Source organism: Mustela putorius, unplaced genomic scaffold, assembly GCF_011764305.1.
Source record: "Mustela putorius furo isolate JIRA1106 unplaced genomic scaffold, ASM1176430v1.1 tig00000127_pilon_pilon_pilon, whole genome shotgun sequence".
Lineage (NCBI taxonomy): Eukaryota > Metazoa > Chordata > Mammalia > Carnivora > Mustelidae > Mustela > Mustela putorius.
The window spans coordinates 1,254,339-1,326,427 of NW_025421288.1; the positions used below are offsets into that span (position 1 = coordinate 1,254,339).

Here is a 72,089-nt window from a genome sequence, read left to right on the forward strand (position 1 = left end):
AGTAGTTTCAGGTATACAACATAGGGAGTCAACAATCACATACAATAAGAGATGCTCATTGTGATAGGTCTAAAATGAGTCTCTTGCAGACAACATATCTATAACTCTTCCTTTTTTATCCAGTGTGATGTGGATAAATCCAATTTTGATGTGTTACCATACAATGTTGATACATTGCTTTTGACTGATTCATTCTTTTTTTAAATATTAAATTAAATTTAATTTTTCAGTGTTCCTAAATTCATTGTTTATGCACCACACCAAGTGCTCCATGCAATACGTGCCCTCCATAATACCCACCACCAGGCTCACACATCCCTCCCCGCCTTCCTCTCCAATATCCTCAGTTTGTTTCTCAGAGTCCACAGTCTCTCATGTTTTTTCTCCCCTACTTGCTTATTTATATGAGAGAGAGAGGGAGAGAGAAAGAGAGAGAGAGCAAGCAGGGGGAAGGGGCAGAGGCAGGGGGGAAGCAGGTTTCCTGCTGAGGAGGGATCCCAATGCAGGGCTTGATCCCAGTAACCTGGGATCATGACCTGAGATGAGGGCAGATGCTTAACTGACTGAGCCACCCAGGTGTCCCTGTTCTTTTCATTCTTGTGACATATTATTTTGTCATTGAAATTGTGAGTCTTTCATTCCCTTCACCTATTTTGCCTATCCCTTCATCCTTCTCCACTCTTGCAAACACCAATTTGTTCTCTGTATGTATGAACCCATTTCTGGTTTCTGTTTGCTTGTTTTTAAAATTTTCACATATAAGTGAAATCTTTTGCCGCATTTTGAAAATGTTCCATACCAGTCCATACAGATCATTAAGTTTTTTTTCTACTCCATATTACTCACTTATAAACATTTACTAAATTAAATGTATTAATTTCTGTTCATGTTATTACTAATGTTTTTCCACAAAAAAAAATTTGCAGTAATTATGTTTGTGAACATGTGCAAGTATGAGTTCCAAGGAGTGGAATTGTTGATATATGTATTTGAAACAATAGTCAGATAGTTAAATGTCAGTATTCATAGTTACTGTCAAACTGTCATCTTGGATTGTAGTAGTAGCTAAACTGCCTCTCGACGTCTGTCAGAGATTTTGTTCCACATTCTTAACAAACCATACCTGATAAATATTTATAGCTTAAGACAATGATTAAATTATAATCTTTTTCATATTATTGAGCTTATCTATGATTTGTATTTCTTTTTCTATGGATCATCTATTAATACTTATGTATTTTTAATTCAATCATTGATTTTTTCTGGCTAGTGGTATGTTTTTAATTTTTGAAGAGTATGTAGAATGCTTTGGGCATAGAAAAATATTTCTCATTCATTTAACTTTTTTTTTTTAAGGGCTTTTCAGTCATACCAAAATATTCTTCAACTGTATTTTAGTACCTAATTACTTAATTTTTTTTTAAAGATTTTATTTATGTATTTATTTGAGAGAGATACAGTGAGAGAGAACATGAGCGAGGAGGTCAGAGGGAGAAGCAGACTCCCCATGGAGCTGGGAGCCCGATGTGGGACTCGATCCCAGGACTCCAGGATCATGACCTGAGCTGAAGGCAGTTGTCCAACCAACTGAGCCACCCAGGCGCCCCCTAATTACTTAATTTTTAAAACATTTTTGAGGGGTGCCTGGGTGGCTCAGTGGGTCAAAGCTTCTGTCTTTGGCTCAGGTCATGATCCCAGGGTACTAGGATAGAACCCTGCACTGGGTTCTCTGCTCAGCAAGAATCCTACTTCCCTTCCTCTCTCTCTGCCTGCCTCTCTGCCTACTTGTGAACTCTCTTTCTGTCAAATAAGTAAAATCTTAAAAAACAACCACAATCACAACAACACATTTTTGAGGTTGGGGCATCTGGCTGGCTCAGTCATTAATCATCTGCCTTTGACTCAGGTCATGATCTCCAGGGTCCTGAGACTGAGCCCTGCATGGCGCTCCTTGCCCAGCAGGGAGGCTGCTTCTTCCGCTCCCACTCCACTTGCTGTGTTCCCTCTTTCTGTCTCTTTCTCTGTCAAGTAAATAAATAAACTCTTTAAAAAATAAAACATTTTTGATGTTGTATATCATACATTAGAACTTTTGCATCATAAGAATTTTATTTGATATAGGAGCTAAAGAGGGATAGAATTTTAATTGCTATTCTAAAATTTAGGGTGTTTTTAATAGTTATATAATCTTCTTTGTATCATTAACTTAAAATCTTGACTATTATATTTTAACTACCCATATATATTTGGATCTGATTCAGGACTCAATTCTGTTCAATTGGTCTCTTTATTCATGTTCCAACTGATATGTAATATAATTGCTTTGATATATAACACATTTTTATATGTGATAAGACTAATAGTCCTTCATTACTCTCCTTTTTCAGAATTATGCATAGTCTTGCATATTTACATTTCCAAATCAAGTGTAAAATGGTATAGTTAGTTTGCATTTAACTAAGATAAATAAATTTAACATTTAAAATAAGCTTACAATGAATTTTAATAAGTTTATCATGGTTTAGTTGTTAAAAGAAAAAAACAATTACTATTTTTAAGAAGATTCATTTTAGGAGGATTAATTTAGGAAGAGTTTACACCTTTTGCCTACTAAAACTCTTATCCATGAAAGGGGTTTTCTTTCAACAGGACATCTTTCATGACCTTGGGCACTGCTTCCATTTTCTTCCTATGTGACTCATCCCTTCTAAATATATGCTATTATTCATCCATGACACTGCCCCCACCCCACCTACCACGAAATGCTACTTGGCACATTGCTGTAAGAAAAACCATCTCTTTCAGGAAGTGTGTGACTTAAGTCTTTGCTGAGCATCTGTGCAGCCATCTGTAAAGCTCTGTACTATGAAATCATCACAAGTGACAGGGATATAGCTTCCTCTTTCAGTTGGCATGTGCTAGAGGCTTTGTCCTTGCAACCATTTCGGTTCTCTTCACAGTGTGCCTGCCTGTGTGTGGCTCCATTGTCATAGACCATTTGTGCATGACATAAACCTTTGGCTGAAACTCATCTGCATGGGCACTCATACCTGTGGTATCTCTGTTTCTGTCAAAAGTGGGTTCATCTGCTTGTGCAAATATTCCTCTTGATGGCCTCCTAGTTGCTCATCATATGCTCACCGAGGACCTGTAACTTGGAGGGGAGAAAAAAATCCATGCATGTGTCTCTCATGTCACTGTTGTGGTCTTAATATTGTGTCCTGCATATTTATGTATTTGCACCCAGTCACCACCTTGTCCACTGATCAAGCTCTGACTGGGCTGTATAGCATGGTGATTCCCTTGTTAAACTTAAACCTGCACTCAAAAATTTGGAGGTGAAAAATGCCATGAGGAAGTTCTGAAGTAGAAGATGTAACTTTGAGAGATATCCATCACTTCCTAAAATAAATTTGTCTATTAAATGGAATGAGAAAAGAAGATAATTTGTACAGAAGCACATGAATAGTATTTGTCCCAAGTATGTTTATTTTGACATATAGGCACTGGGAAGACAGATCCAGAGGGGGATTATTTGTCATTATAAAAATATCCTGTTTAGATTTACCTATTGTCTAGTTCATGGTCAAAGTTCAATGTCCTGTGAGGATTAGTTAGATTTCTTGCACAAAGCAGATTGTCAGGACACATAGCTCTGGAGATTTGAATTTACTTGTTTAGTTGTTGGGTTTTATATGTACCATCAACAGGAGAATGTAAAGCCAATGATGTGTATATATACTCTAGCCATTGAGCTGTAGTTTATGTTGACATAATTCACCTGTTAATAAAGGCAACTTATTTTTTAAATGTAGTTTTTAACTTGTAGTAAAATACAAATAACAAAAATCACATTTAAAAATTTTTTAATTAAATGTTTACTTTTTAAATTAAATTTTAATTAAATTTTAAAGTAAAATTACATTTGTAAATGTACAGTCCAGTGGCATTGAGTCAATTCAATGATGATGTCAATTCAGTGATGTCATGATGGTTAATTAAATTAATTGACTTTTGTAATGTGGGCACCAGCACCATCCATCTCCAGAGATTTTTCATTTTCCCATACTGAAATTCCACACTCATTAAACATTAATTCCCCATTCCCTCTCTCTGGGCTTTAGGCAGCCACCATTCTGTTTTCTTATTGCTTGTGAATTTGGCTACTTTAAGTAGCCAAATATTGTGTGGAATCATACAATATCTGTTTTTTTGTGACTGTCTCATTTCACTTGGCAGAGTGAATTACAGGATATGTATGTTTTAACGCATGTCAGGATTTCCTTCATTTTTTAAGAGTGAATAATAATCCATTCTGTGAATATACCTCATTCTGTTCATACATTTACAACACTTTGAACACACTTTGGTTGCTTCTACTTTCTGGCTACTGTGAATAATACTGCCATGAAAATGGGTATAGAAGTACCTATTTGAGACTGTGATGTCCATTATTTTGTGTATATACCACAAAGTGGAATTGTGGCTCATATAATATTTTTCTGCTTATTTTTTTAGGAAGTATCATAGCATTTTCCATAGCAGCTACATCATTGTGCATTCCCACCAGCAATGGAGAGTTGTTCTGATCTCTACACTGTCTTACATGTGTCACAATTTTAACATTTTGTGGTCATAGCTCTCCTGTTGTGTGTAAAGTAGTATTGCATTATGGTTTTGAAATGTATTTCCCTAATGATTAGTGACATTGAGCATCTTTTCATGTGCTTATTTGGCATCACATATCTTCTTTGGAGAAATGCCTGTTGAAATCCTTTGCTCTTTTTTAATCAGGATGCTTCTCTCTCTCTCTCTTTTTTTCTTTCTTCCTTCATTTCTCCCTTCCTTCCTTCCTTCCTTCCTTCCTTCCTTCCTTCCTTCCTTTTCTTCTTCTTCTTCTTCTTCTTCTTCTTCTTCTTCTTCTTGTTATGTGTGCTTTTAAGATGTATAAATTTGTTACGTATTCTGGATACCAGCAGCTTATCAAATAAATCAATTTCAGATATCTTCTTTCATTTGTGGGATGCCTTTTTCTCTGTTGATAGTGTGTTTTGATGTAGAAAAGTTATTAAATTTGATAAAGTGTAATTCATGAGGTTGTTTTTTATTTTCTTGTCTGTAGTTTTGGTGCCCTACCCAAGAAATCATTACCAAATCCAAAATTACGAAGTTTTCTTCTAAGAGTTTCATAGTTCTAGGTGGTAGTATAGGTCTCTGATCCATTTTGATTCAATTTTTGTGTATGGTGTATATGATTAAAGGTTGAACATTCTTTTGCATGTGTATGTCCAGTTTCACAGTACTATTTATTGAACCATCTGTCCTTTCCCAATGAATGCTCTGTTATCTGTTGAAAATCATTTGAACATGCAGGCAAAGGTTTATTTCTAAGATCTGTATTTTATTCCATTGTTGTGTCTGCCTTTATGCTGATATCACAAAGTTTTGATTACTGTACTTTTTAGTTATTTTTAGAACCAGGAAGTCTTCCAATTGTTTGTTTGTTACCACAGGATTATTTGGCTACTGGGCATGCCTTGATTTTCCATCTGAATTTTAAGATGAATTTTTCTATTTCTGGAAGAAAACTTTTTTTTTTTTTAATTTTAGTAGGAATTGCTTTGAATCTGTAGAGCACTTTAACTAACACTGACAACTTAATAGCATGAACCATATAAATTCATGAATGTTTTTCCTCCCTTTTATTTGTGTCTTCCAGAATATCTTTCAACTACACTACAGTTTTTCAGCATAGAAGACTTTTGGGTCCTTGTTTAAGCTTATTCTTAAGTATTTTGTTTTTTTCGATGTTCTAGTAAAAGATTGTTTTCTTAATCCTCTTTGGATTATTAATTGGTAGCAACAGAAATTCCATGTTTTCTTGATTAAAAAAAAACTTTCATAGATGGGATGTAACTTAATATAGTAATGGTCATATATGATAGATCCACAGCTAACACCAAACTCAGTAGGAAACGTTGAAAGCTTTTCCACTCTAATCAAGAAAAAGAGTGTCCATGCGCACCACTGCATTTCACAATACCATTGGAATAAAAATATCTGTGAAAAATTTAGCTTTTTCTACATATAGGTCATGCCGTCAGTGAAATGAGAACAAGTTAATTAGAATTTTTACCTAATTTTACTACCTATAACAGTGATTCTGTGGTAGCCACTCTCTATCCTTTACAACTCAGCTTTAACATGACATTTGAAGAAAGGCCTTCTCTGATCACCTTCTCCATAGAAGAATTCTCCCTGAGTACTTTCTTTTCTCTCTTATTAGATGGTGACTGTAATTAGTTTATCAAATTGTTCCTTTATTTACTGACTTTATTATGAGAATATAAGGTTCCTGCAGAAAAGACCTTGTTTGTGATTTTGCCCTGTTCATTAATTGCTGTATCCTCACTCATAACACATTTCTTGTTAACATAGATATTCCATTAAAAAATTACTAAAAAAAAAATAATTAAAAAAACTGAAAAACAAAAACAAAACCTTGCAAAGACATTACATTTAAATTTGTGAATATTTAATATATGTAACCACACTTTTAGACAGAATAGATTCAGTATTAAATAAAATGAAGGAAAACTAACTATGGGGTCACCTGGGTAGCTCAGTGGCTTAAAGCCTCTGCCTTTGACTCAGGTCATGATCCCAGAATCTTGAGATCAAAACCCGCAATGGGATCTCTGCTCAGCAGGGAGACTGCTCACTCCTCCCTCCCCTTGCCTGCCTCTCTGCCTACTTACCTACTTGTGATCTCTGTCTGTCAAATAAGTAAAATCTAAAAATAAATAAATAAATAAAAACTTACTCTGATAAGTGGGGAAATAAATGATAATATTATCTCTACCAGAAAAAATGACTGGTTGAAATTTTATTCTTGACTGGCAAAGGTCTGATAATGGTTTGAAGACTATTTTTTTTTCTCCATATCATGTCTTTGAATGTCTTCATTATATGATTTAGTCTAGTATTATCTTTACATTTAAATGTACTTTCAGATTTTTGTGAAAATTCCAGTAAATGCAATTAAACAAGAATCAGTATTGGACACTTTCTAACTCTAGGACTTAATGATAAATGGGATTAGAAAGGAAGAAAAGTCTACTGATCTTTGACCCTATAGGGAAGAAGACACTATGCTCTAAAGAACTGATAAAATTTTCAGAAGGTCCTTCATAAGCTTAAAGCATTACCTATGAAAAATGGGAAGCCTCTCAAAATTTCAAGTCAACTCTTCTGGTCAAACCGATACCACAGAATGAGAAAGACTAACCAACTGAATGGTATTTTATTTTTATTTATTTATTTATTTATTCATTATTTATTTTCGGCATAACAGTATTCATTATTTTTGCACCGCACCCAGTGTTCCATGCAATCCGTGCCCTCTATAATACCCACCACCTGGTATTCTGACCTCCCACCCCCCACCCCTTCAAAACCCTCAGATTGTTTTTCAGAGTCCATAGTCTGGTTCACCTCCCCTTCCAATTTCTCCCAACTCCCTTCTCCTCTTTATCTCCCCATGTCCTCCATGCTATTTTTTATGCTCCACAAATAAATGAAACCATATGATAATTGACTCTTTCTGCTTGAATGGTATTTTTTATTTAGAAATTAGTAACAAAGTAGTTGTTTGAGAAAAGTCTCTTTGAGAAATTGCTGGTGGCTTTCTCTTTATGTAAGGATAGGATTTCCTTGTTTCTTTTTTTGTTTTTTTGTTTTTGTTGTTGTTGTTGTTGTTTTGTCATTGTTGTGGTTTTTGTTTTTGTTTTTGTTTTTGATACCTTTCCTAATGTGATAATCTTTGTTTTGCTGTGTGGAATATGGAATTCCTATGAAGTAATCTACAGTGCAAATAAAAGTGAAATCTAAATAATCGGAAAACTCCATGGATAAAATGGATAGACAAATGAAATAAAATATATCCTCAAGTAATAATGCAGCTTTTTGTCCTCTCTTATCAACCTGGATGACAGAAGAATTCCAGGTCCCTGTGAATGAGTAAAACATGTTCCTTCAGATTGTGGATATGCCTACATAAGGTAAAACTAACAGTAAATAGTGGAAGCCAGGCTTTGCAATTGTGTGACTATTTTTTTTTTTTTTTTTAAAGATTTTATTTGACAGGCAGAGATCACAAGTAGGCAGAGAGGCAGGCAGAGAGAGCAAGAGAGGGAAGCATGCTCTCTGCTGAGAAGAAAGCCTGATGCAGGGCTTGATCCCAGGATCCTGGGATCATGATGTTAGCCAAAGGCAGAGATAATGTGAGCACCATTTCAAATTCTAGTTTTATCACTTAGGGTGAAGTTGGGAAAATTATTTAGATGTTCAGATTCTCAGTTTGTTCAACTACAGAATGGGAATTATAGTTCCTGTTACTGGAAATATGAAACGTGATTAAGTTATGATTGAGAGATTGGAATCCACTCTAGATGTGATCAGGGAATGATCAGCTCAGAATCAGATTCAAAAAGGATTATTTGGGCTGCATCCAAACAAACTGGTGGAGGATAGAATGAAAGGGAAAGGACATTGGAGATGGCTTGTGCAGTAGGCCAGAAGAAGTATGGAGAGAAGGGAAATGACCAAGTTTGTGATCTATTTTCAGGGGGGATAATAAGATTTGTTAAGGTATCAATATGTGATATGAGAACAAGAAAGGTATGGAAGGCACAGTGATGTTTCCTGTCTGAGCAATGACATGGAAGGTAGTACCATTTAATAAAATGTAGAACCCTATCATTATGGTGAGATTTAAAAAAATACTTTTGTATGTACTGAGTTGGTATCCAATTGGAAATATCTATAGTTGGTGATGTTCCCTATATAAAGCTTAAAAATTAAAGGAGAAAGAAACTCTGAAGTACTTTGGATGCATTCATTGGTTAGGAAAAGGGGGCATATCCAACCAAAAACCCTAAGAAAGAGGTCTCAGTGAGGGAAAAGACAATCCAGGTCAGTGACTTTCCATTCCTATTTATCCCACTCACTTTGAATACATCAGTTACCCTAAATTGGTCTCAAGTATAAACTGTGCACACTTAGATGCAATTCCCTTGCCCTTTTGTCCTTCTACTTCTCCTTTAAATTTCAGGAAGGAGTGCTTCCTCTGTAAAACCTTCTTTGCTGTTTGGTTGATATATTCTTACCCTTGACCTTTGCATTGTGTGACTACCTTTATATTGGCACTTATTTTATTGAATATTATTATATATGCTATCGTTGAGTGTAGTGAAAGACCCCTCTCCCCTTGCTAAAGGCTTGTTTTAGCAACCTGATGTCCCCACAGCACCCCCTCTCCCCTTGCTGAAGGCTTGATTGTCCCCATACCCGGATGGCAACACATACCAGGATGTCTATTGTTTGTGATCACCCAGTCTGTCAAGAGAAAAGACAAATGAGGAATAGAGTGTACCTGGGACTTTCCAGAGTGCTGAGCCAAGGCCCACCAGAACAAACCTTTGTGTCCTTGCCTTAAACCAGTGCCTGACAATGCTTGATTTAAGTTAACCAATCAGATCCCTGTAACCAAGCATCTGCTTCTGTAAACTCGCTTCCTGCCACCCCAACCTTGCCCTATATAATCTGCTCCCCAATTTAGCCCAGTGCGCTCAGCCCACAAAGGCTGATGCGTCAGCAGGCGCCTGTGTAACCAATAAACCTCTTGCAATTTGCATCCAGTGGAGGCGTGCTGTTTGATTCTTGGGTGCAGCTCCAGGGTCTTTCAGTAGGAACCCACAACTTGTTCAACTTGGAAATCACAATGTCTGTGACACAAATAGGTACTCCTGCCACAATCTTTTACACAATCTCTTAATTGAATGAATCAATAAAAGATTAACCTTATAATGCATTTAAATGGTTTCTCTCCTGTTTTGTAGATCACCTGGTTCTAATAGAAGTCACTCCCAACCACACTAGATGGACCTAAGAAACAGTGTAACTTACTTTGACCTCTTGGGCCTCACCCGGGATTCAAAGGAACAGAAGGTCCTTCTGGTTATGTTTTTGCTCTTCTGTATTTTGACTGTGGTGGGCAACATGCTCATTGTGGTGACTAGCTGTCAGTAAGACCCTTGGGTCACCTATGTACTTGTTTCTTGCTAACTTGTATTTTATGGATGTCACTTATTCCTCTTGCATTTGCCCCAGATTGATTTCAGATTTGCTGTTTGCAGAAAATACCATATCCTTCTAATCTTGTATGACTCAGCTATTTACTGAATACCTTTTTGGTGGCTCAGAGGTCTTCCTTCTGCTAGTGATGGCCTATGACCGTTATGTGGCCATCTGGTAAGTCCTTGCATTATTTGGTGATCATGAGGCAGTGGGTATGTGTTGTGCTACTGGTAGTGTCCTGGATTGGAGGTTTTCTGCATTCAGTAATTCAAGTTAGTACTATTAATGGGCTCCCATTTTGTAGTCCCAATATCATTGACTATTTTTCCTGTGACATGTACCCCTTAATGAAATTGGTTTGTACTGACACATATGTCATTAGCCTATTAGTGGTGGCTAATGGAGGGATGATCTGCACTATTGTGTTTGTGCTCTTGCTCATCTCTTAGGGTGTCATCTTGCACTCTCTAAAGAACTTTAGTTTAGAAGGGATGCAGAAAGCCCTCCAGACCTGTGGTTCCCACATCATTGTGGTGGTCTTTTTCCTTGTTCCATGTATTTTCATGTATGTAATACATGCTAAGACCTTCCCCATTAACAAATCATAGAGTGTGTTTTATACAGTTGTAACCTCCATGCTGAACCCACTGATCTATGCTCTGAGAAATTCTGAGATGACAAATGCTATGAAATAAGTAAGTGCATCATCTATCATGAATGAAGCAATTTAACATTAGTGTCAATCTCCTCAAATGTTAAAGTCCATTTTACTGTAAATGCATTTGCAGTCCTAGTCAACAAATAATGTGCAGTGAAAGAGTCAAATATTTATAGAGTTATACTAATTCATAATTAATTGCTATGTTTACTTTTGTTACTTTTCATCTCATTCATAATTCTATTTTTGGTCAGTTTCTTGTCTTTTATCTTTATTCTTTTCATTTTTAAAATATTTCTTTTATATAGTCTATCTTCTCTATTTAATTTCTTTTCATATGAAGTTTTTTTGTGTAACATTTTACTTTTTAAGATATACCTAGGCAAAAAATAGATAAAATAAATCTTAAAAATAGAATCCTTACCAAAAGGAAATGGTGTGGCATGAACATCCTATCTGTCCCTCACCAGAGTCTCCCTGTTCTTCCATATACATCATTGTACTGAGATTGCTATTGTTCCTAAGATTGTTCAATTAATAATCTTTGCTTGCAAAAATCATATTTTCATGTATGTGTATTCCTTTCTGTCTAACTTCTGAATTTACTACTTCGCTTCCTGAAAATCTTTCCATACCGGTATATAGATGTAACTCATACTTACGTTACTCCTACTGCCTAAAACTACTTCTTCTTTTTTTTTTTTTAAGATTTTATTCTTTTATTTGACAAAGAGAGGGATCACAATTAGGCAGAGAGGCAGGCAGAGAGAGAGGGGAAGCAGGTTCCCAGCTGAGCATAGAGCCCGATGTGGGCCTTGATCCCAGGACCCTGAGTCCATGACCTGAGCTGAAGGCAGAGGCTTAACCCACTGAGCCAGCCACCCAGGCGCCCCTGCCTAAAAATTCTTAATAAAGATATAGTTAAATTAGTGTTTCCAGTATTTGTCACATCTTCCTGATTCTTTTTCTATGATAAATAGCTTTGTAGTGAAGTCTTTTAGAGATTCTCTAATTATGAGTTTTTAGCAGTGCAATTGTTTGACCAATTGGTAGGTATATTTAAAATCATTGACGTTCACAGTTATTGCCAAATTGCCATCCATAAGCGAGTACCAAACTACGCTACATCCCTCAGTTTAGAGTTTGTGCACATTCTCAACAAGTTCTCAATGAATATTTATAGTATTTGAGATTCTGATTGTTAAAAACATTGTATTTCATTTTTTACTGTAATTGAAATTCAGAAAATATAATTGAATTTGATTCACATGCTTAAAATTATTTGTATTCATCTTTTGTAAATTATCTATTATTGACTTTTCCATGTTTTGTTTGATTGTTGCTCTTTTCCATATGAATTTTTATGACTTAATCATGCATTAAAGACATTATCCCTTTCACCATGTGTACGTATTTTTCTAGCCTAAGATTTAGTTTGGATGTTCTTATTTTGTGTTGAATATATTTCATCATGTAGAAATATTTTACATAGACATAATCAAATCTATTTTTTTAAAGATTTTATTTATTTATTTGACAGAGAGAAATAGATCACAAGTAGGCAGATAGGCAGGCAGAGAGAGGGGAGAGGGAGAAGCAGGCTCCCCCTGGGCAGAAAGCCCAATGCGGGGCTCAATCCCATGACCCTGGGATCATGACCGAGCCAAAGGCAGAGACTTTAACCCACTGAGCCACCCAGGTGCCCCCATAATCAAATCTATTATTTCTATGACATTTGTATCTTTCTCAGAAAGACTTCCCTATTTCAATGTTAAAAATATTCTTCCACATGATTTTCAACATTTAATTGTTTAATTGTCCCATGGTTTAATATTTTATGCTAAGTTTTTGATCCATCTACACTTTGATGTAACCATTTAATTAGGGATTAAATTTTATTTATTTTTCTAGGTGGGCATTTGTTGAGGTATATACTTATTTTTTCCTACCATTTAAGACATAATGAAATTACACTTAATTTGTAAGACACTTAAATATGTGAAAAGCTTAGTACTCCTTACCATTCCTTATCAGAGCTGTATTTATTCTTTAAACATATTTATGTTTGAAAATAAAATTTTAATAGGCCACTCTAGTAAAAGTTATGTTTATTTTGTGTTTTCAGTATGATTTGATTTAGAAATAGTTAATAGCTTTAGAGAAATAAGAATTCTCATCCAAAAGCTGGGTAGTTCTTTTCACCTAAGAAGCTTTTTTTGGTTTTTATATAGACCCAGTATATTTCTTTGTAAATTTAGTTTTCTTGAGTAAACTTATTTTAAGTTGTTTTGCAAATAGAATCTTATCTTGTACTTTCCAAGTGTCTGTTGTTTCAATGTAGAAAATCTGCTTTTTCCCAGTCTTATATAAGATGTAATCTTCATAGTACATCATTCATCCTTTTTAGTCTAAGTTCTGCACATTTTGACACATACAGTTATGTAACCACATCAAAACCAATGTATAAATGTTTCATCACCCCAAATAATTCCCCATGCATCATTGTACCCCCTTCTACCCTAGCCTCTAACCCTATGCTGACAAATGCTGATCCCTTTCTATTCCTATCATTCTATCTTTTCCAGAATGTTATATAAATTGAATCTACAGTATAAAATTCTTTTTTATTCTAGCTTTTTGAGGTATAATTGACTAATCGAAATTGTATATATTTAAGATGCAATGTGTGATGATTTGATATATCTATTCATTGTTAAGTGGTTATCATTACGAAGCTAATGAGGACATCTATTACCTCACATAATTTTTTTTCACTTCATGAAGGCCAAGTAAATTTTACTCTTAGCACATTTCAAGTAAACAATACAGTATTATTAAGTAGAGCCACCATGCTGTATATTAGAGCCTTAGAACTTACTCATCTTTTGAAAAAAAAATTATATATTTGAAATAGTTAACAGAAGAGAGAGATAGAGAGCATGAGCAGGGGGCAGGTAGGGGCCGAGTGAGAGGGTGATGCAGTCTTCACACTAAGCAAGGAGCCTGATGAGGGGCTTGATCCCAGGATCCTGGGATTATGACCTGAGCCAAAGGCAGAGGCTAAACTGACTGAGCCATCCAGGTGCCCCAGAACTCATTCATCTCTTAAATAAATGTTTGTAGATTTTGAACGTTTCCCCAACCTCCAGTACCTGGTAATCATCATTCTCTTCCCTGCTTCTATGAATTTGACTTTCTTTTTTATTATTTCTTTTCAGTGTAAACAGATTTCATCGTTTTTGCACCACACCCAGTGCCTCATGCAATATGTGCCCTCCTTAATACCCACCACCTGGCTCCCCCAACCTCCCACCCAGCGACCCTTCAAAACCCTCAGGTTGTTTTTCAGAGTACACAGTCTTCATGGTTCACTTCCTCCTCCAATTTCCCTCAACTCACTTCTCCTCTTCATCTCCCTATGTCCTCCATGTTATTTGTTATGCTCCACAAATAAGTGAAACCATATGATAATTGACTCTCTCTGCTTGACTTATTTTACTCAGCATAATCTCTTCCAGTCCTGTCCATGTTGCTACAAAAGTTGGGGATTCATCCATTCTGATGGAGACATAATACTCCATAGTGTGTATGGACCACACCTTCCTTATCCATTTTTCCGTTGAAGGGCATCTTAGTTCTTTCCACAGTTTGGCGACTGTGGCCATTGCTGCTATAAACATTGGGGTACCGATGGCCATTCTTTTCACTACATCTGTATCTTTGGGGTAAATACCCAATAGTGCAATTGCAGGATCATAGGGAAGCTCTATTTTTAATTTCTTAAGGAATTTTCACACTGTTCTCCAAAGAGGCTGCACCAACTTGCATTCCCACCAACAGTGAAAGAGGGTTCCCATTTCTCCACATCCTCTTCAACACATGTTGTTTCCTGTCTTGCTAATTTTGGCCATTTTAACTGGTGTAAGGTGATATCTCAATTTGGTTTTAATTTGAATCTCCCTGGTGGTTAGTGATGATGAACATTTTTTCATGTGTCTGATGGCCATTTGTATGTCTTGATTGGAGAAGTGTCTGTTCATATCTTCTGCCCATTTTTTGATATGTTTGTCTGTTTTGTGTGTTTTGAGTTTGAGGAGTTCATTATAGATCCTGGATATCAACCTTTTGTCTGTACTGTCATTTGCAAATATCTTCTGCCATTCTGTGGGTTGCCTCTTTGTTTTCTTGACTGTTTCCTTTGCTGTGCAGATGCTTTTGATTTTGATGAAGTCCCAAAAGTTTATTTTCGCTTTTGTTTCTTTTGCCCTTGGAGACGTATCTTGAAAGAAGTTGCTGTGACTGATATTGAAGAGATTACTGCCTATGTTCACCTCTAGGATTCTGATGGATTCCTGTCTCACATTGAGGTCTTTTATACATTTTGAGTTTATCTTTGTGTATGGTGTACGAGAATGGCCGAGTTTCATTTTTCTACATACAGCTGTCCAGTTTTCCCAGCACCATTTATTGAAGAGACTGTCTTTTTTCCACTGTATATTTTTTCCCATTTTGTCAAAGATTATTTGAGCATAGAGTTGAGGGTCCATATCTGGGGTCTCTACTCTGTTCCACTGGTCTATGCCAGTACCATGCTGTCTTGGTTATCACAGCTTTGTAGTAAAGCTTGAAATCAGGTAGCATGATGCCTCCTGTTTTATTTCTGTTTTTCAACATTTCCTCAGCAATTCGGGGTCTCTTCTGATTCCATACAAATTTTTGGATTATTTGCTCCAGCTCTTTGAAAAATACCAGTGGAATTTTGATCAGAATGGCATTAAAAGTATAGATGGCTCTAGGCAGTATAGACATTTTAACAATGTTTTTTCTTCTGATCCAAGAGCATGGAATGGTCTTCCATCTTTTTGTGTCTTCTTCAATTTCTTTCATGAGTGTTCTGTGGTTCCTTGAATACAGATCCTTTACCTCTTTGGTTAGGTTTATTCCCAGGTATCTTATGGTTCTTGGTGCTATAATAAATGGAATCGATTCTCTAATTTCCTTTTCTGTATTTTCATTGTTAGTTTATAAGAGAGCCACTTATTTCTGCACATTGACTTTGTATCCTGCCATGTTGCTGAATTGCTGTATGAGTTCTAGTAGTTTGGGGGTGGAGTCTTTTGGGTTTTCCATATATAGAATCATGTCATCTGTGAAGAGAGAGTTTGACTTCTTCACTGACAATTTGGATACTTTTTTTTCTCTTTGTTGTCTGATTACTGTTGCTAGGACTTCTAATACTATGTTGAACAAGAGTGGTGAGAGTGGGCATCCTTGTCATGTTCCTGATGTCAACAGGAAGGCTGTGAGCTTTATCATTTGAGGATGATATTTGCTGTGGGGTTTTCATAGATACATTTGATGAAGCTCAGGTATTTTCCCTCTCTCCCTGTACTTTGAAGCGTTTTAATCAGGAACGGATGCTGGATTTTGTCAAATGCTTTTTCTGCATCAATTGAGAGGACCATGTGGTTCTTCTCTCTTCTCATATTAATTTGTTGTATCACATTGATTGATTTGCGAATCTTGAACCATCCTTGTAGACCAGGGATGAATTCCACCTGGTCATGGTGGATAATCTTTTTAAAGCGCTATTGGATCCTGTTTTCTAGGATCTTGTTGAGAATCTTAGCATCCATATTCATCAGTGATATTGGTCTGAAATTCTCCTTTTTGTTAGGGTCTTTGCCTGGTTTGGGCATCAGGGTAATGCTGGCTTCATAGAAAGAGTCTGAAAGTTTTCTTTCTGCTTCAATTTTTTGAAACAGCTTCAAGAGAAGAGGTGTTATTTCTTTTTTGAAAGTTCGGTAGAATTCCCCAGGGAATCCATCAGGTCCTGGGCTCTTGTTTTTTGGGAGGTTTTTGATCACTGCTTCAATCTCATTACTAGATATTGGTCTATTCAGGTTGTCAATTTCTTCCTAGTTCAATTTTGGGAGTTTATAGTTTCTTTTGAGGCCCATAGGCATGAAAGGTGCTTCTCCATCCCTTCACTTTCAGTCTGGGTGTATCTTTAGGTTCAAAATGGGTCACTTGTAGACAACATATGGATGGTTCCTGTCGTTTTATCCAATCTGCAACCCTGTGTCGTTTTATGGGCACATTAAGACATTCACATTGAGAGTGATTTTTGAGAGATGCGTTTTTATTGACATCATGTTACCTTTGTTACCATCGTGTTATGTCTTTCTTTCTGTAGATTGTCTCTATATTTCTGTTCAATGCTATTCTTAGGATTTTTCCTCATTTATAGAACCCCCCTTAATATTTCTTGCAGTGTTGGCTTGGTGGTTGCATAGTCTTTTACGCCTTGCCGGTCTTGAAATTCTTCATCCCTCCATCCATTTTGAATGCAGTCTTGCTGGATAAAGTATTCTTGGCTGCATGTTCTTCTCATTTAATGCCCTGAATATATCTTGCCAGCCCTTTCTGGATTGCCAGGTTTCTGTGGACAGGTCTGACATTATTCTGATGGGCTTTCCTCTGTACATAATGAGCTTCTTTGTCCTAGTTGCCTTCAAGAGGGCCTGTTTACAATATAATTCTTTATTCTTACCATCAGGTGTCTTGAGGACTTTTGAGAATCTATAATCTTGGGGAAGACCTTTCTGACTCTAGTACATGAATGCTGGTTCTATCCATGATATTGGGAAAGGTTTCATGGAGAACTTGTTCCACTATATGTTCTACACTTTTTTCTTTCTCCTCCCCTTCAGGGATTCCAACAGTTCTGACTTTGGAATGTTTCATGGCATCATTTATTTCACTAATTCTGTTTTTATGGCTTCTAAGCTGTTTGTTCCAGGCTTCCTCCCATTCCTTTTTCTCTATCTGTTTGTCCTCCAGATACTAATTCTATCTTCTGTCTTAGTTACCCTAGCTTTGAGGGAATTTAGATTAGATTAGAACTCATTAAGAACATTGTGAACATCATCCCTGGTGGCCTTTAGTTCTGCCCTAACATTGTGAACATCATCCCTGGTAGCTTTTGGTTCTGCCGTAATCAATTCCATTTTGTCATCCATGGCTTTTTCCAACCTAGCTACTGCCTGGATAATTGTTAGCCTGAATTCCCTTTGGGACATATTGTCTATGTTGATAGCCATTAGCTCTGTTGCAGAAGATCCATCCTCTCAATTTTTCTTCTGTTGGGCATTCCGCCTTCTAGTCATTTTTGTGAGAGATGGCTGAATGGATGTAGTTGGATGTATTGACCATGCTGCAGTCAAGGTGCACCCTGGAACACTTCTGAGCAACCAAGAGTCCTCACACAAATGAAAGAAAAAAGAAAGAGAGCAAAAAGAAAAAAATAAGAGAGAGAGAGAGAGAGATAGGGGAAAAAAAGAAAGATAAATGAGAAAGCTCAGCTTAATGGGCCCCAAGGTAAGATTTATGAAGTATACAAACAAAAAAAGACAAATAAAAAGACTGATAAAATTATATGACAAGAGAAAAAAAATATATATATATAAGGAAAAAAAGGAAGAAACATATATATATATATATATATATATATATATATGCAAAAAAAAGGAAGCAAAAGAAAAAAAAATAGAATCCCAAGTATAAGATTTATATACTATCAGGACAAACACAAACACAAATACATAGAAACACTAGTGGAAGAAAAAGATGGGAGAGTGGTTATAAATTCTCAGTGTGGGCAAGGAAGTTTATTTTGATTCTTCCTGGATGTATCTTGATATATTTGTTAAAAGACGCAAGTAACCTAAGATAAAGGGGGATTAAAATTTGGTTCACTTATAGAGGTAGCATTGATTGGGGAAAGAGGATTACCTTGAAGTTTAACTCTATATGAATATTAAAATATATAAATAAAAAAAGAATAAACTAAACTAAAATAAAAAAATAGAAAAGCAAAAGTAAAACATAGGCATATGTAGAAGAATAAATGAAACAAGATGGGATTGGGAGGGAGACAAACCATAAGTGACTCTTAATCTCACAAAACAAACTGAGGGTAGCTGGGGGGAGGGGGGTTGGGAGAAGGGGGTGGGATTATGGACGTTGGGGAGGGTATGTGCTTTGGTGAGTGCTGTGAAGTGTGTAAACCTGGTGATTCACAGACCTGTACCCCTGGGGATAAAAATATATGTATATAAAAAAAATAAAAAATTAAAAAAAAACAAAAAAACATAGGCATATGTATCAAAAAGTTCAGGTTAAAAGGTTATTTTGGAATTTGATGTACTGGACATCTCACTGTGAAGATAAATAGATTAAAAAATTATCTATATATAAAAAAAAAGTCTTGTGGGAACTCACAGAGCTTGCAAGAAGGTGACTGGGAGTCAATAGAAACTGTTTATCTTAAAAGTATGCCTAGAACTTAGAAACCTGAAAATCTTCTTGATGCCACGCTGCTACCTTAAGTAATGTCCATGAGCCATTCAGCTCTGCAGACCCATCTCTCAACCTAAGTCCATGGACTTCCAACACTAGACACAGTATCTTTAGACCTTCTCCCACCCTAACATCAAATTTTTGTCCCATACACTTGAGAATAACTACAACAGGCCCCTCCCCCAGAAGATCAACAAGAAATCCAGCCAGGACCAAGTTCACCTATCAAGGAGTGCAGGTTCAATACCAAGGAGAGCAGCGAAATTCCAGAGGAGGAGAAAGCAAAGAACAGAACTCATGGCTTTCTCCCCATGATTCTTTAGTCTTGCAGTTAATTTAATATTTTTTTTTCAATTGTTTTCTTCTTCTGCTAATTTTTTTAACTTTTACCCTTATTTTTAATGTTTTTTAACTAGTTTATCTAATATATATATATATATTTCTTTTTTATATTTTTTATTTATTCATTTTCTTTTTTAATTGTTTCTTTTTTTTCCTGAACCTCTTTTTATCCCCTCCCCCCCCCCACCATTTGGGATCTCTTCTGATCTGGTTAAAGCCTATTTTCCTGGGGTCTTTGCCACCTTTTTAGTATTTTACTTGCTCCTTCATATACTCTTATCTGGACAAAAGGACAAGGTGGAAAAATTCACAACAAAAAAAAAAAAAATTAAAAAAAAGAACAAGAGGCAGTACCAAAGGCTAGGGACCCAAACAATACAGACACTGGTAATATGTCAGATCTAGAGTTCAGAATGACGATTCTCAAGGTTCTAGCCGGGCTCGAAAAAGGCATGGAAGATATTAGAGAAACCCGTTCGGGAGATATAAAAGCCCTTTCTGGAGAAATAAAAGAACTAAAATCTAACCAAATTGAAATAAAAAAAGCTGTTAATGAGGAGCAATAAAAAATAGAGGCTCTCACTGCTAGGATAAGTGAGGCAGAAGAAAGAATTAGTGATATAAAAGACCAAATGACAAAGAATAAAGAAGCTGACCAAAAGCGGGACAAAGAGCTACTGGACCATGAAGGGAAAATTCGAGAGACAAGTGACACCATAAGATGAAACAACATTAGAATAATTGGAATTCCAGAAGAAGAAGAAAGAGAGAGGGGAGCAGAAGGTATACTGGAGAGAATTACTGGAGGGAATTTCCCTAATATGGCAAAGGGAACAAGCATCAAAATCAAGGAAGTGCAGAGAACCCTCCCTGAAAATCAACAAGAATAGGTCCACACCACGTCATCTAACAGTAAAATTTACAAGTCTTAGTGACAACGAGAAAATCCTGAAAGCAGCCCAGGAAAGAAGTCTGTAACATACAATGGTAAAAATATTAGATTGGCAGCGGACTTATCCATAGAGACCTGGCAGGCCAGAAAGAGCTGGCATGATATATTCAGAGCACTAAACGAGAAAAACATGCAGCCAAGAATACTATATCCAGCTAGGCTATCATTGAAAATAGAAGGAGAGATAAAAAGCTTCCAGGACAAACAAAAACTGAAAGAATTTACAAACACCAAACCAACTATACAGGAAATATTGAAAGGGGTCCTCTAAGCAAAGAGAGAGCCTAAAAGGAGTAGATCAGAAAGGAACAGAGGCAATTTACAGTAACAGTCACCTGAAAGGCAATACAACGAATGGCACTAAATTCACATCTCTAAATAGTTACCTTGAATGTTAATGGGCTAAATGCCCCAATCAAAAGACATAGAGTATCAGAATAGATTAAAAAAAAAAAATCTATCTGTTGCCTACAACAAACTCATTTTAGACCCAAAGACACCTCCAGATTTAAAGTGAGGGGGTGGAAAACAATTTACCATGCTAATGGACATCAGAAGAAAGCAGGGGTGGGAATCCTTATATCAGATCAAATAGATTTTAAGCCAAAGACTATATAAAGAGATGAGGAAGGACACTATATCATACTCAAAGGATCTCTCCAACAAGAAGATCTAACACTTTTAAATATCTATGCCCCTAATGTGGGAGCAGCCAACTATATAAACCAATTAATAACAAAATCAAAGAAACACATCAACAATAATACAATAATAGTAGGGAACTTTAACACTGCCCTCACTGAAATGGACAGATCATCCAAGCAAAAGATCAACAAGGAGATAAAGGCCTTAAATGACACACTGGACCAGATGGACATCACATATACATTCAGAACATTTATTTTACAGCAACAGAATACACATTCTCCTCTAGTGTACAGGAATATTCTCCAGAATAGATCACATCCTGGGTCCTAAATCAGGTCTCGACTGGTATCAAAAGATTGGGATCAACCCTCCATATTTTCAGACCACAATGTTCTGAAGTTAGAACTCAATCACAAGAGGAAATTTGGAAAGAACCCAAATACATGGAGACTAAACAGCATCTTTCTAAAGAATGAATGGGTTAACCAGGAAATTAAAGAACAATTGAAAAAAGTCATGGAAACAAATGATAATGAAAACACAATGGTTCAAAATCTGTGGGACACAACCAAGGCAATCCTGAGAGGTAAATACATAGCAGTACAAGCCTTTCTCAAGAAACAAGAAAGGTCTCAAATACACAACCTAACCCTACACCTAAAGGAGCTGGAGAAAGAACAAGAAAGAAACCCTAAACCCAGCAGGAGAAGAGAAATCATAAAGATCAGAGCAGAAATCAATGAAATAGAAACCAAAAAAAAAAAAAAAATAGAACAAATCAACAAAACTAAGAGCAAGTTCTTGGAAAGAATTAATAAGATTGATAACCCCCTGGCCAGACTTATCAAAAAGAAAAGAGAAAGAACCCAAGTAAATAAAACCATGAATGAAAGAGGAGAGATCACAACTAACACTAAAGAAATACAGACACTTATAAGAATATACTATGAGCGACTCTATGCCAACAAATTTGACAATCTGGAAGAAATGGATGCATTCCTAGAGACATATAAACTATCAAAACTGAACCAGGAAGAAATAAAAAACCTTAACAGACCCATAACAAATAAGGAGATTGAAACAGTCATCAAAAATCTGCAAACAAACAAAAGCCCAGGGCCAGACGGCTCCCCAGGTAATTTATACCAAACATTTAAAGAAGATATAATTCCTATTGTCCTGAAACAGTTCCAAAAAATAGAAATGGAGGAAAACTTCCAAACTCATCTTATGAGGCCAGCATCACCTTGATCCCCAAACCAGACAAGGATCCCATCAAAAAAGAGTTACAGACCAATATCCTTGATGAACCCAGATGCGAAGATTCTCACCAAAATACTAGCCAATAGGATTCAACAGTACATTAAAATGATTACTCACCACGACTAAGTGGGATTTATTCCGAGGCTACAAGGTTGGTTCAACATCCGCAAATCAATCAATGTGATACAACACATTAATAAAAGAAAGAACAAGAACCATATGATACTCTCAATAGATGCTGAAAAAGCATTTGACAAAGTACAGCATCTCTTCCTGATCAAAACTCTTCAAAATGTAGGGATAGAGGGCACATACCTCAATATTATCAAAGCCACCTATGAAAACCCCACCACAAATATCATTCTCAATGGAGAAAAACTAAAAGGTTTTCCGCTAAGGTCAGGAACATGGCAAGGATGTCCATTATCACCACTGCTATTCAACATAGTACTAGAAATCATAGGCTCAGCAAACAGACAACAAAAGGAAATTAAAAGCATCCAAATCAGTGAAGAAGAAGTGAAACTATCACTCTTCACAGATGATTTGATACTATATGTGGAAAACCCAAAAGACCCCACTCCAAAACTGCTAGAACTTGTACAGGAATTCAGTAAAGTGTCAGGATATAAAATCAATGCACAGAAATCAGTTGCATTTCTCTACAACAACAACAAGACAGAAGAAAGAGAAATTAAGGAGTTGATCCCATTTACAATTGCACCCAAAACCATAAGAGGCTAAGAATTTGGCTAACCAAAGAGGCTAAGAATCTATACTCAGAAAACTATAAAGTACTCATGAAAGAAATTGAGGAAGACACAAAGAAATGGAAAAATGTTCCATGCTTCTGGATTGGAAGAACAAATATTGTGAAGATGTCTATGCTACCTAAAGCAATCTACACATTTAATGCAATTCCTATCAAAATACCATCCATTTTTTCAAATAATCCTAAAATTCATATGGAACCAGTAAAGACCTCGAATAGCCAAAGGAATATTGGAAAAGAAAGCCAGTGTTGGTGGCATTACAATTCTGGACTTCAAGCTCTATTCCAAAGCTGTCATCATCAAGACAGCATGGTACTGGCACAAAAACAGACACATAGATCAATGGAACAGAATAGAGAGCCCAGAAATAGACCCTCAACTCTATGGTCAACTCATCTTTGACAAAGCAGGAAAGAATGTCGAATGGAAAAAAGACAGCCTCTTCAATAAATGCTGTTGGGAAAATTGGACAGCCACATGCAGGAAATTAAAATTGGACCATTTCCTTACACCACACATGGAAATAGACTCAAACGGATGAAGGACCTCAATGTGAGAAAGGATTCCATCAAAATCCTTGAGGAGAACACAGGCGGCAACCTCTTTGACCTCAGCCGTAGCAACTTCTTCCTAGGAACATCGCCAAAGACAAGGGAAGCAAGGGCAAAAAAACTTTTGGGCTTTGATCAGGATCAAAAGCTTTTGCACAGCAAAGGAAACAATTAACAAAACCAAAAGACAACTGACAGAATGGGAGAAGATATTTGCAAATGACATATCAGATAAAGGGCTAGTGTCCAAAATCTATAAAGAACTTAGCAAACTCAACACGCAAAGAATAAATAATCCAATCAAGAAATGGGCAGAAGACATGAACAGACATATCTGCAAAGAAGACATCCAAATGGCCAACAGACACATGAAAAAAATGCTCCACATTACTTGGCATCAGGGAAATACAAATTAAAAGCACAATCCACCTCACACCAGTCAGAATGGCTAAAATTAACAAGTCAGGAAATGACAGATGCTGGTGAGGATGTTGAGAAACGGGAACCTTTCTACACTGTTGGTGGGAATGCAAGCTGGTGCACCCACTCGGGAAAACAACATGGAGGTTCCTCAAAATGTTGAATATAGTACTATCCTATGAACCAGCAATAGCACTACTGGGTTTTTACCCGAAAGATACAACCGAAGTAATCTGAAGGGGCACGTGCACCAGAATGTTTATAGTAGCAATGCCTACAATAGCTAAACTATGGAAAGAAGCTAGATGTCGATCAACAGATGAATAGATAAAGAAGAGGTGGTATATATACGCAATGGAATACTATGCAGCCATCAAAAGAAATCAAATCTTGCCATTTTTGATGATGTGGATGGAACGAGAGGGTATCATGCTTAGCGAAATAAGTCAATCAGAGAAAGACACCTATCATATGATCTTCCTGATATGAGGAAGTGGAGATGCAACATGGGGTATTAAGGGGGTACGAGAAGAATAAATGAAACAAGATGAGATTGGGAGGGAAACAAACCATATGTGACTCTTAATCTCACAAAACAAACTGAGGATTGCTGGTGGAGGTGGTTTGGGAGAGGGTGGTGGGGTTCTGGACATTGGGGAGGGTATGTGTTATGGTTAGTGCTGTGAAGTGTGTAAACCTGGTGATTCACAGACCTGTACCCCTGGGGATAAAAATACATTATATGTTTATTTAAAAAAATTATAAAATTAAAATAAATAAATAAATAATAAAAAACATACTATAAGGAAAAAAAAAAACGCACCAGAATTGTGGGAACGAATCAAAAATAAAAGTTGTATCTGTGGAGTAGTAGTTGTTGTTCTCTTTTCTTCTTCTTCTTATTCTTCTCCTTCTTCTTCTTCTCCTTCTCCTTCTTCTTCTTCTTCTTTCTTCTTTTTTTTTCTTTTTCTGGGTTGTCTTTCTGGGGAAGGGGCCTGCCATGTGTGTTTTCAGGCAATGTTTCCTGAGATAAGTCCTCCAGCCCCCCTCAAGGGGGTGGACCCTGAGGAAGCCGTTTTTTCAGGCTTTTGTTCCCTGGATGTTTTTATGTTTGTTTGTTTGTTTGTTTTCTCTCGCCTTGACAGCTTTTAATGTTTTTTAGAGGTTTAGAGGGAAGCAAACTGCATCCAGACCTCCCTCTCAGAGAGAAGCCTCAGTCTGTTCCCCTCTGGGTGTTGCAGCACACATAAGTACCCCCTCGGCCACTGGCACAGCACGTTGTGAATTGTGGTCCCTGGGGACACAGGAACTCATGCTTGTACCCAAAAGCACGGCAGCGGTGGCCGTCTGGGCATCTCCAGACAACCAGAGAGGTTCCAAGCAGTGATTGCACACTCGAAAATCACGAGATTTTCTCAGTGGCCCGGGCTGAGAGTGCCTAGACTTTCTGGGTCCCAGAGTGTCGGGCTGGTGCCTGTATGTGTCTCTATCAGGGGGAGGTTGTGGGGCTCAACTCAGGCTCTAGTAACGCAGCATGGCGCACACATGGGGACTGCAAAAAGGCTGTGTTTCTGCTAGCTGGCGAGGCTTCCAGCCCCTCACCGAAGCCATATCCCACACGCTCTCAGACGTGCTCGTGGCTCAGGGACCAAGACCTGATTTCTTTGCCGCACTCTCTCTGGCTCAGCTCCAGGGGTGGCTGTCCTGAGTCCAGGGTCTTTAACCCCTGTCTCTAACCACCCAGATTTCCATAATATCCCCCTGTGATCCTTTGCTCTTTTGGAGTGCTTTCAACTAGACTCCAAGTTAATGCTGGTCCCCAGTCGCAGTGCACTCTCGTATTGGGCTATTACTTTCTAGTGGGTCGCTTCTGGTGGCTCCCTCCCTTTTTTGTTTATCTTCCAATATCAGTCCCATGTTCCCACTCTGTGCTACCTGCCCACTGGCATCTTATGGCCCCATAGAGATCCAGACATGTATAATTCTAATCTCAGGCTGATTTCATGGGTGATTGGAGTTCTTTGGTAGGTAATTAGCTCACTTTAGGGTACAGGTTGAAATGGCACCTCCTCCTACTTCCCCACCATCTTGCCTCTCCCTGAATTTTTTTTCTTTTTTAAACTACCACATATAACTGAGATCATGTAGTATTTGTCTTTCTATATCTGGCATATTTCATTTAACATCTCCTTCAACCATATCTTAAAAAGCAGAATTTTCTTTTTTTATAGAGAAATAATATTCCATTATTTATACAGGCCCCATGTTTTTTGTCCATTCATCCATCAAGAGAGGGTTTTGTTTGTTTGTTTGTTTTGTTTTTTGTTTTTTGTATCTTGTCTATTGCCCAATGTGGAGCTCGATCCCAGGACCCTGAGAGACTGTGACCTGAGCCAGAGGCAGAGGCTTAACCCACCGAACCTCTGAGGCACCCCTATTGTGAATAATACTTCAATAAACATTGGGTGCAGATATCTCTTCAAAATACTGATATAATTTCCTTTGGATATACACCTAGGTGTAGGATTGCTGTATCATAGGATAGTTCTACTTTTAACTATTTTAGGAATTTCCATACTATTTTTCCTAGTGGTCACACCAGCTTACATTCCCACCAACAGCATGCATGGTTTTTAACTTCTCTATGTCTTCACCAACACACTTCTTTTATAAGGGCATTTATTTCATGCCCTCATGATCTAATCACCTCCCAAAGACACATCTGTTAATACTATTACATAAGATATTAGATATGAAAATATGAATTTTGGAGTATGCAAACATTCAAACAATAGCTCAAGTCCAATTTCATTCTTTTGCTTATTGATATCCAGTTTTCCCAGCACAACAAAGTGACTTTCCTTTCTCCATAGTGTATTCTTGGTGCCCTTTTCAGATATTAGTTGACTGCATATGCATGGGATTAGTTCTGAGATTTCTAGTCTCTTCCATTGGTCTACATACCTATTTTTATGTCAGAATCATAACCATTTAATTACTCTACTTTTGAAATGTATTTTTGTGATGTTGCTTTTTTTTTTTTTTTTTCTTTTTCAAGATTGTTTTGACTATTTTGGGTCTTTTGTGCTTCCATATGAACTTTTTTCAGTGTCATTAAAGTTTTGACAGGGGTTGTATTGAATCTGTAGATACTTTGGATAGTATGGAAACTTTTAACAACTTTATTCTTTCAGTCCATGAACACAGGATATCTTTCCCTTTATTCATATCTTTAAAATGTTTCATCAATGTCATATAATTTTAAGGATGAAAATCTTTTATTGCCTTGGTTAAATTTATTCCTAAGTATTTTATTCTTTTTGATGAAATTGTAATAGAATTATTTTCTCAACCTCTCTTTGGGATAGTTTGCTGTTATTATGTATAAATACAACTGGTTTTTGTATGTTGATTTTGTATTTTATAAGTTTGCTGAGTTTTTTAAAAAAAAATAATTCTTGCAATTTTAATGGAGACTTTATGGTTATTTATATATAAGATCATGTCCAGTATGTAGTATTTTAAATCTGGCTTCTTTCTTTTCCATAATGCATTGGAAACTTATGCATAATGTGTTTATCAATAGTTCATTCATTTTTATTGCTGAATATTATTCTATCCTATGGCTATATGAGAGGTTTATTTATCCCTTTTACAACTAATAGATATTTTAGTTGTTTCCAGATATTTGAAATAATGAGCAAAACCACTATAAACATTCACTTAAAGGTTTTTTGTTTTTAGCATTTTTTTTCTATTTTTTTTATTGTTTTTGTGTTCATGAACATAAGTTCCCAATACAATTGGATAAATTCCTAGGAGTAGAAGAGATGGATTTTATGTAGGTGTATAGTTTCCTAAAACATCTTTAAACTGTTTTCTAAAGTGTAGCAAATTATTAGCAGCAAATGACATTTCTAGGTTTTTTCTCTGTTAGAAAGTGGCATTATCAAGTTTTCAATTTTGCCTTTTGAATAGTCAGTAGTGTTATCTTCTTATCGTTTTAATTTGCATTTACCAAATAGCTAATGATTTTGAACAATTTTCATGTGCTTTTTTGCCAATTGATGTATCTGCTTTGGTGAAATATCTGTTTAGTTCCTTCGACCATTGTATGCTGAGTTGTTTATCATTATTGAAAATTGAGAGTTCTTTATGTATTCTGAAAGCAAGTCCTTTATCAGATATATAAATTTGCAAATATTTTCTCACCATCAGTGTCTTATCTTTCATTTTCCTTATTAAAAATATCCCTCAAAGAGAATAATTTTTGAGTTATGGAGTTCAAGATATCACTTCTTAAATTGACTATGCCTTTATTGTTATGCCTAGACAATCTTTGCCTAACTCAAGGTCACAAAGATATTCTCTGATGTTCTCATCAAGATGTTTTATAGTTTTAGGTTTACATTTAGCTCTATGAGCCATTTTGGATTAACTTTTATTTATGGCTTGAGGTGTTGATCAAGGTTCACTCTTTGCAAAAGTTATCTTTTCACTGCAGCACCATTTGTTGAAAAGGCTATCATTTCTCCATTGAATTGCCTCCATGCATTTATCATAAGTCATCAAATATGAAGGTCTATCTCTAGGCTATTTGAGTTCATTGAACTACATATGTACTTTTTCTCCAATACTATATATTAAGTATACATATCAGATAGTCTAACGCCTTGAACTTGTTCTTTTCAAAATTAAATTTGGCTAATCTATTATTTTACCCTTCTTTCTAAAAATATTTTCATTTATACTAGGCTCTATTCTTGGTTCTATGCAAATCACTTAATGTTTCTAGGTTTCATTTCTAAATATACCTAAATATAACTTAATGTACTTAATATAACTTCTAAGTTTGCTTTTTAAATTTTTTTTAATTTTTTTAAATTTCTTTTCATTGTACCAGAATTCATTGTTTATGTATCACACCTAGTGTTCCATGTAATACGTGCTCTCCATAATATACACCACCAGCATTCCATGCAATACATGCCTTCCATAATACCTATCCCCTGACCCATCAAAACCAACAGATTTTTTTTCAATCCACAGCCTCTCATGGTTCTTCCCCTCCTCCAATTTCCCCCAACTCCCTTCTCCTCTCCATCTGCTCATGTCCTCCATGTTATTTCTTATGCTTCACAAATAAGTGAATCCATATGAGAATTAACTCTCTCTCCCAGACTTATTTCACTCAGCATAATCTCTTCCAGTCCTGTCCATGTTGATACAAAAGTTGGGGATTCATCTTTTCTGATGGAGGCATAATACTTCATAGTGTATATGGATCACATCATCCTTATCCATTCGTCTGTTGAAGAGCATTTTGATTCTTTCCAAGTTTGGTGACCGTGGCCATTGCTGCTATGAGCACTGGGGTACAGATGGCCCTTCTTTTCACTACATTTCTATCTTTGGGGTAAATACCCAGTAGTGCAATTTCAGGGTCATAGGGAAGCTCTATTTTTAATTTCTTAAGGAACCTCCACACTGTTTTCCAAAGTGGCTATACCAACTTGCATTCCCACCAACAGTGAAAGAGGGTTCCCCTTTTTCCACATCCTCTCCAACACACATTATTTACTGTCTTGTTAATTTTGGCCATTCTAACTGGTGTAAGGTGGTATCTCAATGTGGTTTTGATTTGAATCTCCCTAATGGCTAGGAATGATGAACATTTTTCATGTGTCTGTTAGCCATTTGTATGTCTTCAATAGAGAAGTGTCTGTTCGTGTCTTCTGCCCATTTTTTGACATGAGTATCTGTTTTGTGCATGTTGAGTTTGAGAAGTTCTTTATAGATCCTAGATATCAGCCTTTTGTCTGTATTGTCATTTGCGAATATCTTCTCCCATTCCATAGGTTGCCTTTTTGTTTTGTTGACAGTTTCCTGTGCTGTGAAGAAGCTTTTGATCTTGATGAAGTCCCCAAAATTCATTTTTTTCTTTTGTTTCCTTTGCCTTTCAAGACATATCTTGAAAGAAGTTGTTGTGGCTGATATTGAAGAGGTTACTGGCTATGTTCTCCTCTAGGATTCTGATGAATTCCTGTCTCATGTTGAGGTCTTCTATTCATTTAGAGTTTATCTTTGTATATGGTGTAAGAGAATGGTCGAGTTTCATTCTTCTACATATAGCTGTCCAATTTTCCCAGCACCATTTATTGAAGAGACTATCTTTTTTCAACTATATATTTTTCCCTACTTTGTCGAAGTTTATTTGAGCATAGAGTTGAGGGTCCATATCTGGGCACTCTACTCTGTTCCACTGGTCTATGTGTCTGTTTATTGTCAGTAAAATGATGTCTTGGTGATCACAGCTTTGTAGTAAAGCTTGAAATCAGGCAACGTGATGCCCCCAGTTCTGTTTCTCTTTATTAACATTTCCTTAGCAATTCGGGGTCTCTTCTGATTCCATACAAATGTTAGGATTGTTTGCTCTAACTCTTTGAAAATGCCAGTGGAATTTTGATTGGAATGGCATTGAAAATATATATTGCTCTAGGCAGTATAGACATTTTAACAATGTTTATTTTTCCGATACATGAGCATGGAATGGTATTTCCACCTTTTTGTCTCTTTGGAGTTATCTTTTTTAATTACTCCCTTGACTTAAGAGTTAGCCATAATTAACCACTATGTCAATTTTATCTTCCTTGGAACTGAATCAGGCAAAGGGAGAAGCAGTTTCCTCACTGAGCAAGGGGCCTGAAACTGGACTTGATTCTAGGACCTTGGGATCATGACCTGAGCTGAAAGCAGATGCTTAGCCAACCAGCCACATGGGAATCCTGTTATTTTTACCTTTATAGATAAATTTTTGAATGAACTTATTTTTATAACACATAAAAGATTAGTGGGATTTTGTTGAGCGTTGCATTGAATCAATATATCATTTTGAGGAGATCTGAGATTTTAGCAGTAATGAGCCTTCCAATTCCTGACTGTGTTATATCTCTCCAAGTACTTACTTTTCCTTTGACATTTTTCATTAATATTTTGTAGTTTAAGTATTCTACAGCATATATTTATGCATTTTATGCCTAAGGAGGTCATGATTTTTATTGTTAGTTTAAATGGCACATTTTAAAGTTTCAATTTCAAGTTGTTTTTTGTTAGTTTATAGATATATGATTAATTTTTTTTGGATCATGTGTGTATCTTATGACCTTACTAAACTCACTAATTAATTCTATTAACTCTTTTTATAGATCCTTTGAGATTTTCTAGGTATGAAACTATTTTGTCTTTGAATAGGGAAATTTTAGACGACTGGTCTGATTATTATTCTTGTGATGTTCTTGTTTCCAAGTGTAAGGGTTATGTTGGATGAATAAGATGAGTCAGGGAGTATTTTAATTTCTCCTTATTCTTGAACATATTTATTTAAGATTGGTACTATGGTTTGATTAATTTTTATATAGGATAATTGATAAATTTGTATGGGAGTGAAATTTTTTGTTTTAGGAGGGGAAGGATTTTAAAGAATTAATTAATTAATTGATTAATTAATTTAACAGTGTTAGATTATTCAGTTTAAAAAATATTATTTTTTTTAAGTAATCTCTATACCCAACATGAGGCTTGAACTCAAGAGTTCAAGATCAAGAGTCACATGCTCCACTGATGAGCCAGCTAGGCACCCCAGATTATTTCAGTTTTTAATTATTTTTCTGTGTCTCTTTAGAAAGTTGTAACTTTCATAATGGAGCTCCACTTTCTTAGGTGGCATAAATTCATTTATGATGCTCTTTTGTTATCCTTTTCAGATCAATAGAATGGAGGGATATAGCTCTCTTCATTCTTGATTCTTATCCTTTGTTCTTTCTCTTAGTTTTTTTTAATCCATTTTGCTAGGAATGTATCAGTTTTATGAATCTTCGAAAGAACAATTTCCTGGATTTATATATTTTCTCTATTCTATGTTACATTCCAGTTTTTATTCAATTAATTTCTCACTTCATGGTTTTTATCTTTTATTTAGTATTTCCATTCTACCCAATGTTCTTTGGGTTTATTTTGGTTTTCCTTGCTCAGGTTCTTAAGATGGAGGCTTGAATTCATTTCATGTAATGTCTCTTGGTTCCTAATACTTCTATTTACAGCTATCCATTTCTTTCTAAGCACTCCTTTAACCGCACCCTATAGACACACACACACACACACACACACACACACACATACACACACACCCTTTTCATTATCTTTCTGTTGAAACTTTATTTTAAAAACTATTCACTGAGATGTCAGGGTGCCTCAGTCAGTTAAGCATCTGCCTTTGGTTCAGGTCATGATCTCAGGGTCCTGGGATCTAGTCCTTCACTGGGCTCCTTGTTCAGTGGAGATTCTGCTTCTACCTCTACCTGCTGCTCCCTCTGCTTGTGCATGCTCTCTCTCTCTCTCTGGCAAATAAATAAATAAAATCTTAAAAAATAAAAATAAATAAAAACTATTCACTGATATTTCTTCTTTAATTTATGGTAATTTAAATTTATGTTGTTTAATTTGTAAATAATTAGGAAACAGTGTTATATTTCTGTTGAATTTCATTATATATATCCTGTATGATTTAAGCCCTTTAAAATACATTGCAGTTTGTTTTTTTGGCCAAGTGTAGTGTGTATTTTGGTGAACATTCTCTGAGCACTCTGACATAAGTGGAAACCTCCCACAGTGTTTTCTCCCTTCCCACTACCATACTAACACAGGTTCTATCAAATTGTCTGTGTGCCCTATGTGACAAATTCAAGACTCTTCCCTTAGGAGAGAATCTTGCTTTATCCACATTTGAGACAACTTTTAAATGGGTCATACACAATTTACTTTTGTGATGCCCTGGAAGTCAGTTTAGGTGTCTGTGTAAAAAGACATAGCTTAAGTGTAACCAGAACAGCTATGCCTATTTTGAAAGTCATGCTTGAAAGAATAGAGTTTTTACATATTTCATTTCTGTCCACACTGGACATTCCTCTTTTGGTGATTCAATCTCAAGTTCTTTTGTGATTTCTCCCCAAGAGGAAAAGTTTAAATTCTGTTGTACATGATTATTATCCTCGTGGCATCTCTGGAGATGCAGGTCTACCCTCACAATTATGATGAAGATCCCAATGAATTTAATTAGGGAAGAATCAGTCTTGGAAATGTACCAGTCCAATGACTCAACAATCTGTGTTGTAGTTCAAATGCAGATAAACTGTTTACACACCATTGTCTCGACCTAGGAGTATTTGGATTAGTGTTCAATGACCGGCTTTATCAGGAATTGAAAGGAAGGACTCAAAGCATAATGAAGTATGTATATGAAATTATTCTCCATACAGGGAATCCAAGGTTTAACTATGCTTTGTGAAGACAGACCAGTATAACTGACCACATGACCACATAAACTTTTCTAACAATTCACAACTTTCTCTCCTGTGAAGTTAAACTTTTTATTTTTTAGTATATATTTTTTAAAAAATTTGTTTGAGATGGGGCAACTGGGTGGCTCAGTGGGTTAAAGCCTCTGCCTTCAGCTCAGGTCATGATCCCAGGGTACTCTGATTGTGCCCCACATTGGGCTTTCTGCTCAGCAGAGAGCCTGCTTTCCCCCTCTTCTCTCTGCCTGCCTCCTTGCCTACATGTGATCTCTATCAGTCAAATAAATAAATAAATAAAATCTTAAAAAAAATTTGTTTGAGAGAGAGCTAGTGGATGAGTGAGAGAGAACTCACAAGGAGGGGTGCAGAGGCAGAGGGAGGAAAACACACATACACACACACAAAACAAACAAACAAACAAAAAATAAACCAAAAAACAAAAAACCTCTCCTCTGAACCAGGAGCCCTACTTAGGACTTCATCCTAGGAACTTGGGATAATGACTTGAGCAGAAGGAAGACACAGAACTGACTGAGCTGCCCAGGTGCCCATTCGACCTTCTTCTTTTTTTTAACCTCAAAATGTTAGTTTAACATTCTTTTGTTATTGAGACAAATCTGCTATCAATGAAGATGTTGGGTCCCTATGTTCACAGCCAGTATTTAGACTTGTTTAGGTTATAGGGCCTTTCTGTTCATTTGAAAATCACAGAAATTTGAGGTAACCATTTTCTGGAAGACTGAAATGAATAAGACTTTCTGCAAACACAGAAAGCATTGTTCACATGGAAACAGCTCAAGATCCTGTGATGATGCATGTGTTTTCTTGGTCTGTGTGCACAGAGATGGTATCAGTGCACAAAAGAGAAGGGAGAAGGGATGCAACCTTGAATTGAAAATTGTTTCACCTGGGATGTGTAATTAGATGTGGGATTCCAAAGTAGACTTTATATTTTACATCTTGGTGGTTCTGGGATTCAGTCTTTTAGAAGATCTGCTGTGTGAATCTGATAATCAGCTATATTAGGGATTCTTTACGGGTATTAGAATATATGGGAATTGGCTCAGTTCTGTAATACTCTTTTTGGTGATTTTTATTTATAAAGATACAGAATAAATGTACTTTTCTAACAGTATTTTTAGAAACTAGTTTCACGCTTAGGGATATTTTAATGGGCAAGATATTTCTAATTCTACAGATGGTTTCAATTGATATGTTTTCTGAGCATTGTTTGCTGATCTGTGGAAGTTTAGAGGATGCTGTAGCATCCAGAAACTTCAACGAGTGATTTTGAAGAATCCAAGGTCACACTTTCATAATCAAGCTCTTACTTCAGTTCCTATGTTTCTGTTTACAGATGAGTTTCAACATCATACCATATGACTGTTAGCTATTCATATCAGTGCTTCTCTATGTGATTTAGCCACTTGCCATTGGTTTCTTTTTCTTCTGTATTTTTTTTTTGCTTAAAGCTCTGTGTATTTTGATATTAACATTGTGTATGTCCTTTGAAATACAAGTTTTTCCCCCCATCTATTTTTATCCATTGATGTCATGGTATCTTTTCAAAGTCCTTGAGAAGTTTTGATATCATAAAATGTATCAATTTTATTTATGAGTTAAGAGGATTCTAGAAGTTAGAAAGTCATCTCTTGTGTTAACTGGGAAGTAAATACAAATCTTGCTGTAGTTTTTGATTAAAACAATGCTTTTAAAAATTTGTATATGAAGAATTCACTACATGTACAATTTTACTACCTTCCAGTTGGAAAGTTGGTTGTGCCCCTCCATTTATTTATTACTTTGCCCTTTTCCCACAATGTCTTTAGTGACTTATATCTGTCTGAGTGAGGTTAGGGAGAATGTTTTCATTCATCTTGTATTCTTGTAATTTCTGAAAGTACTGAACATAAGAAACTATAATGCCTAGTAGGTAAATGAATAAACAGATTGTGTTAGATTTCAGGAATTCACCATAATCATTATATTTATAGCTAATTTTCTCTTGAACTGTAAGAAAAGGAGATTCAAAAGAACATATGGAACACAGGAACAATGTGACTGAGTTTGTCCTCTTGGGGCTCACCCAGAGCCTCCAAGGTCAGAAAATACTGTTTGTTGTGTTCTTGATCATCTACATTGTGACGATGGTGGACAACCTACTCATTGTGGTGACTGTAGTGGTCAGCCCATCCCTGGATACCCCTATGTACTTCTTCCTTGGTTACTTATCATTTATGGATGCTGTTTATTCTACTACAATTACTCCAAATATGATTATAGACTTACTCTATGAGAAGAAAACCATTTCCTTCCAAGCTTGCATGTCCCAGCTTTTTATAGAGCACTTATTTGGTGGTGCTGAGATTTTGCTCCTGGTGGCCATGGCCTATGATCGCTATGTGGCCATCTGCAAACCTTTGCATTATTTGACAATCATGAATCAACGAGTGTGTTTTCTGTTGCTGCTGTTGGCCTGGGTTGGAGGTTTTCTGCATGCTATTGTTCAACTTCTCTTTGCTTACAACCTTCCCTTCTGTGGTCCCAATGTCATCGACCACTTTATCTGTGACATGTATCCATTATTAAAACTTGCCTGCACTGACACCTATCTTATTGGTCTCACTGTAGTTGCCAATAATGGGGCAATCTGTGTGGTCATCTTCACAATCTTAATCATTTCCTATGGGGTCATTCTGCACTCTCTGAAAACTCTTAGTCAGGAAGGGAGGCGCAAAGCCTTATCCACTTGTGGTTCTCACATTACAGTGGTGGTCCTCTTCTTTGTCCCTTGCATTTTTACATATGTGAGACCTCCTTCTACTTTACCCATTGATAAATCCTTGGCTGTATTTTACACAGTTATCACCCCTATGTTAAACCCTCTGATCTATACTCTGAGAAACGGAGAGATGAAAAATGCTATGAAAAAGCTGTGGACCCAAAGAAGAAAATGATGCTGAAGAGAAATTTTCACCTTTTTTCAATGAAGAGTTACTCCATTTAGGAAAGGATTATTTATTTGTAATGAATTTCTCTTTAGGTTTAATGAACTTGGGTATGATCAAAGCATTTAAGGTGTAAATATTATAATGATCAAAAAAGATTTCTAAGATTTTCATAATTTGTTAGGAAAGTAGGTCTGTAGCTTTTGGGCATAAAATGTTTCTATTGAAACTATAGGTTTGTGTTCTATGTGATGAGTTTTGCTATAATAGATATTCTACCTTTATTTTCATTACTGGAAAATTTTCACATGCTTCTCTTTTGCCCAATTTTTCTTTTTCAGAATTAATATTGCTCATTATATATTTCAGAGAAAGATTTTCAGAAATGGGGCATAAACACTTGGTTCACTTCTCCCATACAAAGACAACTCATACTTAATACTTGAATATATCTTATTTTTGTAACTGCAATAATTTTAAGTATTTAATTTTGTTCATATTGCTTAGCTAATAGGATTGAAAAAGAATTCTACTTCCAAGTTATAATATTAATGATAAAGAAGATAAGGCAAGAAAAATATCTGAACAAAAGACTGGATATGATAAGTAAGATTTACTTATTTTTCTAATTGGGGAATCCTATTATTTCCTCATGGGGAGCACCTTTGTTTTGTGTTATATTTTTATTGAGATGGTCCATTAATCTTCCCTTATAGTTTAGGATATTTGATAATATATCTGCCATTTTTCAGTATCTCCATCTCTTATGTTGTTTATAGTGTTTCATAGCCTTCTTTAGGGACCTTAGACCTTAATTTCGCATATGGAATTAACATAATCCATACTTCATGAGCTTCAAATATGCAATACACAACCTGACACCAGATATTTTGGGTGATATCATTTGTAAGAAAGATGTTGACAATATGGCATGCCACTTTTACCTCTCCTCTTAAAGGAATGTAGATTATATTAATAAAGAGGTCATGATATGTATTGATTTCTTTGTTTGTTTGTTTAAAGACTTTATTTATTTATTTGACAGATAGAGCTCTGTAGAGCTGATAGAGACAAGTAGGCAGAGAGGCAGGCAGAGAGAGAGGAGAAAGAACACTCTCTGGGGAGCAAAGAGCCCAATGTGGGGCTCGAACCCAGGACCCTGGGATCATGACCTGAGCCGAAGGCAGAGGCTTAACCCACTGAGCCACCCAGGTGCCCCGATATATATTGATTTCTTCAACAGAGATCTCTTTCATAAGTCTCCTTCTCTCTGAATGTAATTTGAAAGAAAATGTTATTTGACTCCAATAGTATAGGAAGATGTGATCAAAGAAACTCATGTTTCTGCCTCCCTTATTTAGTCTGGATTCATGGGGTGCTCTGGCTATGGGGAATAGAGACTTTTTACTGGTAAGTCTCAGTGTATGAGAAACTTTATATCCCACCTTATATCAATTATTGTGAAAATATTTATGGAAATTTCTTATGTCATCTCAAAGTCTTCCCAAATAAGACATTATCATTAAATAATAGTAAACAGAAGTTATATCATTAGGTTAACTACTTTTGGATGTTACTATAGACTGAATATTTGTGTTCCCTCCAAAATGCATTAAATTCTTTATAATACATGATATTTGGAGGTTGGGTGTTTGGGAGCTGATTCGGTCATAAAGGTAGAGCTCTTCTGAATGTGACTACTCTCTCTTTAAAAAAGAGACACTATTCAACAAAACAAAGCAACAAGGCATGTGTTGTTTACAAGGCAGTAAACAACAAGTGTTGGAGAGGATGTGGAGAAAGGGGAACCTTCTTACACTGTTGGTTGGAATGAAAGTTGGTACAGCACTTTGGAAAACAGTGTGGAGATTCCTCAAAAAAACTAAAAATAGAGCTACCCTCTGACTCTGCAATTGCACTACTCGATATTTACCCCAAGGATACAAATGTAGTGAAAAGAAGGGCCATCTGTACTCCGGTGTTCATAGGTATTAATGGTCACAGTCACCAAACTGTGACATCAGATGAATGGATAAAGAAGATATGGTCCATATATACAATGAAGTATTATGCCTCCATCAGAAAGGATGAATACCTAACTTTTGTATCAACGTGGACAGGACTGGAAGAGATTATGCCAAGTGAAATAAATCGAGCAGAGAGAATCAATTATCATATGGTTTCACTTACTTGTGGAGCATAAGGAATAAGATGGAGAACATTGGGAGGAGAGGAGAAGGGAGTTGGGGGAAATTGGAGGGGGAGATGAAAATGAGAGACTGTGGACTCTGAGAAACAAACTGAGGGTTTTGGAGGGGAGGGGGATGGGGAGTTAGGTGAACCTGCTGGTGGGTACCATGGAGAACACATATTGCATGAAGCACTGGGTGTAATGCATAAACAATGAATTCTGGAACACTAAAAAGAAAATTAAAAAAAAGAGAGAGAAAATCTATAGTAATTTCAACATAAGCATATACTATGAATGATAAAACAAATTCACTGTTAAAGAACTGTATGAAACATTCTTATTCTAAACAAAAGCAACATAAATTATCTAAAAGAGAGAGAGAGAGAGAAAGAGGGAGACCACAGACCCCACTAACTTTTTCTGCAGTACAAGGACACAGCAAAGACAGTTATCTATGAACTAGGATGCAAGCTCTCACCAGATATGGAATCTGCAAGTGTCTTGATGTTGGACTTCCCAGACCCCATAACTGAGAAATAAATGACTTTTGTTGAAGCCAGTCTGTGGTATGCTGTTAAAGTGGCCCAAATGGACTTAGACATTTAGTTAATTCCAAATCTGTACCATTATTTCAAGTGATGAGATAAAAATCTTGATTAATTGTTTGTGTTAATTACTCTATAAGTTCCTTTAAGCCATGAAAAGTTACTTAACCTTCCTTATACTCTGTATTTGTACAATGTGTGACATAGAATCCACTCCATTAACTTTGTCAGTTACTTGCATTCTTGAATTCTTGATCTCTTGAAGAGTTTTTACTGATGAATTTTTATGAACTCTTTCTACATTAAATATGTACATTTGCTACAATAGTCTTCTTTGATATCTGCTCAAAACATTTAACTTATTTATGTTTTAATTACGGGTGTTTTTCTATAATGATGTTCCCATATTCTTTTTTTTTTCCCATATTCTTTTGATTTCTTCTATTCCATCACTCTTGGAAAATTTCATTTACTTTCTTTTGGTGAATTTATAAATTTCATCATCTTTTTAAAAAATAAAAATAACTCTCAAAAAAGTTTTCCTTTTACGTGATCAAGGATTTACTTTTGTTTGTAATAAAGACAAATCCAAGCCTGTTTTCCTTAAATAGGAAAAAATAATCTTCCAAGGTTTTTAATTTTAGCAATAATTTAAAATTTTCTATTTAATATGTTAAATTTTATACAATTAGTGTATTGGATTTGTGGTCCATTTCCCCTCCTCCTGTGCTGCTCCCTCCTCCTTCTCCTCCTTCTTTTCCTTTGGTGTATTTCCCTACCACTAACATTCTACCCTACCACTAACATTCTATGTCAGTAGTCAAGGATTTTAAGGTGTATTATACCTTGTAGGACTAATCTCTCTTAACTACTCAGCCTTTTCAAGTCTCTTGCAATTTCTAAATATTTATTTTTCCTGATAAACCTTAAGATTATTTTGTGAAGTTTGAAACCTTCTCGTAAATCTATACTTAGAATTTCATGACCTTCCACATTGATTTTGAGGAAAATGGCATGTTTCATATCTTGTTTTCCCATACAGAATGAGACATATATTGTGAAGGCTTGATCAATGTCTCAGTAAATTTTGTAATCATTTCCATAGAATGTACATAAATCTTGAATTTTGGTTTTATTAATTAAAAAGTAGTATGTATTATTTGCATTTGATTCACATTTTCTTTTTTTAATTTAAATTTAATTAGTGAAAATATTGTACATCATTAGTTTCAGATGTATTTATCAGTTGCATATAATACCCAGTGCTCTTCACATCACATGCCCTCCTTAATGCCCATCACCCAGTTATCACATCCCCCCACTGAACTTCCCTTCCATAACCCTCAGCTTGTCCACATTTCTAATTAGCTGATCAGAAAGGGCTCAGTGTCTTTTGCTGGCATGAATTATAGCACAATACTCAAAGGCATCGTTGTATGTTTGCATGTAAAACTTCATAGGCTTACATTTGACAATACACAAGTAGGTATTCAACCACAGAGATCTCTATCTGACCTCATGTAACTCTGTATAATCACAGTTATATATAGGTACATTGTTCAATGATCTGTAGGTATATAACCAATTTCATATATGTGTCTATATGTGAACATAGAGAAGTCTGTTACCAACAACATATGGATAAGTATCTGACTTCCCATATGAATGCTTATGTGTATATATAAGTATTTGATATGATCACACACAGCGTATCTGATTATATATAGCACTATATCTTGCCATACACAAATCTTTGTCTAACTACATACGAATTTTGGGAGGGCTTAACTGAACCATTCTGTTATTCTGTTCCATGTGACATGGACTGAGGTTCAACTCTATTATTCAGCTGATTAGGGGCTTTTAGGGAGTGTTTAGGATGACTTTACTCATGTTAGCTGTGCCTTGGCAGAGATGGCTAGAAGGTTGGAATCTTCTGGCTCCTTCTCCATGTAACCTATCTCTCCAATGAGTAAGTCAGACTTGTAAAATGGCAGTTCAGGGCTCCCAGAAGGATGACACAAAAGGAATTAGGCCAGTGAAGATCTCATCCCATCATGACATGATCTTGAAGTTCAGGATTTCAAGTTCTAAATCCAGACTACTTTGGCACCAAAGGAAAAGGCAACCTGTGGAATGAGATAAAATATTTGCAAGTCATATACCTCATAAGGGGTTAATATTCAAAATGTATGAGGAATTTATACAACTAAATAGCAAATGCAAATCAAAACAAAAGTTGATTAAAAAATGAGCAATGGGCCTAAATAGACATTTTCCAAAGAAGACATACAAATGGCCAAGAAGATCATGGAAAGTTGCACAACATTACTAATCATAAGGGAAATGCAAATTAAAACCACAATGAGATACCATCTAACATCAGTCAAAATGGCTAAAATTAACTAGACAGGGACCAGTACATGTTGACAAGGATGTGGAGAAAGAGCAACCCTCTAACCTTCTGCTCTGGGGCAACCTTCTGGGAAATAGAAACCAAAAGAACAGTAGAACAGATCAACAGAAGTAGGAGCTGGTTCTTTGAAAGAATTAATAAGATTGATAAACCCCTGGTCAGAATTATCAAAGAGAAAGAAAGGACCCAAATAAATAAAACCACAAATGAAAGAGGAGTAATCACAACCAACACCTAAGAAATACAGATGTAAGAACATACTATGCGCAGAGATCAGAGATCTGCTGTGATCTTTCCTTTTTCTCTTCTACTGCTAGGTTTAGGCTTTCTTTTCTGTTCTTTCTCCAGCTCTTTAGGTATAAGGCTAGGTTGTGTACTTGAGACCTTTCTTGTTTCTTGAGAAAGTTTGTATTGCTATATATTTTTCTCTGAGGACCAACTTTGCTGCATCCCAAAGATTTTGAACAGTTGTTTTTCATTTTCATTTGTTTCCATGAATTTTTTTTAATTCTTCTTTAATTTCCTGGTTAACCCATTCCTTAATAGGATGCTCTTTAGCTTCCATATATTTGAGACTTTTCCAACATTCCTCTTGTGATTGAATACTAGTTTCAAAACATTGTGGTCTTAAAATATGCAGGGAATGATTCCAATCCTTTGGTACTGGTTAAAAACTTATTTGTGACCCAGGATGTGATCTATTCTAAAGAATGTTCCATGTGCACTAGAGAAGAATGTGTATTCTGTTGCTTTGGGATGGGATGTTCTGAATATATATGTCCATCTTGTCCAGTGTGTCATTTAAAACCTTTATTTCCTTGTTGATTTTTTTTTTTTTTAGATGATCTGTCCATTTCAGTGAAGGGTGTTTTAAAGTCCCCTACTCTTGTTGTATTATTGTTGATCTGTTTCTTTGATTTGGTTGTTAGCTGGTTTATATAATTGGCTGATCCCATATTGGAGCATAGATATTTAAAATTCTTAGGTATTCTTGTTGTACAGATGCTTTAAGTATGATATAGTGTCCTTCCTCATCTTTTATTGTAGTCTTTATTTTAAAATCTAATTTAGCTGATATAAGGATTGTCACCTCAGCTTTCTTTTGATGTCCATTAGCATGGTAAATTGTTTTCCACTGCCTCACTTAAAATCTGGAGGTATCTTTGGGTCTGAAATGAGTTTCTTGCAGACAGCATATCAATAGGTCTTGTTTGTTTTGTTTTATTTTGTTTGTTTTTTTGTTTGTTTTGTTTTTTTATCCATTCTGATACCCTGTGTCTTTTTTTTAATTTATTTTTTATTTATTTTCATCATAACAGTATTCATTATTTTTGCACCACACCCAGTGCTCCATGTAATCCGTGCCCTCTATAATACCCACCACCTGGTACCCCGACCTCCCAACCCCCGCCCCTTCAAAACCCTCAGATTGTTTTTCAGAGTCCATAGTTTCTCATGGTTCACCTCCCCTTCCAATTTCCCCCAACTCCCTTCTCCTCTCTAACTCCCCATGTCCTCCATGCTATTTGTTATGCTCCACAAATAAATGAAACCATATGATAATTGACTCTCTCTGCTTGACTTATTTCACTCAGCATAATCTCTTCCAGTCCTGTCCATGTTGATACAAAAGTTGGGTATTCGTCCTTTCTGATGGAGGCATAATACTCCATAGTGTATATGGGCCACATCTTCCTTATCCATTCGTCTGTTGAAGGTCATCTTGGTTTTGATTGAGGTGTTTAGTCCTTTTACATACAGAGTAACTATTGAAAGATATGAATTTATGAATTTAGTGTCATTGTGTTTCCAGTAAGGTGACTGTTACTGTATATTGTCTCTGTTCTTTCTGGTCTATGTTACTTTTAGGCTGTCCCTTTGCTTAGAGAACCCCTTTCATATTTCCTGTAGGGCTGGTTTGGTGTTTACAAATTATTTTATTAATTTTTTGTCTTGGAAGCTTTTTATCTCTTCATCTAATTTCAATGACAGCTGCATATTTTTCTGATTTAGTGCTCTAAATATATCATACCAGTCCTTTCTGATCTGCCAGGTCTCTGTGGATGGATCTGCTGCCAATCTAGTATTACTACTGTTGTATTTTACAGACCTCTTGTCCTGAGCTGTTTTCAGGATTTTCTCTTTGTCACTGAAAGTTGTAAGTTTTACTATTAGAAGATGTGCTGACCTATTTTTATTGATTTTGAGGAATGTCCTCTGTTCCTCCTGGATTTTGATGCCCACTTTCTTCCTGAAATTAAGGAAGTCCTCTGTTGTAATTTGCTCCATTATACCTTCTGCCTCTGTCTCTCTTCTTCTGGGATCCCAAAGATTCTAATATTGTTTTGTCTTATGGTATTTCTTCTCTCTTGAATTCTCCTGTAGTGACCCAGTAGTTGTTTATCTCTCTTTTTCTCAGCCTCTTGTTTTTTTTTTTTTTTTTTTTTTTGTTTTTTTTTTTTTTTTTTTTTAGGTGAAGTTTTCTATTTCATCATTTTGTCCAGAGAAGAATAGATGAGTGAGAGAAAAAAATGCTAGGAGTAAGAATGACCCCCCAAAAAAATACAGTACACCAATCAGAAGAGCTCTGTAATTGTGGGAAAAAGAAAGGAAAAAATAAATATGATCAGACTGGTGAATAGAACAGAGCCACACACTAGATTCTGGGTGTATCTGGGTCTGCTAGAAATAACTGCCTCCCAAAATTTTAAAGATATAAACCTTGTATGTATGTACAAAAATAAGGGTAAATATGATAAAGGGATCAAATATGACTATAAAGATGAAAATTTACAAAAGATTTTAAAGAAGGAATGGATGAGTTAAGTTTGTTGAAAAAGAAGGAAAACAAATGAAAAAAGAAAAAAAGAGAGAATATGATCAGGTTGGAGACTAGAAGAAAACCGTACACTAGATTTGGGGTATACTTTGGTCTGTTAGAAGAAACTGTATTTTAAAGAAAGAAAAAAAGAAACTTTTATATAAAAATATATACTTCTATATTTATGTTTTTGTATAAATATAAGTCTAAATCTATGCTTATATAGTTATATATAAAACATAAGTTTAAATACAATGAAGGGATAGAATATGAGTATAAAAATGAAAATTAAAAGATTTTAAAAAAGGAATTTATAAGATAAGATGTTGGTTAAAATAGGAAAGAAGAAAAATTAAAGAAAAAAAAAAGAAAGAAAAAAATAAAGTTAAGAAAATCTACTTTGAAAGGCTTAAAAATTATAAGAAAAAAGTCATGAATTCCATGTGCTGTATTCCCTTACAGCATATTGCTGGAGTTTAGCAGTTCTCATTGATCAGTAAAGTTGGTCTTGGCTGGATGTTCTTGCTAATCTTATGGATGAGCATCCTGTTGCAGTGATTCTCAAGTCTCTCCAGGGGCCACACTAAGTATTCTCTTCTCCTCAGATTTGCTCTCTGTAGCTATTGTTCCCTGCAGGCTTTCTGTACAGCTTTGGGTAACAGAAATGAAAATGGCATCCTCCCAATCTCTGGCCCTGAAGGCACCAAGAGCTGGGGTGCATTACTCCTCAGTTATCCTGCAGAGAAAAGCAGTTAATCCCTCCTTTCTCTCTGGTCTCCAGCTGCAATCTGTGCTTGTATGGCCTATAACCGAGCATTTCTATCTCTGGCACATGATCCCATTTGGAGTCTCCAAACCCAGCAGATTCCTGCAGTGCACTTCTGTGCCATTTCTCTGGGGGAGGTAGGGGGACTCCCTGGGTTGCCTGGTGTTTGGGTCTCTGCTCAAAGAGTAGTGGTCCAACTGTGCTGTACATCATGGTGTATGGCAGCCCCAAGCTGAGAACCCACTCCTAGGCTCCATCTTTGCAGTCAGCTTCTGCACTCCAAAAACTTGGGAGCTCTGCCACTCTCAGGAACCCCCAGTTGTTCTGTGACCCTGAGGGTCGTGAGACCACACTGTCCCAGAGAGGATTCCATCCCATGCTTAGCCACTAGAATGGCATACCTCAGTGGTGCAGACTTGTAAAAGTTCCAATTTTGTGCTCCATTGCTTCATCTCTTGCTGGCAGCTGGCTCACAGAGGCTCCTTCCCCCAATGCAGTCTATCTTCCTAAATATCGCCTTGGATTCACCTCTCCGCATATCCTACCTTCAACTGCATCCATTCCAACACAGAACTACAGAACTGTGACTATGTATCTTTTTGTGAATTGCAAATTCAACCTCAGTAACTTCCCTCATCCTAAGGCCTTCTGCCTCTGAACTTCAGGGACTCTTTATAGTAATGCTAACAGCTAGAGATGGGACTTCCTTGGCTGAGGACATGATTGATAAGTGAAACAGACTGGTTTTCCTTTTACGGTGGCTTCAATGTCATTCGCCTTAATTAAATTGTTTTGCCATAAGAAACTCAGTTTATAATTTAACATTTTTTTTTCTGTTCAAATTAGAGATTTCTCACATATTTGGGTTTCTGCCACTCTTTCTTGGAAAAAGACTAGTCTTTTTTTCTTTAGTCATTGTTCTAGGGGAGAACACTGTACAGAGAAGGATACTTTATTTGAATCTATTCCAAATATTCTAATCTAATCTGGAATGGTCTTGTAATTTCTTTCATTGAAAAACAGTTATGATGTGGAAAGCCATAGGCTGTGTCTGCACATATAAATGAAAGGATTATTTTCCTGATTCAATGGTCCAAGATATGTCTGAAAATTCAAATGTCTGCCCAGGCTGGAGTTCTTTTAACCCTCTAAATGTTTCCTTCATATATTATCTTGTGTATAGACATCCCTCATTGCTTGTGCAAACATCTGCAGGGACCCAATTCACTGAAGTGAAGCTGGGGAAAGGTAGAAACATGCCTTCTATTAGAGAAGAAGTGGCCTTAGGGATACTTTTGAATGACTGAACAGGTAAAAATTTCTCCTACTATTTGAGAGATTGTTCAGTCATTGATTTTCCCAGAAGTTAAATTCCAGCAATTATCTAATTAGGACAATGTCCAGGGACATGAATGCTATCTTAATGATATAAGTAAAAGACTTTTTGGGTGCCTAATTGTATAGACCAAGGATAGATACATTGAAATAACTAATTTGAGATTTAAAAAAAAAAAAGTAGGGCAAATAATAGGCTTGGCCAAGTTAATTTCTATGAATTAGTCTCGTTTTTACATAGTCATCTGAAGAAACTATTCTTACTTTGTACAATTGTCCTTATATTTATTGTGTAACTCTATGAAAAATAAGGTCCATATGGGAAGGATCTTTCATGCGATTTCCCCCCCATTTTCTTAGCTGTTGTGTCCTTAGTCATTGTATGGTTCTTAGCATTAAATATGTTCTCTAATATAAAACAATAATTAATAATTGAATAATTATTACATCTATATTGGTAAGTAATTATTTAATATATCTATTCACACTTCAAGGTCGATAATATAATGAATGTTAAAAGAAACAAAAGGAAAATTTGTTATGGCAAGTGGGGAAATACATGATGATTCAATTGTCACTTAACTAAAATGCTTTGGCTGGTATTTCATTCTTGACTGGCAATAATTCATAATTGATCCAAACCTATTTTTCCCTTCATATTACATCCTTTAGACCTTAATAATGTGACTTGGTCTAAGAGTTCTAAGACACATATTTGGGTGTCTGCCACTCTTTCTTGGCAAGAACATAGTCTTTTTTTCTCTAGTCTTGTTCTAGGGGAGAATACTGTTCAGAACAGTTTAATTTTTGAATTTGTTCCAAATATTCTAATAAGCTAATCTATAATGGCCTTACATTCCCTTTCAGTGAAATCAGTAGTGATGTGGAAAGCCATAGGCTGTGTCTGCACATATAACTGGAAGGTTTATTTTCCTGATACAATGGCCTGAGAGATTGCTGAGAATTCAAATGTCTGCCCAGGTTGGAGGTTCTGTTCATCCCCTAGATGTTTTCTTGATAGTTTTCCTGTGTATAGACATCCCTCATTGCTTGCACAAACATGTCAAATGGTCCAATTTTCTGGGATGATGCTGGGGAAAAGTAGAACATCCCTTCAATTGGGTAGGAAGAGGCCTTGGGGATATGTTTTCTATTTAATTTAATTTTTATTTTTGTTACTTATTTGAACTCAATTAATTAACATATAGTGCATTATTAGTTTCTGAGATAGAGTTCAGTGGTTCATCATTTCATATAATACCCAGTGTTAATCTTAAAATACATTTAAAAGTTTTCTCTCTTAGCGAAATAAGTCAAGCAGAGAAAGACAACTATCATATGATCTCCCATATGAGGAAGTGGTGATGCAACATGGGGGCTTAAGTGGGTAGGAGAAGAATCAATGAAACAAGATGGGATTGGGAGGGAGACAAACCTTAAGTGACTCTTAATCTTACAAAACAAACTGAGGGTTGCTGGGGGGAGGGGGGTTGGGAGAAGGGGGGTGGGGAGGGTATGTGCTTTGGTGAGTGCTGTGAAGTGTGTAAACCTGGAGATTCACAGACCTGTACCCCTGGGGATAAAAATACGTTTATAAAAAAATAAAAAATTAAAAAAAAAAGTTTTCTTTCTTGTTTTGTAGATCAGCCTGCTTCTAACATGAGAAGTCAGCTCCTATGCAGACTAGATGGAACCACCAAACAATGTAACTTACTTTGTCCTCTTGGACCTTACCCAGGATCCAAAGGAACAGAAGATCCTTTTTGTTATGTTCTTAGTCTTTTATATTTTCACAGTGATGGGCAATTTGCTCATTGTGGTAACTGTAAGTGTCAGTAAGACGCTGGGCTCACCTATGTACTTTTTTCTTGCTAACTTACGTTTTATGGATGTCAGTTATTCCTCTTGTATTTCCCGCAGATTGATTTCAGAGATTTTCTTTGGGAAAAGAACCATATCCTTCCAATCTTGTATGACCCAGCTCTTTATAGATCATCTTTTTGGTGGCTCAGACATCTTTCTTCTGCTAGTGATGGCCTATGACCACTACGTGGCCATCTGCAAGCCCTTACATTATCTGGTGATCACGAGGCAGTGGGTGTGTGTTATGCTGCTGGCAGTGTCCTGGGTGGGAGGTTTTCTGCATTCAGTAATTCATGTTAGCACTATTTATGGGCTCCCATTCTGTGGCCCCAATGTCATTGATCATTTTTTCTGTGACATGTACCCCTTATTGAAACTGGTCGATACTGATATGTGTGCAGCTGGCCTGTTAGTGGTGGCCAATGGTGGACTGATCTGCAGTATTGTGTTTGTGCTCTTGCTCATCTCCTATGGTGTCATCCTGCACCCTCTAAAGAACTTTAGTTCAGAAGGGAGGTGGAAAGCCCTCCCACATCATTGTGGTTCCCACATCACTGTGGTCTTCTTCATCCCATGTATTTTCATGTATGCAAAACCTGCTAAGACCTTCCCTACTGACAAATCATTGACTGTGTTTTATACAGTCATAACCCCCATGTTGAACTCACTGATCTACACTCTGAGAAATTCTGAGATGACAAATTCCATGAAGAAGTCTGGAAGAGAAATGTCATATCAAATCGCAAATAAATGCATCGTCAAGATCGTAGTTTATCATTAGAGCCAATCACCTCAAATGTTAAGATCCATTTTGCTTTAAATGCCTTTATAGTCTGACTGAATAATTTGAAATGCAATTTTATAGTTACATGAATTGTTATTTTTAATTTTTTCATTCTGTTAAAATTAATATACAGTGTTTTGCTATTGTCACATACACAATAGCATGTTTTAACAGTTCTATACATAGTGGTCATCATGAGTAAACTCTTACTCTCCCTATGTGTTGGATATTGATGAATTTTTATAGTTACCTTAATTTTAATTAATTGTTATATTTAATTTTTTACTTATTATTATTATTAATAATAATAAGTACTTACTTATTATTACTTACTTACTTATTTACTCTCCCTATGTGTTGGATATTGATGAATTTTTATAGTTACCTTAATTTTAATTAATTGTTATATTTAATTTTTTACTTATTATTATTATTATACTTATTATTATTATTATTATACTCATTATTATTTTTTATATTTCTTTGGGTTCCTTTTTTTTTAACATAGAGTGCTTTATTAGCTTCATGTGTGCAATATTGTAATTCAGCAGTTCCATTCATCACCAAGTGCTCACAACAACAAGTGCACTTCTTTATCTCCATCACCTATTTAACCCATGCCCCTTATTCCCTGGTAACCATCAGTTTCTACTCAATAATTAAAAGTCTGTTTCTTGATGTCTTTCTCTCCTCCCTTTTCTCATCATTTAGTTTCTTGAATTGCATAGGAGTGAAGTCATATGGTATTTGTCTTTCTCTGACTGACTTATTTTGTTTGGAATTATACTTAGTAGTTCCATCCATGTTGTTGCAAATTTCAAGATTTCCTTGTTTTGTTTTGTTTTGTTTTTAGTTTTTTGGTTTTTTTTATATTCGAGTAGTACACACACACACACACACACACACACACAGACACACACACTTGGAAGCTTCCATAATCTAGCTATTTTAAAGAAAGCTGGTACAAATGTTGGGATGGATTTACCTTTTTAAATTAGTGTGTATTCTTTGGGTAAATGCCTTCTAGTGCTATTGTTAGATTGGTGCCTAATTCTATTTTTAGGTTGTTTTGAGGGACTGCCATACTGTTTCCTAAAAGGCTGTAGCAGTTTGCTTTCTCAGCAACAGTACATGAGTATTCCTATTTCTCCACATCCTTGCCAACGTGTGTTTCTTGTGGATTTTTTTTTTTTGATCACACAAATATTTATTGAGGGTTAATTTTAGCTTTCTAAGGTTTATGAGGAAAGAAATTAAAACCTCTTTCCTACCAACCAGGCCCACGCAATCTGGTCCCTGCTTCTTGTTCTGAAAGAATCTCAAGTTAACTGCCTTGTTCTTGGCTTTTGGCAGCCTCAGGCTTTTGCCATCATATTCCATTTTATTAGAATTATTTCTTTTCTGGCTCTCCTAAAGTCTGTTTTTTTTTTTTAAATTTAATTTTTATTTATTTTCAGCTTAACAATATTCATTATTTTTGCACCACACCCAGTGCTCCATGTAATCCGTGCCCTCTATAATACCCACCACCTGGTACCCCAACCTCCCACCAACCCGCCAATTCAAACCCCTCAGATTGTTTTTCAGAGCCCATAGTCTCTCATGGTTCATCTCCCCTTCCAATTTCCCCGAACTCCCTTCTCCTCTCTAACTCCCCATGTCCTCCATGCTATTTGTTATGCTCCACAAATAAGTGAAACCGTATAATTGACTCTGCTTGACTGATTTCACTCAGCATAATCTCTTCCAGTCTCGTCCATGTTGCTACAAAAGTTGGATATTCATCCTTTCTGATGGAGGCATAATACTCCATAGTGTATATGGACCACATCTTCCTTATCCATTCGTCCTTTGAAGGGCATCTTGGTTCTTTCCACAGTTTGGCGACTGTGGCCATTGCTGCTATAAACATTGAAGTACAGATGGCCCTTCTTTTCACTACATCTATATCTTTGGGGTAAATGCCCAGGAGTGCAATTGCAGGGTCATAAGGAAGTTCTATTTTTGATTTCTTGAGCAATCTCCACAGTGTATTGTGTTTTTTATTTTAGCCACACCAACAGGTGTGAGGTGATATCTAATTTGTAGTTTTGACTTGCATTTCCCTGAAGGTAAGTGATGATGAACATCTTTTCATGCTGGACATCTGTATTTTTTTTAGAGAAATGTTCATTCCTGTAGTTTGCCTATTTTAAAACTGGGTTTTTGTGTTTTTTGGGGTGTTAGGTTTTATAAGTCTTTTATATATTTTGGATACTAGCCCTTTAGACTCCTGTTTTATTTTTGTTCTATTTACAGCACTAGTTAACATCCTGAATGTTTTGTAGACTACTCTCTTTATTCTATTTTGTTTGCATGATATATGGAATTCTTAGTGTATTTTGCTTTTAAATAAAGAAATTATAATAGGTTGTAGTAAATATTAAAAATTGAATCCATACAAAGTGAGAAACATTGTAGAATAAACTTTTACCCATCCCACACCAGAGTCTCTGTTCTAAGATTATTCAGTTAGTAATCTTTGGTAATAAAATATATGTGTGTTTTTGTCTACATGTATAACTTTTGCATTTACGACTCAGTCTCCTGAAGATCTTTCCATACTAGTCTATATAGATGTAAAACATTCTCAGCTTACTCAAAGTGCTTAAATCTTCTTTATGAAGATACAACAAAATTCATGTTTCTAGTCCTAGTCATATTTACCCCAATTTTACTTTGTTATAGCCAATAACTACAATAAAGTTCTTTTGAAATTGTTAAAGCATGAGTTTTTAAAAGTGAAATCTTTGGATCAAATGTATTTAAATGTTGATGTTTGTAGTTATTGGTGCTATTTCAAAAAGCCAAGAATGGTGCTTTTTCCAACAGTTATTGAGCTGTTGACACTATATTTTCTTTAAAAAAATATATATATATATATATATATATTTTAATTTTTTTAATTTATTTATTTTCAGAAAACCAGTATTCATTATTTTTTCACCACACCCAGTGCTCCATGCAATCTGTGCCCTCTATAATACCAACCACCTGGTACCCCAACCTCCCACCCTCCCACCACTTCAAATCCCTCAGATTGTTTTTCAGAGTCCATAGTCTCTCGTGATTTACCTCCTCTTCCAATTTACCCCAACTCCCTTCTCCTCTCTAATACCCCTTGTCCTCCATGATATTTGTTATGCTCCACAAATAAGTGAAACCAGATGATAATTGACTCTCTTTGCTTGAGTTATTTCACTCAGCATAATCTCTTCCAGTACCGTCCATGTTGCTATAAAAGTTGGGTATTCATCCTTTCTGATGGAAGCATAATACTCCATAGTGTGTATGGACCACATCTTCCTTATCCATCCATCTTTGAAGGGCATCTTGGTTCTTTCCATAGTTTGGCGACCATGGCCATTGCTGCTATAAACATTGGGGTACAGATGGCCCTTCTTTTCATGACATCTTAATCCTTGGGGTAAATACCCAGGAGTGCAATTGCAGGATCATAGGGAAGCTCTATTTTTAATTTCTTGAGGAATCTCCACACTGTTCTCCAAAGAGGCTGCACCAACTTGCATTCCCACCAACAGTGTAAGAGGGTACCCCTTTCTCCACATCCTCTCCAACACATGTTGTTTCCTGTTTTGTTGATTTTGGGCATTCTAACTGGTGTAAGGTGATATCTCAATGTGGTTTTAATTTGAACCTCCCTGAGGGCTAATGATGATGAACATTTTTTCATATGTCTGATGGCCATTTGTATGTCTTGATTGGAGAAGTGTCTGTTCATATCTTCTACCCCTTTTTTGATATGTTTGCCTGTTACTTGCATGTTGAGTTTGAGGAGTTCATTATAGATCCTGAATATCAACCTTTTGTCTGTACTATCATTTGCAAATATCTTCTGCCATTCCGTGGGTTGCCTCATTGTGTTTTTGACTGTTTCCTTTGCTGTGCAGAAGCTTTTGATTTTGATGAAGTCCCAAAAGTTTATTTTCATTTTTGTTTCCTTTGCCTTTAGAGACATATCTTGAAAGAAGTTGCTGTGGCTGATATCGAGGAGATTACTGCCTATGTTCTTCTCTAGGATTCTGATGGATTCTTGTCTCACGTTGAGGTACCTCATCCATTTTGAGTTTATCTTTGTGTATGGTGTAAGAGAATGGTTGAGTTTCATTCTTCTACATGTAGCTGTCCAGTTATCCCAGCACAATTTATTGAAGAGACTGTCTTTTTTCCACTGTATATTTTTTCCTGTTTTGTCAAAGATTAGTTGACCATAGAGTTGAGGGTCCTTATCTGGGCTCTCTATTCTGTTCCACTGGTCTATGTGTCTGATTTCATGCCAGTACCATGCTGTCTTGGTGTTCACAGCTTTGTAATAAATCTTGAAATCAGGTAACGTGATGCCCCCAGCTTTATTTTTGTTTTTCAACATTTCCTTAGTGAATTGGGGTCTCCTCTGATTCCATACAAATTTTAGGATTATTTGCTCCAGCTCTTTGAAGAATACTGGTGGAGTTTTGGTCAGAATGGCATTAAAAGTATAGATTGCTCTAGGCAGTATAGACATTTTAACAATGTTTATTCTTCTAATCCAAGAGCATGGAATGGTCTTCCATCTATTTGTGTCTTCTTCAATTCATTTCATGAGTGTTCTGTAGTTCCTTGAGTATAGATCCTTTACCTCTTTGGTTCGGTTTATTCCCAGGTATCTTATAGTTCTTGGTGCTATAGGAAATGGAGTCGATTCTCTAATTTCCCTTTCTCTATTTTCATTGTTAGTGTATTGGAAAGCCACTGATTTCTGCACATTGACTTTGTATCCTGCCACATTGCTGAATTGCTGTATGAGTTCTAGTAGTTTGGGGGTGGAGTCTTTTGGGTTTTCCATATAAAGATTCATGTCATCTGCGAAGAGAGTTGACTTCTTCATTGCCAATTTGGATACCTTTTATTTCTCTTTGTTGTCTGATTGCTGTTGCTAGGACTTCTAATACTATGTTGAACAAGAGTGGTGAGAGTGGGCATCCTTGTTCCTGATCTCAACGGGAAGGCTACAAGCTTTTTCCCATTGAGAATGACCTTTGCTGTGGGTCTTTCATAGATAGATTTGATGAGGTTCAGGAATGTTCCTTCTCTCCCTATACTTTGAAGCGTTTAATCAGGAATGGATGCTGGATTTTGTCAAGTGCTTTTTCTGCCTCAATTGAGAGGACCATGTGGTTCTTCTCTCTTCTCACATTAATTTGTTGTATCACATTGATTGATTTGGAATGTTGAACCATCCTTGTAGCCCAGGGATGAATCCCACCTGATCATGGTGGATAATCTTTTTAATGTGCTGTTGGATCCTGTTGGCTAGGATCTTGTTGAGAATCTTAGCATCCATATTCATCAGTGATATTGGTCTAAAATTCTCCTTTTTGGTAGGGTCTTTGCCTGGTTTGGGGATCAGGGTAATGCTGGCTTCATAGAAAGAGTCAGGAAGTTTTCCTTCTGCTTCAATTTTTTGAAACAGCTTCATGAAAATAGGTGTTATTTCTTCTTTGAAAGTTTGGTAGAATTCCCCAGGGAATCCATCAGGTCAAGGGCTCTTGTTTTTTGGGAGCATTTTGATCACTGCTTCAATTTCGTTATTAGATATCGGTCTATTCAGTTTGTCGATTTCTTCCTGGTTCAATTTTGGTAGTTTGTATTTTTCCAGGAATGCATCCATTTCATCTATGTTGCTAAGCTTATTGGCATATAACTATTGATAATAACTTTTGATGATTGTTTCTACTTCTTTGGTGTTAGTTGTAATCTCTCCCTTTTCATTCATAATTTTATGAATTTGGGCTTCCTCTCTTTTCTTTTGGATTAATGTGGCCAATGGTTTATTGATCTTATTGATTCTTTCAAAAAAACAGCTTCTAGTTTCATTGATACATTCTACTGTATCTCTGGTTTCTACCTCATTGATCTCAGCTCTAATCCTGATCATTTCCCTTCTTTTTTTTTTTTTTTTTATGATTTCCCTTCTTATGTGTGGAGTTGGTTTGATTTGTTGTTGATTCTCCAGTTGTTTAAGGTGTAGACACAGCTGCTGTGTTCTGGATTTTTCAATTTTTTTGAGGGAGGCTTGGATGGCTATGTATTTCCCCCTTAGGACCGCCTTTGCTATATCCCATAGGTTTTGGACCGAAGTGTCTTCATTCTCATTGGTTTCCATGAATTTTTTCAGTTCTTCTTTGATCTCCTGGTTGATCCAAGCATTCTTAAGCAGGGTGGCCTTTAGCTTCCAGTGTTTGAGTTCCTTCTGAAACTTTTCTTGTGATTGAGCTCCAGTTTCAAAGCATTGTGATCTGAGAATATGCAGGGAATAATCTCAGTCTTTTGGTATGGGTTGAGTCCTGATTTGTGACACAGTATGTGGTCTATTCTGGAGAAGGTTCCCTTTGCATTTGAGAAGAATGAGTATTCTGTTGTTTTAGGGTGGACTGTTCTATATATATCTATGAGGTCCTTCTGGTCCAATGTGTCATTCAATGCTCTTGTTTCTTTATTGATTTTCTGCTTTGATGATCTGTCTAATTCTGAGAGAGGCGTGTTAAGATCTCCTACGATTAGTGTATTCATATCAATATGACTCTTTATCTTGATTAACGGTTTTCTTAAGTAATTGGCTGCTCCTATATTGGGAGCATAGATATTTACAATTGTTAGATCATCTTGGTGGATAGTCCCTTTAAGGATTATGTAGTGTCTGTCTGTATCTCTGACTACAGTCTTTAGTTTGAAGTCTAATTTATCTGATATGAGAATCGCTACCCCAGCCTTCTTTTGAGGCCCATTGGCATGAAAGATGCTTCTCCATCCCTTCACTTTCAGTCTGCGTGTATCTTTAGTTTCAAAATGGGTCTCTTGTAGACAACATATGGATGGGTCCTGTCCTTTTATCCAATCTGCAACCCTGTGCTGTTTTATGGGCGCATTTAGGCCATTCACATTGAGAGTGAGTATTGATATATACGTTTTTATTGACGTCGAGTTAGCTTTGAAGTCTTTCTTTCTGTAGACTGTCTCTATATTTCTGTTCAATGCTATTCTTGGGATTTTTTCTCTTGTATAGAACCCCCCTTATTATTTCCAAATTGTCAGCTTGGTGGTTGCATAGTCTTTTAAGGCTTGCCGGTCTTGAAAACTCTTTATCTCTCCCTCAATTTTGAATGTCAGTCTTGCTGGATAAAGTATCCTTGGCTGCATGTTCTTCTCATTTAGTGCCCTGAATATATTTTGCCAGGCTCTTCTGGCTTGCCAGTCTCTGTGGACAGGTCTGCCGTTATTCTGATGGGCTTTCCTCTGTTAGTAAGGAGCCTCTTTGCCCTGGCGGCTTTCAAGAGATTATACCTACAATTATAATTCCTCAATTTGTCTATCAGGTGTCGTGATGTTTTTTTGGAATGTATAATCTTGGGTGGAGACCGTTCAGCCTCTAGTACATGAATGCTGGTTCCATTCGTGAGATTGGGAAAATTTTCATGAAGGACTTGTTCCACTATATCTTCTAGACTTCTTTCTTTCTCCTCCCCTTCAGGGATTCCAAGAATTCTCTTTGGAACGCTTCATGGCATCATTTATTTCCCTGATTCTGTTTTCGTGGTTTCTAAGCTGTTTGTTCCAGGCTTCCTCCTGATCCTTTCTCTCTATCAGTTTGTCTTCCAAATCACTAATTCTATCTTCTGTCTCAGTGACCCTAGCTTTGAGAGAGTTTAGATTAGATTGGAACTCATTGAGAGCATTGTGAACCTCCTCCCTGGTAGGTTTAAGCTCAGCCTTAACATTGTGAACATCCTGTCTTGTCGCTTTCAGTTCAGTCCTCATCACATCTCTTTGGTCATCCATGGCTTTCTCCAACCTAGCTATTGCCTGGATAATTGTTAGCCTGAATTCTCTTTCCAACATATTGTCTATGTTGATAGCTGTTAGCTCTCTTGCAGAAGGTCCATCCTCTGTATTTTTCTTCTGTTGGGCATTCCTCCTCCTAGTCATTTTGGTGGGAGATGACTGAACATATGTAGCTGGATGTATCAACTGTGGTGCAGTCAAGGTGCACCCTGGAACACTTCTGACAATCAGGATTCCCCACCCAAACAAAAGACAAAAGGATAGAAAAAGAAAAAAGAAAAGAAGAAAAAAAGAGAGAGAGAGAGAGAGACAGGAAAGAAAAGGAAGATGAAAAAGAAGGTTCAGCCCAGATTGGCCTCAAGGTAAGATTTATGAAGTAGACAAACAAAAAGAAATAAAAAGACTGATACAAGTATACGACAAGAGAAAAATATATATATATGCAAATAAAGAAAGAACCTCATCAAAAAGAACTTCAAGTGTAAAATTTATATGCTGTCAGGACAAACACAAAAAACACAGAAACACTGGTGGGAGAAGATGGGAGAGTTCTTAGAAATTCTCAGTGTGTGCAAGGAAGGTTGTTTTGATTCTTCCTGGATGTATCTTGATATCTTTGTTAAAGGACTCTACTTTCCTAAGATAAAGGGGATTAAAAATTGGTTTACCTATAGGGTAGTATTGATTGGGGAAAGGGAATTACTTTGAAGTTTAACTCTATATGAATATTAGAGGAAAAAATAAAAATGAATGAACTAGACTAAACTAAACTAAAATTTAAAAAAAGGAATTCAAAAAATAAAAATGCAAAAGAAAACAGAGGTGTATGTATCAAGAAGTTCAGTTAGAAAGGTATATGGAATTTGGTGTACTGTACAACACGCTGTTTTGGTAAATAGTTTTAAAAAATTACCTATATGTAAAAAATAAAATAAAATAAAATAAAATAAAATAAAATAAAATAAAATAAAAAATGAACCGGAATAGTGGGAACGAGTGAACAATACAAGTTTTCCTATGAAGTAGTGGTTGTTCTCTTGTAGTCCTTTTTTTTCTCTCTCTTTTTTTTTTTTTTTTTCTTTCTTGGTTTGTTTTCTGGGGGAGGGGCCTGCCACGTGGGTTGTCAGTCAATGATGTTTCCTGAGTTAAGTCCTCCTGCCCCCCTCAAGGGGGTGGGCTCTGAGGAAACTTTTTTTTTTTTTTTTCAGGCTTTTGTTCTCTGGAGGTTTTTATGCTTGTTCACTTTTTTTTTTCCTCACACCTTGACTGCCTTTGATAGTTTTTGTAGTTTTAGAGGAAAATAAACCGCACCCTGATCTCCCTCTCAGAGAGAAACCTCAGTCTGGCTGCAGAGCCTAAATAAGTTCCCCCTTGGCCTCTGGCAGAGCAGGTTCCAAGTTGCAGACCCTGGGGGCACAGGATCTTTTGCTTGTACCCAAAGCCAAGGCAGTGGCAGCTCTCCAGGAGCCCCGGACCGCCAGAGAGGTTCCAAGCAGCAATTGCACAATGAGATTTTGCGACTGGCCCGGTCTTGGACTGCCCGGCTTGTGAGCACCTCTTTCAGAGGTGGTGGGCATCTCGGGCACTGAGAATGGGGTGCTCGTCCTTAAGTACCAGGCTTGGCCTTTGCGCAAGGGGAGTTTGGGGCGCGCAGCTTAGGCTTTGAAACAATGGCATGGGTCAAAGAGCACCGGCCAGGCCTTTGTAACTCAGGGGCGCATGAGGGACGTGCACATGTATCTCAAGCTTTGTGGTAGGTCTCCTGGGTTCTGCAGTCCTGCATGGCTCCCATCCCCTCACAGGAACTAGAACCCACACATTCTCGGGCACGCTGGCGGCTTAGGGACCAAGAGCTGGTTTCTCTGCTGCACTCTCTCTGCCTCAGCACCAGGGAGGCTGTCCTGGGACCAGGGACTTAAGCCCCTGTCCCTAGCCGCCCTGATTTCCACAATTTCCCCCCGCGATCCTTTGCTCTTTTGGAGTGCTTTCAACCAGTCTCCAAGTTAATGCTGGTCACCAGATGCTGGGCACTCTCGCTCTTATTGGGGTATTACTTTCCAACCGGTCGCCTCTGGTGGCTCCCTCCCCCTTTTGTTTATCTTCCAATATCAGTCCGCCATTCCCATTCAGGTTTACCTGCCCACTGGCGTCTTCTGCCCCTGTATAGATCCAGACGTGTATAATTCTGATCTCAGGCTGATTTCATGGGTGATCAGAGTTCTTTGGTAGGTAATCAGCTCACTTTGGGGTACCGGCTGAAAAGGCGCCTCCTCCTACTACCATGCCATCTTGTCCCCCCTCTATTTTCTTAAATATATTGATGAGATTATCTACATTGGAAGATTTTATTGCATGGGATTATTGTAGAATTTATGCTTTGATATTCATAAATTAAAATAGCCTACGGGTTCTGGTTTTGTGCAAAACTCCCTAGGTTTTGATATCAGTTTGTAAGTGGAAACTTATGAAACCATCCTTTAACAACCCCTACCCCCAGCCATTTCTCATCTCTCTGTTAGATTTAGTGTTTTCTTTTACACCTAAGGTAGCACTTTGACCAGCTAATATGCTGTCCAATTCACTTTTGAAATTTTGTTTCATTACCTAATGTGTCCCACTAAAATGTACATTCATTGCTAGATCCTTAGCAGTTATGTTAGACCTGACAATGTAAATAATTGAATAAATGTTTTATGGAGAGAATTAGGAATCTGTTTTTTTAAAAATAATGCATTTTCTTAATTAGTTTAAGTAGCATTGGGGTGATATTTTATTTGAAAATTTGTGACTAAAACTACACTAGCATTTATTGTATATTTTATTTTATTGGAATTTTTGTTAACACATTATGTATGTTTATTCTTTTGTTCCTCATAGACACTATGAGGTTGATACTATAGTTGGACCCAGTTTATGGTTGTACAGTGGAGGTTCGTGGAGATTAAGTAGCTTTCCCATGGTCGCCACCCTGAGAGAGTGTCAATGCCAAAATCAATCCCCAGGCTGTGTAAGACTGATGAAAGACCTGGACCCCTGAAGCATCATCAGTCTTACACAGTTCACAGCACTCACCATAGCAATGCCCTCCCCAATATCCATAACCCAACCATTCTATCCACCTCCCTGTCCTAGAAACCCTCAGTTTATTTCCTGAGATTGAGTCTCTTTTGGTTTGTCTCCCTTTTGATCCTATTTTGTTTCATTTTTCCCTCCCTACCACCATGAACCCTCGCCCTGCCTCTGAAATTCCTCATATCAGAGAGATCATATGATAATTGTCTTTCTCTGATTGACTTATTTCACTTAGCGTAATATCCTCTAGTTCCATCCACATCATTGCAAATGGCAAGATTTCATTTTTTTCTGATGTCTCCATAGTGTTCCATTGTATATATATATACCACATCTTCTTTATTCATTCATCTGTTGATGGACATCTAGGTTATTTCCATAGCTTGGCTATTGTGGGCATTGCCATTATTAACATTTGGGTGCACATGCCCCTTCAGATCACTACATTTGTATCTTTTTTTTTTTCTCAAAATTTATCTATTCATTTGATAGAGATCACAAGTAGGCAGAGAGGCAGGCAGAGAGATAGAGGAGAAAGCAGGCTCCCCGCTGAGCAGAGAGCCTGATGTGAGGCTTGATCCCAGGACCCTGAGATCTTGACCTGAGCTGAAGGCAGAGGCTTTAACCCACTGAGCCACCCAGGCGCCCCACTACATTTGTATCTTTAGGGTAAATACCCAGTAATGTGATTGCTGGGTAGTAGGGTAGCTCTATGTTCAACGTTTTGAGATTGTTTTCAGCTGTTTTCCAGAGTGGCTGCACCAGCTTGCATTCCCACCAACATTGTAGGAGGGCTCCCCTTTCTCCACATCCTCACCAACAGCTGTCATTTCCTGACTTGTTAATTTCAGCCAACCTGAATGGTGAGGTGGTATCTCACTGTGGTTTTGATTTGTATTTCCCTGATGCCAAGTGATGTTGAGATGTTTTTCATGTGTCTGTTGGCCATTTGAATGTCTTCTTTGAGCAAATGACTTTTTATATCTTCTGCCCATTTCTTAATTAGATTATTTGTTCTTTGGGTGTTGAGTTTGACAAATTCATTATAGAGTTTGTATAGTAGCCCTTTATCTGATATGTCATTTGCAAATATCTTCTCCCATTCTGTCAGTTGTCTTTGAGTTTTGTTGACTGTTTCCTTTGCTGTGCAAAAGCTTTTGATCTTGATGAAGTCTCAATAGTTCAATTTTGCCCTTACTACACTTGCCTTTAGTTCAGCATCTGCAAATCAATCAATGTGATGCAATCCATTAATAAAAGAAAGAAGAACCATATGATACTCTTATTAGATGCTGAAAAAGCATTTGACAAAGTGCAGCATCCTTTTTTAATCAAACCTCTTCACAGTATAGGGATAGAGGGTACATACCTCAGTATCATCAAAGCCGTCTATGAAAAACCCACCGCAAATATCATTCTCAATGGAGAAAAATGGAGAGTGTTTCCCCTAAGGTCAGGAACATGGCAGGGCTGTCCACTATCACCACTGCTATTCAAGATAGTATTAGGAGTCTTAGCTTCAGCAATCAGACAACAAAAAGAGATAAAAGGCATCCAAGTCAGCAAAAAAGAAGTCAAATTCTTACTTTTTGCAGATGATATGATACTTTATGGGGTACACCCAAAGGGCTCCACTCCAAAACTGCCAGACCTCATACAAGAATTCAGTAAAATGTCAGGATATAAAATTAATGCACAGAAATTAGTTGTGTTTCTATACACCAACAGTAGGACAGAAGAAAGAGAAATAAGAAGTTGATTCCGTTTACAATTGCACCCAAAACGTAAGATACCTAGGAAAAATCTAACCAAAGAGGCAAAGAGTCTGTACTCAGAAAAGTATAAAATAGTCATGAAAAAAACTGTGGAAGACACAAAGAAATGGAAAAATGTTCCATGCTCATGGATTGGAAGAACAAATATTGTGAAGATGTCTATGCTACCTAAAGCAATCTACACATTTAATGCAATCCCTATGTAAATGCCATCATTTTTTTTTCATAGAAATGGAACAAATAATCCTAAAATTTATATGGAACCAGAAAAGACCCTGAATAGCCAGAGGAATGTTGCAAAAGAAAATCAACATTGGTGGCAAAAAATTCCAGACTTCAAGCTGTATTATAAAGCTGTAATCTTCAACACAGTATGGTAGTGGCATAAAAAACAGACACATATATCAATAGAATAGAACAGAAAGCCCAGAAATGGACCCTCAAATCTATGGTCAACTAATCTTCAACAACGCAGGAAGGAATGTCCAATGAAAAAACCACTTCTCTTCAACAAATGGTGTTGAGAAAATTGGACAGTCACATGCAGAAGAATGAAACTGGACCATTTCCTTACACCACATACAAAAATAGACTCAAAATGGATGAAAGACCTCAATGGGAGACTGGAATCCATCAAAGTCCTTGAGGGGAACACAGGCAGCAACCTCTTTAAACTTAGCCATAGCAACTTCTTCCTAGAAACATCACAGATGGTTAGTTTTTTATCCACTTTACAGATTTCTCTCAGAGACATCAATCCATTAATATTTCTTTCTATGCCATTGTTAGTTCAGGTAAATTAGGTTTCCTTACCATTTCATTCAGGTTTTTGACATTATTGGCATAAATTGAGTAAATAGTATCTGGTGATTCTTTTTTTTTTTTCTTTTTCTTTCTTTTTTTTAATGTGCTTGTAGTTATAACTTATATATAATTTTAAAAATTTAAAAGCAGTAAATTTGGCATAATTTCAAACTTAAGCACCCCTGATTATTCCAAAATCAGAAAGAGAAGTTTGTAAAGGGTCAAGGGATTTTCAAATTTGGACAGCCAAGGTTTTATCTTTCTCTAGTTTCAACTGACATTTGCCCCCCAAAATTCAAATACAATCCTGATCACAATAAAATAACAGGATGGGCAGTGTGTTTGTCATGCACCTTGTAAGTGTTAGAAAATCTGGCAGAGATGTTGGCCAGAGAAAAGACAGGAGTCCTGTGAGAATTCATAATGACCCTCTACCTCACCTACCACCATGAAAGCAGTCACGTGATACTGACAGTTGCAAGAATTCACCTTATAATTTTGATTTTTTGACTTAAAGATTTTTATTTATTAATATATTTATTATGGCAAGAGTGGGGAGGGGCAGAAGGAGAGGGGGAGAGAGAGAATCCCAAGCAGATCCCACACTGAGCACAGAACTTGAGACAATGCTTGACCCCATGACCTTGAGATCATTATCTGAGATGAAATCAAGAGTCAAACACCCTACCAACTGAGACATTAAGGTGCCCCTGATTCTGCTTTTTGGTTTAGGATTCATGCCTCTTCTTCACTACCTGTCTTGGGGGTGGGTGGCAAGGGTCAGATGTAGCCTTGAATATTATTATTATCACTGTAGTTTGTATTTCTCTTATGATTTAAAGCATCACATAAAGAGGAAAATTCTGCTTTTAAAATCACCCTGAAATAAGTAAGGTGGTTTAGGATTTTTTATTCAGCATGATACTGATTTTGGATTTAAGACTTACACTTTTATTATATATTAGGAAAAAATCCATCTATGCTCATAATATAACAATACATTTTGTCTGGTTTGGCCAGCAAACCCTGAATCAGCAAATAAGATTGCTTCAGACACCTCAGTAGGAGAAAGGAGAGGGCCTGGTCACCAGACAGTTCAGTAGTGAAAGGTCCCAAGCTTAGCTCTGCTTTCAGTTTTATTGTGAATGTTATCAATGCCAGGATGGAATAAGAAAGGAAGGAAGAAATGCGAAGCTGTAATAGTCAGTGCTATTGGGAGTATCTTGTGAATAGAAAAAGCTTTGCTCCTGATGGACATGCATGTAGGGAGTGCCTGGAGCATGTGACTTCCAAAGATAAGTGCTTCTCCTAAGTCAAGCATTTTCTCTCTGGATGAGTCTGGATGAGTGCATTGAGCCACAATGGGGATCTGGCTGTTTAAAACCCAAAAACCCTTGAAAATGGGCCCATTTCTCTGGACATTCTTTGCTTTTCTACTAGTCTGATCCAAGGACACATGGGTTTATTAAATATTATCTAGCAGATACTATGAATTACCATATTTTTAGAAAGTGAGATAGAATTAATTAACTATGTTGAAGAACTTATAAATACAACCAGTTTTTTTTTTCTTGACCTATTTTCATCTGATATAGGTAAATTTAAAAATATATAATTATCTTTGTACTGGGAAGGTTCATTCAGCATAATAAGGGGCAACAGGGTCTAAATTTACCCTTCTGCCTAAAACATCAAACAAGCTGGAAAATAACAAAATACCGTTTTTCAAGACTAGACATCAGAACGAGAAGGAGTGATCACTGAAAGATGAAAAAAAAAAAAAAAAACAATTTGAGTCCTAGGGTTGCCCCAGGTTTGCATTTAAAAGTTTTCATACTATGGCACAGATAGGAAATCCTGCAGACCCTTTGAGTTGAGAACAAGGAACTGAGAGTCCTACAGCAAGGCACCAAGGGAGCTAGAATTCAGAGGGTGATATTCTGGAGAGGATAGAGCTACCAAGGCAGAGTGCGCGAGAGAGATAGACCGAGAGAGAGACAGCGACAGACAGAGAATGGAAAAGAGTGAGTGGGAAGGAGAGGGAGGAAGTGAGAGAGAAGGGGAAAAAAGGGAGAGTTAGAGGAAAGAAGAAGGAAGGAATGGGAGGGGAGGGGGTATAGAGAGAGAGAGGAAAGGGGAGGGAGAAAAAAAGGAGGGAGAAATGGGAGAGAATAAGAGAGAATATGATAGGGAACTTTAGAGAAAGCATGGGATATTAGTGAGACTATGTAAGAGACAATGAGAGAGATGGAAAAGGAAAGGATCAATGCTGGAGAGCTGCAAGGATTCTCCTAGATTGTTTATCAGAGTAGGGATCAGTGTGTGCATGTGCATTTGAGGAAACTGCTTGGGGCTGGGTGGTGATTTATCTGGTTGCATTAGGGAGGATTGCCCAGTGCTCCCTGGGTCAGTCACAGTGGCCGGTCTTTCAGCTGGACAACCTGGGCAGATTGTGCCTCACAAGACAGGACACTGGCTAAGGTCTAAGGAAGATCTTGGGTCAGTAATGGGACACAATTGTTCCTAAACTGAGCACTGTTTCAAACCTGCCGAATAAACCATAACAGTAAGAATAAACAAAAATAATCTCCAAGGAAAACTTCCAAGAGAAACTAATGTGTTTAGAATTTTATGTCTCTGATAACATGAGAGATTGGTCTGATTATTGTTCCCGTGATGCTCTTTTTTCATTCCGGTTTAAGGGTTATGCTGGGTGCACAAAATGAGTCAGGAAGTATTTTAAGTTCCCCTCAGCCCTGAGCCATTTATGTATGGTCCTACATTTTGATTAATTCTTATATAGTATCACTGATAGTGTTATATGGGAGTAGAATTTTGTTTAGAGAGAAGAAAGGTATCAAATGGTTTATTTACTTAAAAGTATAGCTAATTTCAGGTTTTAATTATTTTTTTGTGTCTCTTCAGAAATCTACATCTTTCTTAACAGAAAACAGGCAAGTATACTCTCATAAATTCATTGGTGATATTCTTTCATTATCTTTTTCAGGTATGTAGAATACATTGATGACACCATCTTCATTCTTGATTCTGATCCGTTGTTCTTTCTTTTAGTTTTTCTTCACCCATTTTGCTAGGAACATTAATTTTGTAAATCTTTTGAAGAGCCAATCCTAGCTTTATGTATTTTCTCTCTTTTTCAATAAAATTCAATTTCAATGATTTCTTTCTTTTATTTACTACTTCCTTTCTACAGTGTCCTCTCAGTTTATTTTGCTTTCCTGTTTTCAACCTCTTGAGATGAAATATTAGTTTATTTCTTATAATATCTCTCATTTCCTAATACTTACCGTTAAAGCTATTAATTCCATTCTACACACTCCTTTAAATAATTGGGAAACACTGTTATATTTGGCTTGGATTCTATTATATATGTTCTGTATGATTTAAGTCCTTTGAAATGCATTGCAACTTGTTTTTTTTGTTGTTGTTGTTGTTTTGTTTTGTTCTGTTTTGTTTTTGTTTTTGCTTTTTTAGCTAAGTGGTGTCTGACAACACTCTGAGGTAAGTAGAATCTTCCCACAGCGTTTTCACCTTCTCTACTCCCATACTAACAGAGGTTCAATCTACTTGCCTGTGTGCCTCTATGTGACAAACTCAAGATACTTCCCTTTGGGGAAGAAACTTGCTTTACTTCATTTGAGATAATATTTGAAGGGGTTGTATCAAATTTGCTCTCATGATGTTCTGGAAGTCAGTTCTAGGTGTCCATTTGCAAGGACATAGCTTAATAGCTTTGCCTATTTTGAAAGTCATGCTAGAAAAAAGAAAAGTTTTACATATTTTATTTCTGTCCACACTGGACATTTCTCTTTTGGTGATTCAATCTTAAGTTGTTCTTTGTGGATTCTACATCCTTCCCCTCCAGCCCCCAGAGGACATGTTCCTTCAAGTCCTGTTGTACATGGTAATTATCCTGGTGGCATCTCTGGAGATGCAGGTCTACCCTCAAAATTATGATGAAAGTCCCAATGAATTTAATTAGGGAAGAACAACTTGTGGAGAGTCACCAATGGAATGACTCAATAGCACTTGTTGTGGTTGAAATGAAGATCAAGTGTTTACAGACCTTTATCTTGAACTCAGAGAGTATTTGGATCCATGTTCATATGACTGGCTTTTTCAGGAATCAAATGATGGACTCAGAACTTAGTGAAGTGTCTAGGTGAAATTATTCTCCATCATTCAGGGAATCCAAACATTAACTATGCTTTGTGCAGACAGACCAGTATAAATTATTGAGAAGTGACAGTCATAAAGACTATTTCACTATTTTGCTTATATTGCCATGAAAAATAAGCCACACAATCTTTATTTAAACAATCCACAACTTTTTCCTCGAAAAGGTGTTTTTGGTTTTTTTTTTTTTTTTTTTTGCTGTTTTTTTGTTTGTTTGTTTGTTTTTGTGTGTGTGTTTTTGAGGGGCCTCAAGAGGTTGGTTTAACAATTGTTATTACAGCAATTATGCTAATAATGAAAATTTTGGTTCTCTTTGTTCAAGCCAATGTTCAGACCTGTTAAGATTATAGGGCCTGCATACTCATTTGAAAATCCGAGAAATTTAAGAGGTAACCTTTTTCTGAAAGACTGAAATGAGCAAGACTTTCTGCAAACATAGAAAACATTGTTCACATGGAAAGAGTTCAAGGTGCTGTGATGATGTGTGTGTTTTCTTGATCTGTGAGTGCAGAGAAGGTATCAGTGCACAAAAGAGAAGGGAGAAGGGACTGCAACCTTGAACTGAAAGATGTTTCAGCATGCAGGTAACCCAGGAACTGTAATTAGATGTAAGTTTCCAAAAGTAGACTTTATATTTTACATCTTGTTGCTGGGATTTAGTCTTTTAAAAGTTCTGCTGTGTGAATCTGATAATCAGCTATATTAGGGATTCTTTATGGCTATTACAATATATGGGAATGAGCTCAGTTCTGTAATACTCTTTTTGGCTCTTGAAGAATCCAAGGTCACACCTTCATAATCAAGCTCTTACCTCAGTTCTCATGTTTCTGTTTACCGTTGAGTTTCACCCTCATAACATATGTCTGTTGGTTATTCCTATAAATGCTTCTTTATATGATTTACCCATTTGCCATTGGTTTCTTTGTCTTCTATATTTTATTTGCTTAGAGGTCTGTGTCTATTTTGATAATAACTCTGTGTATGTCCTCTAAAATGCAAGTCTTTTCCCCCATCTACTTTTATCTATTGATGTCATGGTTTCTTTTTAAAGTCCTTGAGATGTTTTGATATCATAAAATGTATCAATTTCATTTATGAGTTAAGAGGATTCTAGAAGTTAGAAAGTCATCTCTTGTGTTAGCTGGGAAGTAGATACAAATCGTGCTGTAGTTTTTCATTAAAACAACACATTTAAAAATTTTTATATGAAAAATTCACTACATGTACAATTTTACTAGCTTCCAGTTAGAAAGTTGACTGTGCTCCTCCATTTATTTATTACTGTGTCCTTTCCCCACAACGTCTCTAGTGACTTATCTCTGCCCAAGTCAGCAAGACTGGTGAGGTTAGGAAGAATGTTTTCATCCACCTTGTGTTCTTGTAATTTCTGAAAGTACTGAGATATAAGGAACTATAATGCCTTTTATGCAAATGAATAAACAGATTGTGTTAGATTTTCAGGAAGTCGTGAGTAATCATTATATTTATAGCTAATTTTGTCTTGAACTGTGAAATAAGGAGATACAAAAGAACATATGGAAAACAGGAACAATGTGACTGAGTTTGTCCTCTTGGGGCTCACCCAGAACCTCCAAGGTCAGAAAATACTATTTGTTGTGTTCTTGATCATCTACATAGGGACGATGGTGGGGAACCTACTCATTGTGGTGACTGTGGTGATCAGTCCATCCCTCGATGCCCCTATGTACTTCTTCCTTGGTTACTTATCTTTTATGGATGCTGTTTATTCTACTACAGTTACTCCAAATATGATTATAGACTTACTCTATGAGAAGAAAACCATTTCCTTCCAAGCTTGTATGTCCCAGCTCTTTATAGGGCACTTATTTGGTGGTGCTGAGATTTTGCTCCTGGTGGTCATGGCCTATGACCGCTATGTGGCCATCTGCAAACCTTTACATTATTTGACAATCATGAATCAAAGGGTGTGTATTCTATTGCTGCTGTTGGCCTGGGTTGGAGGTTTTCTGCATGCTATTGTTAAACTTCTCTCGGTTTACAAGCTTCCCTTCTGTGGTCCCAATGTCATCGACCACTTCATCTGTGACATGTATCCCTTATTAAAACTTGCCTGCACTGACACCTACATTATTGGCCTCACTGTAGTTGCCAATGATGGGACAATCTGTGTGGGCATATTTACAATCTTACTAATTTCCTATGGGGTCATTCTGTACTCCCTGAAGACTCTTAGTCAGGAAGGGAGGCACAAAGCCTTATCCACTTGTGGCTCTCACATTACCGTGGTGGTCCTCTTCTTTGTCCCTTGCATTTTTATGTATGTGAGACCTCCTTTCACCTTACCCATTGATAAGTTCTTGACTGTGTTTTACACAGTTATCACCCCTATGTTGAACCCTCTGATCTATACTCTGAGAAACGGAGAGATGAAAAATGCCATGACAAAGCTGTGGACCAGAAGAAGAAAATGATGTTGAAGAGAAATTGTCACCTTTTTTCAATGAAGAGTTGTTCCATCAAGGAAAGGATTATTTATTTGTAATGAATTTCTCCTCAGGTTTAATGAACTTGTATATGACGAAATCATTTAAGGTGTATACTTTTCAATGATCAAAATAGATTTCAAAAATTTTCAAAAATTGGTAGGAAAATAGTTCTGTAGCTTTTGGCCATAAGACGTTTTTCTTGAAACGATGGGTTTCGGTTCTATGTGATTAGTTATTCTATAGTTAATACTGTACCTGTATTTTCATTACTGGACAATTTTCACTTGCTTGTCTTTTGCCCAATTGTTATTTTTCAGAATTAATAGTGCTCATTACATATTTTTGAGAATCATTTTAAGAAATGGGGCATAAACCCTTGGTTCACTCCTGCCTTACAAAGACCACTCCTATTAATACTTGAGGTATATGTCTTATTTTTGTATTTGCAAGATATTTAATTGTATAATTTTGTTCATTGCATAGCACATAAGATTGAAAAGGAATGCTGCTTCCAAGTTATCATATTAATCATAAAGAAGTTATGTGAAGAAAAAAACCTAAATGAAAGACATAGATATAATAGTTAAATTCACTTATTTTTCTGAGTAGGAAATCCTATTATCTCCTCATGTGGAGAAGCATTGTTTGGGCTATATTTTCATTGAGATGATCCGTTAACACTACCTGAGCATTTAGAATATCTGATAATATCTCTGTCATTTTTTTAGTATCCCCATTTCTTCTTTTGCTTATAGTGATTCATAGTATTTTTTAGGGATCTAGGCCCTTCCTTTCATATGTGGAATTACCATAATGCATAACTCATGACCTTCAAATATGCAATATGGAACCTGACACCAGATATTTTTGATGATATCATTGGTAAGAAAGATGCTGACAACTTGGCAAGCCATTCTTAACTCTGCTGTGGATGGAATACAGATTGTTTGGCAACAAAGAGGCCATAATATATATTGATTTCCTTAATGGAGAATTCTTTCATAAGCATCCCTCTCTCTGAATGAGGTTTGAAAGAAAATATTATTGGCCTCTAAAAGTGTAGGAAGCATGCAGTCAATGAAACTCCTGGCTTTGGCTCCCTTATTTAGTCTGGATTCATGAGGTACTCAGGCTATGGGGAATGGAGCCTTTCACTGGTAAGTCAGTCTATGAAAAACTCTGTATCCCAGTTTTTAATCCCAGTTAGTATTACCTAGAGATACTTTATGTCATCTCAAAGTCTTCCCAAACATGACATTATTCATTAAATGATAGTAAACATTTTATTTTATCAGAAGATGTATAATGAAGTCATCATCTTTTGGTTGTTGCTGTAGACTCAATATATGTATTCCCCCTAAAATTCAGGAGTTAAATCCTATATAGTACATGGTATTTAGAGGTGGAGGGTTTGGGAGGTGATTAGGCTATGAAGGCAGAGTTCTCATGAATGGGTCTAGTGTGTCTTTAAAAAGAGGTACCACAGGAATGCCTGGGTGGTTCAGTCTATTAAGGGTCTGCCTTCAGCTCAGATCCTGACTGCAGGGCCCTAGGACTGAGTCCCTCATGGAACTCCCTTCTCTTCTTTTCTCTCTGCCCCTTTCTTTGTCTCTCATGAATAAATAAATAAAATCTTAAAAAAAAAAAAAGATAAAAAGAGATAACCCGGGGTGCCTGGATTGTTCCGTGGGTTAAACCTCCACCTTTGGTTAAGGCCATGATCCCAGGCTGGGTTTGAGCCCCACATCAGCTCCCAGCTCAGCAGGGGAGCCTCCTTCTCTGTCTACCTGCTGTTCTGTTTGCTTATTCTCTCTCTATCTCTCTGTCAAACAAATAAGTAAAATCTTTAAAAAATAAGTAAAAACAGACACCACAGACCTCACTTGCTTTTTTTTTTTTTTTTTTTTTTTTTTTTTTTCCATATGAGGAAACAGAAAAAAGATAGTAATCTATGAACTAGGAAGCAGGCTCTCACCAGATGGTAGTATCTGCAAGTGTCTTGATCTTGGGCTTCCCAGACCACAGAACTATGAAAAATAAATGATGCTAAAGCCAGTCTATGGTATTCTGTAATAACAACCCAAATGGACTTAGATAGACATTTAGTTAATTTCCATATTTATAGTTATTTCAAGTACTGAGACAAAATCCTGGTCAATTGTCTATGTTCATCAGTCTGTAAATTACTTTAAGCTAGAGAATGTTACTTAATTGTCTTTGTAATCTGTATTTGCACAATGTCTGGCACATAGAATCCATTCCATGAACTTTGTCAGTTAATTGCATTCTCAAATTCTTGAACTACTGGAGTGAGAATTTTGAGTTTTTTCTTCCTTATATATATTTGCAACAAATATTTCATCTTCTTTGATATTTGCTACAATATGTTGTTTTACTATAATTATGGGTGTTTTATATAAAGATGTCATCTTTTAATATTCTTTTATTTTTTATTTTTAAAATATTTTCAATATTCTTTTACTTTGATTTCTTTTACTTTGAATTCTTCTAGCACATCACTTGGAAAATGTCACTTACTGTCATGCAGTGAACTTATAAATTTTAATATCTTTTTAAAAAATAACTCCCCCCCAAATTTTCTTTTTTATTTAAGATTTTATTTATTTATTTGACAGACAGAAATCACAAGTAGACAGAAGGTAGGCAGAGAGAGGGGGAAGCAGGCTCCCCACTGAGCAGAGAGCCCGATGTGGGGCTCGATCCCAGGACCCTGGGATCATGACCTGAACTGAAGGCAGAGGCTT

At 36.5% G+C, this 72,089-nt stretch overlaps 2 protein-coding genes and 2 pseudogenes across 2 annotated transcripts; all 4 read left to right on the forward strand.

Annotated features, from left to right (window-relative positions):
- The first annotated feature begins 9,939 nt into the window (after positions 1-9,939).
- On the forward strand, positions 9,940-10,832 carry LOC101688674 (annotated as a pseudogene).
- Positions 10,833-35,497: 24,665 nt separating this feature from the next.
- LOC101688391 (olfactory receptor 4A15-like) lies at positions 35,498-36,415 on the forward strand. Its single transcript, XM_013050566.2, has one exon. The coding sequence runs from the start codon at positions 35,498-35,500 to the stop codon at positions 36,413-36,415; it is 918 nt and encodes a 305-aa protein (XP_012906020.2).
- Positions 36,416-48,167: 11,752 nt separating this feature from the next.
- LOC101692930 lies at positions 48,168-49,093 on the forward strand (annotated as a pseudogene).
- Positions 49,094-68,391: 19,298 nt separating this feature from the next.
- On the forward strand, positions 68,392-69,309 carry LOC123388349 (olfactory receptor 4A15-like). Its single transcript, XM_045067932.1, has one exon. It carries the CDS (start codon positions 68,392-68,394, stop codon positions 69,307-69,309), a length of 918 nt encoding a protein of 305 aa, XP_044923867.1.
- The last annotated feature ends 2,780 nt before the right edge of the window (positions 69,310-72,089 follow it).

Bases quoted from the DNA above. Each gene is read 5' to 3' on its own strand.
- LOC101688391 (XM_013050566.2), top strand. From the start codon at position 35,498: ATGGAACACAGGAACAATGTGACTGAGTTTGTCCTCTTGGGGCTCACC.
- LOC123388349 (XM_045067932.1), top strand. From the start codon at position 68,392: ATGGAAAACAGGAACAATGTGACTGAGTTTGTCCTCTTGGGGCTCACC.